This window comes from Nelumbo lutea, chromosome 4 (assembly GCF_056320005.1).
Source record: "Nelumbo lutea isolate HS-2025 chromosome 4, American lotus-T2T, whole genome shotgun sequence".
NCBI classification, from domain to species: domain Eukaryota; kingdom Viridiplantae; phylum Streptophyta; class Magnoliopsida; order Proteales; family Nelumbonaceae; genus Nelumbo; species Nelumbo lutea.
Genome location: NC_142687.1, coordinates 29,258,211 through 29,327,894, shown reverse-complemented (window position 1 = coordinate 29,327,894; position 69,684 = coordinate 29,258,211). Strand labels below are relative to the sequence as shown.

At 40.9% G+C, this 69,684-nt stretch overlaps 3 protein-coding genes, 1 long non-coding RNA gene, 1 other non-coding gene and 1 pseudogene across 6 annotated transcripts; 2 read left to right on the top strand and 4 right to left on the bottom strand.

Annotated features, from left to right (window-relative positions):
• Window positions 1-16,161: 16,161 nt before the first annotated feature.
• Window positions 16,162-16,233, top strand: TRNAQ-UUG (transfer RNA glutamine (anticodon UUG)). Its single transcript has one exon. It is a non-coding gene; the product is annotated as a tRNA-Gln (tRNA).
• A 1,566-nt stretch (window positions 16,234-17,799) lies between these two features.
• Window positions 17,800-18,713, bottom strand: LOC148854882 (uncharacterized). Its single transcript, XM_088982332.1, has one exon. The coding sequence runs from the start codon at window positions 18,603-18,605 to the stop codon at window positions 18,054-18,056; it is 552 nt and encodes a 183-aa protein (XP_088838458.1). The 5' UTR covers window positions 18,606-18,713; the 3' UTR covers window positions 17,800-18,053.
• A 2,927-nt stretch (window positions 18,714-21,640) lies between these two features.
• Window positions 21,641-40,562, bottom strand: LOC148854880 (glutathione reductase, chloroplastic-like). Its single transcript, XM_088984179.1, has 11 exons — window positions 40,097-40,562; window positions 38,625-38,850; window positions 38,236-38,514; window positions 27,064-27,240; window positions 26,915-26,968; window positions 26,678-26,826; window positions 24,929-24,992; window positions 24,674-24,844; window positions 24,450-24,587; window positions 24,167-24,225; window positions 21,641-22,021 (listed from the first exon to the last, which is right to left on the bottom strand). The coding sequence occupies exons 1-10, from the start codon at window positions 40,468-40,470 to the stop codon at window positions 24,184-24,186; spliced, it is 1,674 nt and encodes a 557-aa protein (XP_088840305.1). The 5' UTR covers window positions 40,471-40,562; the 3' UTR covers window positions 21,641-22,021; window positions 24,167-24,183.
• Window positions 34,434-35,430, bottom strand: LOC148854881 (uncharacterized). The gene is made up of 2 exons (XR_016112858.1): window positions 35,108-35,430; window positions 34,434-35,007 (listed from the first exon to the last, which is right to left on the bottom strand). It is a non-coding gene; the product is annotated as an uncharacterized LOC148854881 (long non-coding RNA).
• Window positions 40,563-47,050: 6,488 nt separating the features above from the next.
• LOC148854878 (uncharacterized) lies at window positions 47,051-52,540 on the top strand. Its single transcript, XM_088981944.1, has 5 exons — window positions 47,051-47,427; window positions 47,510-47,683; window positions 50,648-51,815; window positions 51,979-52,056; window positions 52,310-52,540. The coding sequence occupies exons 3-5, from the start codon at window positions 51,057-51,059 to the stop codon at window positions 52,313-52,315; spliced, it is 843 nt and encodes a 280-aa protein (XP_088838070.1). The 5' UTR covers window positions 47,051-47,427; window positions 47,510-47,683; window positions 50,648-51,056; the 3' UTR covers window positions 52,316-52,540.
• Window positions 48,494-49,725, bottom strand: LOC148854879 (uncharacterized; annotated as a pseudogene). Its single transcript, XR_016112979.1, has one exon. The product of XR_016112979.1 is annotated as an uncharacterized LOC148854879 (transcript).
• Window positions 52,541-69,684: the final 17,144 nt, after the last annotated feature.

Sequence of the window (69,684 nt, the reverse complement as noted above, 5' to 3'; positions counted from 1 at the left end):
CGGCTGCAAATTAATGTCGGCCAGGCCAGGTTGGTTGTTTCCGGGCCCCGGCCGGTAATAGTCTGATAGAAAGGAAAAAAAACCATCTGACTGGGGGAATATTTTGATTTTGGGGAACTTCCATCTCGTTTTCACTTGGCAGGTTGGCTAGTCGCTCTCGAGTCTCAGGTTCAGTTCCTTGTGGTTGTGGTTGGAGTTTGTAGCAGTTTTTATAGGGAAATTCACGGGGGTAACATGGACCAGGAATATTCCTTCTCAAGGTCCAGTGATACGGATACATCATCAACTTCCCTATCCCTCCTCTACTCCTCCTCCTCCTCCCTCGTAGTCAAATACAATCGGTTCACAGTATGGTAATGACACAGGAAGGAGTCTCTGTCTCTCCACTCCACGGCTTAACCTCACGCGCTAATGGAGATTAAAATATATATCTGTCAAAGTGCATCATTGAACTTAAACAAGTAGATTGACAGAAACTCGTCAATTGGGTGGTTAGAATCATTGAAGCATATATTGAAAACGAATTTCCCGAAAACATCCCTTTCCATAATGAAATCTGCCAACAGACTGTTTGTGTGTATGAGTACGACTGTGAAAGAAAGAACTGAGTGTGTCGGTGTGTGTGCCCGCGCGTGTTAACACTTACACCACAAACATCTCAATCTGAGCGCCCTACCGGCCCCCGAGTCCCAGACTACCAAAAGGGTGTGGCAACTGGTAAGCAACTTAGATTTATTTAGATATCCTGTAACTTTAAATCATGGGATAATAAACCAGAGTTCTAGTTTTAGTTTGTTATAAAACCTAGCCTAGCCAACTGAAATGCTAAATACATTTGCAAGACGGCAGACAATAAGATCAACAGATGAGGAGGGCATGATTGGAATTAATGCTACCCATTGACCCAAAACCGGAAAAAAAAAAAAGACTCAATCCTAGTCCCAGCCTCGCCGGTCGATATGAATTAACTTGTACAACATCCCAATGAAAATAAAAAAACAAAGATATATCAAATCAAAACCTCTTCCGTTTCATGGACCTCCAAGCCTTGGCAAATAAAGGACGGGTTTGGGGTCTGTGTTTGTGCACACTCAGTGGAAGGGGAGGGGGTACAACAGGGACACGATCGAGGTCTTATACTCTTATATGCTATGGTGGGAGATGCACAGTGGTGAAGAACCACACCAGATCTATCTTCCCAATCCAAACCATCTCTCCATTACGTACCCACCCCAAATTAGATATTTGGTTGATGATATCTCTTTGCTTCTTACATGTTGACCCATAAGGGCCAATAGTATGGTTAGCCTCCCATCCCAATCCACTAACCATAGTTACATTGAATGACCTTCCTCTAAAGCTCGTTTTTCTCTTCCCCATATCTCAAAATCCACTTACCAATGTAAAAACTAAAAACACCTCTATCATCGATGTAAATTTGCAAACATCCCGGACTTTATATCGATATGAGAGTGAAAAATTACACCGATTTTTTCGAAGTAAAAAATTACTCTCTTCTTCCATGGAGGGAAATAGGCAATGAGTTTACTTTCGTCCACCGACATGATGGTATGAGTAACGGCTATTTTTCCATTTCCTCTTGCTCATGGCTGGGCTTGCCCAAGGAGACACGTGGCCATTCAGTCATCGCCCAATCACACATTGGCATAGCTCGGTCACGTCGGCATAGCTTCCCCATGTCGAGTCAACTCGGCCATGTTGGCTCAGCTCGACTACATTGGCATAGCCTGGCCGAACTATGTTACTATCGTGGTCCCCCGCCTTATCCCTCCAACCACGTCAGCTACACGTCATGCGGATAAGCCCAACTACGGATAAGGGTGGGAAGACAACTCTGTCGAGGAGTAGGACTCTACCCCGATAACCTCGGTGCAGAGTTCTATCTCGATTATCCTAGATTAGGGATAGTCTAGCACCCATACAGTTACTTTGCTCGGACCAGCACCCTCATCGCTCGGCCCCACCATTCACTGCCCTCTCACTGATTTAAGCGTCAGAGTGTCTACCTAAGGACAATTCCTCGGGCCTCTGACTTCTTCTCTTGATCACAGGTTACATAGCGCGGCACCGTCCTTGTAAGCTCAGCACCACCCAGTCAGTAAGGAATATCCGGTTGCTCTCCTCAGTTTGTGCACTACCTCAGATTGGCGCCATCTATGGGAACGCACAAAAAACTTCCTAGAAAAAAATCCAATGCCAGGTAGCCTCAAAACCGATCAAGATGCCTAAAAACCAGTCTGAACGATCAGTAGGTTGTTCCCCATCTCGGGAGAACCGACATCACAGCCACTCGCATCACGAAGCCACGTAGCCCTCGATCGAAGTCGACCCAGCGCAGTTCCGAGCTATGCAAGAGAAGGTCGACAAGATCTTCAAGTTCATGTAGGCACTGGGGTCTGTCGCGCCGCCCAATAGGGTCGTACCCGCTCACACCCCAACGCGCACGTAAGACGATCATCGGAAAGAAGACCCCAAAGTACGTCGGTCGGATGTGAGGGGAGCGCGGTCCAAGCGAGAGAGGCAGGACACGACCCGAAGGCCCGCCTCTACTGTTTGCTCCCGCGAGTAGGATCACCACAGCTATATATGCCAGTCAACTCGGATCCCCACCAGAGAGAGGCTCGGCAAGAGGATGCCGCCTTCGTGGTCTTCGTTGCCGAGTCAAGCTTAACGAAGGACTGCCCTGCATGACCTAAGAAGGAGAAGGCAACCCACGCTGCGTCCCCAGATGACAAAGATGTCAAGATCAAAGAGCTTCGGCAACGTCTAGAAGAACTGGAGCGCACTCAGACCCATAAGAGTGTGATGCTCACCATGGACCAGCCAGCACAGGATGCCACACATACTGTCAAGGAGTCACCCTTCGTCCAGGACATCATGGAGGAGATGCCCCCCGCTAGATGGCGAGCCCCCTAGTTTGGCAAATACAACGAGAACACCGACCCTTTTGACCATGTCGCAGCACTCAAAGCTTAGATGATGTTGCATGGCGCGTCGGAAGGACTGATGTGCAAAGCCCTTATAGCCACCCTGCAAGGTCCAGCCTTGGTGTGGCACTTCTCTCTGCCATCGCGCTTCATAACGTCATGGAACCAGCTGGAAACCCAGTTTCTGGCATAGTTCACTGCTAGCCAGAAGCATTGGAAAACTTTGGTCAACCCCATGCAAATCCGATAGAGGAAAGCAGAGACCCTTAGAAATTACCTAGCAAGGTTCAACAAGGAAGCACTCCAGGTTAGGGACTTGAACCAATCGGTTCTTAGATACGGCCATACAACACAAGCTCCGCCCTTCCCCGTTCAACTTCTCCATCTCCAAAAATCCTTCTCAAATGCTAGTTGCGCTAATGAGTTATGCATAGAAGTATATCAATGCTGAAGAGGCTCAACCACAGCTCAGAAACGAAGAAGAGAAGCCCGACAATAAGAGGAGAGACACCAATGAGCAGAAGTCCAAGAGGTTGGACAAAGATCACAACAGACGAGATCGCCGACCAAACCATAGATCTCAGACCCCTCCACCAACTTACCGGAATTTGATGCCGCTCAATATTTCATGGTTTGAAATTCTGATGCAAATCCGTGACTGCAACTACGTCAGGTGGACCGAGAAGATGAATACGCAAAGTAACAAGAGGAATTAAAACAAATACTACAAGTTCCACAAGGACCACGACAATGACACGGAGAACTGTTTTGACTTGTGCAACCATATTGAAGATCGATCAGGTGTGGTTACCTCAGTGGCTTCACCGATAGAAGTGAGAGGCCAACCCAAGAAGAGCAGAGAACGAATGATCGGCAACTACCACCTCGTGGCCCCCCAGCCAGCGTTATCCATGTCATATCAAAAGGAACCGCTATCGGAGGGGAGTGCAGCTAAAGTTTGAAGAAATATGCTTGGTTGTGCGAGATGGATGACCGGGGGCACAAGAAGAAGCGCAGCCTATCTATCACCTTCACCGACGATGACCTCTGAGGGGTCCAGACACCGCCCAACGACGCCTTGGTCATCATAGCCGAGGTGGCTAACTTTGAGTTGCGGCGGATCCCAGTTGACATAGAGAGCTCTACCGACGTATTATTCTAAGATGCATTCGAAAAGCTCAACATTGACAGAGAGTGGCTTACGTCGGTCAACACTCCCTTGGTGGGATTCTCGGGAGAGCCCCTCCTGCCCACTAGGAGAATAACTCTTCCCCTCTTAATCAAAGATGGCAACGTCACTGCAATGACTATGGTAGACTTCATCGTGATGCGTTGCCCCTCCTCTTACAACGTGATCCTTGGTAGACCGACCCACAATGCCCTACAGTCCACAGTCTCGACATACCACCTCGTTATGAAATTTCCAACCAAGTATGGCATAGGGGTGGCACACGAAGATCAGAGAACAATGCAGCACTACTATCAGCTTTCCTACCGAGGACCACATCCAACCACCGAGACACTAATAGCGGAGGCCTATGACTTACGCGATGAGTTAAAGGTATAGCACGACCAACTCGTGAAACACCTCATCCAGGTCCCCCTCTTTGAAGAAGATCCTGAAAAAGACAGTCCAAGTTGGCTCCCTACTAGATGACCACCTTCGAGAAGAACTTGTGCAACTACTAAGGAACAACGCCAATGTATTCGCTTGGTTGACAGCGGACATGCCCGGGATCGACCCTGAAGATATCACACATTGGCTGAACGTTGACCCATGCTACCAACCTGTGAAGCAGAAAAAGAGGAGCTTCGCCACAAAGCGGTGGCAAGTGATCGCCGACGAAGTACAGAAACTGCTCGATGTTGGCTTTATTTGGGAAGTCAAGTACCCTGACTGGCTGGCCAACGTAGTAATGGTGAAGAAGGCCAATGGGAAGTGGAGGATCTGCATCGATTTCACCGGCCTAAATAAGGCCTACCCCAAAGACAGCTTCCCCCTACCGAGGATCGACTAACTCGTCGACGCTACGGCGGGGCATGAGCTACTAAGCTTCATGGATGCCTTCTTAGGTTACAACCAAATCCGGATGACCAGGAGCAAACAATTTTTATCACCGACTACAGCCTGTACTACTACAAAGCAATGCCCTTCGGCCTCAAGAACACCAGTGCCACTTATCAGCTGCTAGTGAATGAGGTATTCAAAGAACAGCTCGGCCAAAATGTAGAAGCGTATATCGATGATATGCTTGTAAAGAGCAAGAAAGTCGAGTGTCACTTGGTCGACCTTCGCAAAGTCTTCGACACCCTTAGAAAATACAAGATGAAGCTAAACCCAACCAAGTGTGCTTTTGGTGTTGGCTCTGGCATGTTCTTGGGGCTCATGGTGACACAGAGAGGGGTCGAAGCGAACCTGGAGAAGATAAAGGCCATTCTTAACATGCCATCTCCCTGGACCCATAAAGAGGTGCAACAACTCACCAGAAGAATAGCCGCCCTCAGCAGGTTTATGTCTAAATCCACGGACCGATGTCTCCCTTTCTTCAAAGCCCATAAGCGACCAAAAGATTTCTATTGGACCGCAGAATGTGAGCAGTCTTTCCAGAAGTTGAAGCAGTACCTGAGCTCGTCACCTCTCCTGACTAAGCCAAACCAAGGGAACGGGCCATTGCTCTACCACTCGGTTGGAGACGAGGTCGTCAGCTCGGTGCTGATTAAGAAAGAAGACCGGGTACAGAGGTCGATCTACTACAAGAGGCAAAGTCCTTAGCGGCATAGAGACCCAATACTCCATCCTGGAGAAGTTTGCCTTAGCTCTCGTTACAGCCGCCAGAAAGCTCCGACCCTACTTCTAGGCCTACAACATCTAAGTACTTACGGACCAGCCCCTTAAGAAAATATTGTAGAGGCCGGAAGTATCTAGCCACCTAGTCAAGTGGAGCGTAGAATTAAGTGAGTTCGACATCAAGTACACACCCCGACCGGCGATCAAAGCCCAATCCTTAGCAGTATGGACTCTGCACGTATATGGCTCGTAGAAGTAACAGGGTAGCGATGCCAGTCTTATCCTCCTCGGCCCAGACGATCCAGTTTTGGAACACACACTCAGGTTTGAGTTCAAGGCGTCCAACAACAAGGCTGAGTATGAAGCCATAATTGCTGGAATCCGCCTTGCCTCGGACCTCAAGGGCCTAAATAATCGAGGCCTTCAGCGACTCGCAACTAGTGGTCAATCACATCCATGGCCAGTTCGAGGTTCAGACCCCCTCCATGGTGAGTTATCTACAAAAGGTGCAGGAGCTCACTCAACAGTTTGAGCATTTCAATATTTAGCAGATCCCTCGAGCCAATGCCCTTTCGAAACTGGCCAGCTCGTCGTAGACCGACCATTACTTGACTATACGACTGGATACACTAGCCCAGCCAAGCATCGCATCGATGACCCCTCGTCCTCCCATTACAACACGGCCCATCTTGGATGGACCCCATAATCGAGTATCTTCGAGAAGGTGCTCTCCCAGAAGACCGAGCAGAAGCGAAGAAGCTCCAACACAGGGCAGCCCGGTACTGCCTTATCTAGGGCAAGCTTTACCGCCACTCCTACACTCTTCCATACCTGAAGTGTCTCCCCCCAGCCGAAGCAGACTACGTCCTCAAGGAGATACATGAGGGCATTTGCAGAGATCACCTTGGTGCACGCACATTGGCCCATAAGGAACTCTGATAGGGCTACTTCTGACCGACGATGAAGCAACATGCTCATCACAAACAATGGGACATAGTTCACCGACAAGAAGTTCGAAGCCCTCTATGTCGACCAAAAGATTGATCATCAGACTACCACAGTGCACCAACCCCAGAGTAACGAACAGGCCGAGGTAACCAACCAAACCCTACTACATGGCCTAAAAATGTGCTTGGACCAAGCCAAGGGAAGTTAGGTTGAGGAGCTACCGAGCATACTCTGGGCAGACAGGATGACCCCATGGACCACCACTGTAGAGACCCCTTTTAGCCTGACCTATGGGGCCGAGGCCATAGTCCCCGTGGAGATAGGTTCCCCAACTATCCAGACCGAGCTAATCAACAAGGGGTAGAATGATGAAGATCTGTGCGTGGAATTGGACCTAGTAGAAGAAGTCTGTGACCGAGCACATGTAAGAATGGTCGCACAATAGTAGAGGATGGAAAAGCACTATGACTCCAAAGTGAAAAGACACAAATTCAAGATAGGCGACTTCGTCCTAAGTAGAGTCATAGTCCCCACACCCGAAGAAAGCAAGCTCGAACTAAACTAGGAAGGGTCGTACAGAATCACCAGGGTCCTCAAACTAGGCACTTATAAACTCAAAGACCTCGGAGGTCAACCAATACCGAGGAGTTGGAACTTGGTAAATCTCAAGATGTATTACCAATAAATCTACAAGCAATAAAAGATTCTTTCTTCTCTTAAGCTACATGAGACCAGAAACTAAGCATCCCATGGCTGAGAGCTCGGAAATCGAATGATCTCGGACAACTGTACCTTGGTCAGCAGAAGACTCGGTATGCCGAGGCATAGCCCGGCTTGGCTCGCACAATAACCTGGTCAGCCATGCCTCATCCAACTAAAGAAATCGAAAGATCCCGGATAACTACACCTCAGTCAACAGAAGACTGGTGACACCGATGCATAGCTCGGCCGGCCATGCCTCGGTCAGCAAACTAAAATTGCATAAGTAAGAAGAGGACGCTCGAGATACAGCCCTGCTCGACCCATGCAGTAGCCCGGTCGGCCACACCTTGGCCAAAAAAAGAAAAATGCACAAGTAAAAATAGCAACAACAACGAGATGCATGTATATAGTCAACATAAAGAAAAGTTGATGTTCAACTTAAGATGGTCCATTACATCATTTAAGGCTCAGTATGCCAATACAAAAAAAAAAAAAAAGAAAGTAAGGACAGAAAAAGCATAACTTCGAAGAAACAGTCGCTCAATCCTCAGTAGTAGAATCAGCAGCCCCGCCTATAGCTTCAGCCTCGTCCCCAGCCTCTTCATTGGCTTCCTCGGCGGAACCCTGTGGAGTATCCAGATCGCAAGCTCCCGAGCCCTACGACTCCTCGGCCAGCTTCGGGTGGCGGCTAAGGATCCTTTGATGGAAGACATTGAGTACAGCCGCGAAGGAAGCCTTAGCGTACTCATCCTTGTGCAGTTGCATCTCCTTTGACGCCTTATACTGGTTGACTCCCTCCTCGACAGCCTCTCTTGCTCTGCCTTCAGCTCAGAGATTTCCTACCTCAACCCGCGGACAACACTGGCCTGCTCAACCAGTTGCGCCTTAAGCTCGACCACCTCTCTCTCTAATGCGGCCGACCATACTCACGTAGCCTGAAGCCTGGTCAATTGCGCCTTCTACCGCAAATATTCAAAGTGCTCTCGCTCGTATAATGATCAAAGGTCCCTAAGACGATCGACCAACGCGACAGCTGCACAAGCATTCTGGAGATGAAGAGTGATGAGCATAAAAAAAAACAAACAAACAAACACAAGGGGTAAGTAGGAATTCACTTGGGTCGCAGACCGCAGAAGCACACACTCTAAGGCTCCGTTGCCGACCCCCACCAACTCCCGAGCCATGGACATAGTCATGATCCCTCGCAGCAAATGCTCGGGAACCCCAGGCGTTTCTAGGTTGCCATCAACACAAACCGACCATCGCAGCATGTGTAGGCCCGAGCTGCTGCTACCCATCTCTATCCTCGATGCCCCCGTAGGACGACGAGCCCCTTTAGGGTCAACCACCATGATGTCATCTTCCTCGGCCTCCCGCTGTCGAACCCTCCTGTACCTATGGGCCGCCCTATCCGTGGATCGCGGCTAGTCCACTACCTTGGGCCAAGCCTCCGGCTGCCCGCCAGCCCGCCTTGCCTCTACTAAAGTATCCGGTGAACAATCTCCTCCTCGCTGGACATCCCGATACTTGCAACATGGAACGCCCAAGACGAGTAGAAAGCAAACAAGGAAGAAACAACTTAGCAAGCAAACAGTAAAGAAAACACACCGGCCACCCTTTCTATCAACCTGGCGAGCATCAACATCTTCGAGCATGTGTACGTGATCACATTTATTTCATGATCATGCTCAGGGCCGACCTCTCCTCCCAAGTGAGCGTCATCCATTGGGGTTGCAGCACATTTGTCATTGGCTCATGTAGCTTGGCCCGAAAAGGGAGAGCCCCAAGAATACATATAAAGAAGAATGACTCCTTCAAGTGCTTCATAAAAGAAGGAGCCCCGACCAATGACCGAACATCCTACCTACTCGAGAAATAGTAGTATCCCTGCTGGTGGTGCTTCAGCCAAAGAAATATGACATAAGGCCGATTAGAAACCTAAAAGACATGGGCACAAACTACATCGGCAACACCCTATACCAGCCCAGTACCTCGGCGACCCCCTCACTTAATGGGAATCTCAGCCCAACCTCCAAGCTATGCTCATACACGCATATCTCGCCAGATTGAGCATCAGTTTCCATCTCGCTAGACTGAGCATCAGTTCTGCCTTCATCCCGAAGGGGCCAACCTCAGCCTCCTTGATTTTGACAACCACAAAATCCCTCAACTCAGGCTCATAGTTCGAGCCATGAGAAGAGTTGGAATCGGAACTACTAGATGACCTGGAAGAGGAAGAGGACCAACGAGATGAAAGAGACATATCAGGTGATCCACAAAGTTGAGGAACGAGAACTGCCGAGCAATACCAACCATCTTCCTCACGAATGACATAGAGGGAGGGGTCCCCCCTGTCTTTTATAACCACCAAGAGCATGGCCTGAGGAGAGATCAATGGTACAGACGAAGCACCTCTGGCAACCATGGAAGACTAATCTATGTGACCGATGACGTACGCACAAAGCATTGGAAACCGAGGCAGTGCCCCCGACAAGCAATGGTTACGGCCATTAATTGCTTCGATTTGACCCTTAGTGCCAGTCCAACCACTGATGCGGATCCTCGGCTGGGCCACTCAAGAACGCCGGCCCGACTGGAATGCCCAGTACCGACCTCAATCGAGCCCTGATGCCAAACAAGTCTACACAGTCGTGCAATAGTCCGAACGAGCATTCCCCCTCCTCGACAGCAGAACTAGGGGAATGGTTCGGGAACCAAAATTTTGGTTCGTATTTAAGTTCTGCTGCCGACGATAGGAGGACTCATCGGCAACGACCATCACTGCGTAGACAAGACAACAACTCAGAATTTCCTCGGTAACGATCAACACTGCGCGGACAATATGCATGCTCGAAAGTTCCTCAGCCGAGCAATGAACTAAGAGAACCTCATCTCTCGACTTTGAAACTAGGGGAGTGGTGTCGAGGTCATGGCTGTGCTAGCCCAGAGAGACATGTGGTTGCCCAGTCATCATTCAGCCACGTCGGCACCGCTTGGCCATGTCGGCTTAGCTCGACCACATTGGCATAGCCCACCCGAGCTATATTACTTTCGTGGTCCCCTGCCTTATCCGTCCATCCACATCAGCTACACGCCACACGGATAAGCCCGACTATGGATAAGGGTGGGAAGACAACTCCACCGAGGAGTAGGACTCTACCCTGGTAACCTCGACGGAGAGTTCTATTCCAATTATCTTGGAACCCTAATCCGACCAGTAGACAGACCCCCAGCTATAAAAATGTATTACATGCTCAAGGTAGGGGATCGGATTCTAACTCCTAACACTCATAGTATTACTTTGCTCGGACCAGAACCCTTATTGCTCGGCCTGACCATTCACTGCCCTCTCACTGATTTGAGCATTAGAGTATCTACCCGAGAATAACTCCTCAGACCTCTGATTTCTTTTCTTGATCATAGGTTATATGCTCAAGGTAAGAATATCTTACCTCTAATTGAATAACATCACCCGAGGAATCCGAAACATCCACCAGTGTAGCTTCTGAGATCCGAAAGTCACGTCGAAACGACTATTTACCCTCATCCATAGCAGCTTGTAATTAAGATGTGAGGATTCCGACCAAAACGACTCTTTAGGTAGGAGATGGTGGGTTAATTCATGATTTTGGTTACCTTTATTAAATGGAAGGGTAGTTGCAAGGATGAATATATATATTTTTTTGATAGTTTATACTGTAAGATTTTAAGTGGTTTGACGAGCTGCAGTTATCAGATCTACTTGTACTATCAGATTTATCATGCGGATTTCTTTTTTTTTATTGGGATGCGCTGCTTCTATGAAAATAGTTTCTATTTTAATATGATGCAAGACATGCGATATAAGGATTTATCATGCATTTGATTTCAATCTACTTGTACTATCTTGCATCGTACCTTACGCCTAGAAAAATAACCCTCCTTTCCCATTCTCTTTCATTTAAAGTGAATGCCACTTTATTTTATTTCTCACATACTGACGAGGGGTGCCCGATTTAGTAACTGAAGGACATCTGAATATGACCTACTAATAGGACGATAGCTCAGCGAGGAGAGACTTATTAGCTGTTTAGGAGTTTGGGTGTTTAGGCACCTTGGTACCAAAGCCACTTCAGCATTCGAGTATTGAAGTGTGATACATAATCAGTTCTAGAAGCTTCTCAGTAGAATCCGAACCTCCCGGGATCACATCGCGTAATAGCAGGCCTTATCCTCTCCCCGCCTAGATTGGAAGGTAATGATCAACTTCATTGACTGATACATTACTCTCCTTCTAAAGCGGAACAGATCCTAACTATGCGAGTTAAGGATGCCCGAGTCATTTTCTGAGATCCACGACAACTCAACTATATAAGGGCATCGACCCCCAAGACCCAGGTACGCACAACTATTTAATCACTAGCACTCCAGCATTCAAGTATTCATCTCGCATCTATAATATAGTACTGACTTAAGCATCGGAGCGACCTCATCGGGTTAACCACCCCGAGTTCTCAGATTCTTTATCTTGCAGCTTGGTCCAATTTGCCACATGGCTAAGGTCCAAATCATCTTCCGACTAAAAACTTCCAGATCGCGCACTATCACATACAAATAAGAGAAGTCAAATATAAAGTAAAAGTTAATTAAAATTTACTGTCAACCCTTTTGCATTCCCATCCATTTACACCAGTGCAAATGGAAATTATACTACAACCAAGTGCAGCCATAGTCTCAGATTTTGGATCAGATTTAAGCAAAATCATTTACATTGGTTAATACCAATAAGGGCAGCCAATGGATCAGATCCCATCCAATTAAATTGGATTTTGATAATCCATTATACTTATCAGATTGAACCGGACCACTTCGTTATTTGTTGGATTGGATTAGTTTATTAACAATTTGATCCTACAACAATCCAATCCAATGTTAACCCAAAAGTTCAGAGTATATCAATATGTATTGTTTTATGCTGATACTTAAATGTGGCAGAATAGGAAATCAACGGTCATGGTAAAATTTTATTGTATTTACCTTGTATTTGTATGTATTGTGTTAGCATTGGCAATCGGTATGTATTAATTGTTACTCAGCTCTTATAAACTGATATATACAACTGCTACAAACTGTTACAAACTCATTCAATTGTTGTTGTAATTTGATTCTAAGAGAAGTTTAAATGGCATATTTTTGTTGCATTTGTTTTTAGTTTATCTTCCCATCGCTTTTTATTTCTTTAACTTGCTTTTTATGGTATAGTATTCTTAAGCAATTAAATAATTTGGTCCATATTTATTGGCCTTTGGATGGAGTGTAGCTTTACATTGATAATCACATTTTTTTACTTATTAACGATTTACAACGCTAAAACAATCAGTGTTGAACTCCATTGATATATTTTTACATTGATAAATATTTATGTGGCACTCAAACATAACTTAAATTGAATGGGAATTATTTCAGATAGTAAGACTGTAAGTTACCATAAACAGTAATCTTGATTTTTACTAAGAATAGTACTTTTTCCATGGATAACTAAGAATCATACATTTCTAGAAGACTTAAAAGCACTTTCCTACAAACCAACAAACTAAAAAATAAATTAAAACTACTATCCCTATCACCTAAAAATTCTGAAATTGGTTTAGGAATAGCTAGGAAGAAAACTGATTTAGTTCCCCATGGATTATTTCCATGCTTTTATTTCTGCATCATCAACCCAAGGACCAACTCCTAAAATAGCTGCTAAAAGAAATTACCCACCATCAACATTAAATCAAAATTTTGTCATCTAGTACTATAACCTTGATCAAGCATCATAAGTCAGTCCCATGGTCTATAAAAGAATTTATAAATTTCTTCACCTGTCGTGTTCTCACTAATTAAAAGCAAAGCAACTTAAATGACAATGTGTGTCACCTTATCATAGATATCCAACCCAAAATCCAAAATATGAAATAAAATTATCACCACTTAATCATTCCATGGAGCAGCATAGTAATAACTTTGAAGCCTACTATTCCAACGTGACCACTGAGTGAGATGATTTCATTACTTAGTATTTTCCATAACCATAACTCAGAAATGGTGTAAAATAAGAGATGAAAACAGCTTAGTAATGAAATTTTTGTAAAACGACATTGTATAAAATAATGAGTTCATATAGTTATCATCCCCATTAGCTCTGTGTGCTTATTCAATAAAAACTAAAGAGGAAAGAAGCACCATAGAAATCAAATCGCTTATTTGATCCATGTGTTCAGAAAAATAAGGCAGATGAGTAGGAGGTTCACACCGAAGATCATTCATCTATAAAATAGTATTGGATGGTTCACACTGAAGATCATTCATCTATAAAATAGAATTAAAAACATTTCAATTCCACTTAAAACTTAATAAACACTAATAAAAATAATACATTTAAAGACAAAAAATATTATTTGATAGTTTTAATAATATTATGATTTAAACATAGGTTTGATATGTTGCATTTTAATTAATTAATTAATTATATTATTAAAATTAATAAATATAATGAGTTGAGACCTTTATTGTGCATAGTGCCTATATTGACCCATTTTAATGAATGTAGAACCCATTTTATCACTCAAACAAAGAAGACAAGTTAAACTGGTTTATGTTGACCCATTTTCAAAAATAGCTACGGTTTATCTATATAATAATAATAATAATAATAATAATAATAATAATAATAATAATAATAATTTATAAATAATTTGAAACTTAATAACTGTAATTAATAAAAATTACTAAAGTTAATAAAAATATTAAAATTTAACAACTTTTTATCTAGCAACTATTAGAAGTTAAGAAATTAATAAAGACTAGTAGTTCATAAATTAAAATTGATAAGATAATTAAAATTAATAATAAAAAGTAAACAATTGTGAAAAATAATAAAAATATATAAACCATTTCCATTCCATAAAAAAATTATAAAAATTAATTATGTCATAAGACTCCTACCTATGGAAGACCATTTATAATTTAGGCCAACCTTGGGCTCAAGAAAATAATGTGGGTAGTAGGATTGTAAAATTAATAAAATTAAGAAATTAATAAAAATTATTGTTGAGAGGATGATTAAAATTAATAATAAAAAGTAATAAATCATTTATAACTTAGCCAAACCTGATTAGATATATAAATTTCCATGCTCAAGCAACTTTTATTTTAGTTAGGTCTAGCTCAAAAATGCACCAAGTCCACACATAATGTGGGTAGTAGGGCTATAAACAGATCAGGTTAAAATCAAATCTAGTTACATTCACATCAACATCCGATTATGAAAGTTCTAGATTTGCATCCACATCTGATTATTATTATATTGGATTTTGAATTTTAAAGTATAAATACATATATTAACATCTATGTGTATACAATAACTATACTACATATACAAAATAATATTTTTTATTAGACATGGATTTTAATCAAATTGGATAGGGTTAAATCCACATCCAATCGAATTATTAACAAGATGCAAGTTCTAACATCTGAATCTAGGATAATCGGATTTGAAGTCTAATTTAGTATCAAAAATTTGAAGTCCAATGATGGTCCTAATGGATAGGGACCAAACTAAGCAAATAAATAACCCATAATAAGCTCAACATGGAAGTTATATCCACATATGGTAAATATTATTATTTAATATTTAGATAAAAAAAATTTATATTTATATATAGAAACATATAACAAAATCGTAGTTTTATAATTAACATGGGCAAGCTTGTAGGCTTAGACAAATATTATTACACTTAAGGTGTGGGCTGGGCTAGGCCAAGCAACCTTAAAAACTACTAATGCACTATCAAATTTCTGCCTAAGATTTTTTATTTTTTGGTTCATTAGGCTATACAATGGGGGTAGTGAACCCTCCATAGCTACTTTAGCTTCAATATTATCTAAAAATTGGTTTGGTTCAATTCAATTACGAATATTACGATGCATGCAACTTGGGTGGGTTGGGTTAGGATGAGGATCAATCCATGTCTAGTCCAAAGTCTTATACCTTAAGTTTAGGCTTAGATTAATTTAATTATGACTAAAATAGTTAACTATAGATTAATTTAACTATGAGTATAGCCTAATTTTATATATTTATTGATATTTGAGTATTTTAAATATTTAAGTGATATTTATAAACAATTAAAACACTTAATTATTAATAAAATAAAATAAATAAAATAAAAAACTAACAAATAATATGGAAAAAATAATTATTTTATTAAGTAATTAGCAATAATCTATTTTTTGTTAAAAATATTAATATAATTAATTCAAATTACTAAATTAGTAAAATATTTTTATAACAAATTATTAAAATAAATATTTAATTATTTTAAACAACATTGTATTTTATAAGTTTTGGTTATTTCACTTTCCTTGATTGTTCCCATGCATCACATGGTCCCCGCTAGTATAAACATAAAGCTCATTGCAATACTGACTACTTAAATGTAACGGATCTCCTCAAAGATAATTTGCTATGCAGATTATCTGTTTAAGGTTAAAACATGTTATTCATCATAGATAACAAGCATAAAAAATATTACATGTTCAAAGAAGCAAAGAATGATTTAAATAATAAGCATACTTTGGTAACAATTTTAGCAAGGATAGAGAAAGAACGAAAGAAAAAGAGTTAATTTCACAGCTCCAAAACTGGCTCACTGCCTCATCTTCAACATCAAATAGTATTAACAGTATTTTTAGAAAGTAGAAATTATACAACTTTTCTTATTCTCCAGTATGAATGTACTTGTCTAAGGTTCTATTGTGTAGTGGTTAGCACTCTGGACTTTGAATCCAGCGACCTGGGATCGACTCCCGGTAGGACCTCAATTTGGGCTTGGGCCTCAGGCCGGGCCCATTCAAAATTTGACAAAAGGCCAATCTGATCTCGGCCCAAATTGTAGTTGTAAGCTGTCCATGTGAGATCCACTTTAGAAAGATGTGCTCCTTCAACTCAGCCACTTGAGATGTTAAAGCATGCCTCTTACCTCGCAGGCCTACTAAATTAACTCTAATTTTGAGATCTGATCCTTTTGTTACCAAATTAAAGCTATGGCTTTCCACGAAGGTTTGAGATAGCCAGCCCATTACAGAGAAAGGTTTGAAGTATCGGGTCGTATTGATTAATAGGTATCATTTTGGGACCTTTCTGATATGTCCTTTATAGTGGGTGTGTCGGAAGTCTGACCGGTTCAGGGGGTGGAGGAGTCTTAAACTGACCCTCCTAAATCGATTTAAAAAAAAATTAAAATAAAAAAAAAAATATCAATTTACCTGATACGCCCCTATTGATATATCGAATGTATAGATATTTTGAACGTTGCTACAGAATACAGAGAGCACTCCTACAACACTTACCGTCGGATTAGGTTTTACTTTACATCATCTTGATGTAATCACACACCAGTTGTCTAAAGTTGCCCACCGGCCAGCTTTCTTTGAAGTTTGAAGTGATAGTTGACTGCATTTGGTATTTCTCATTTTAAGGATTTATCTCCCATTTGCAGATAAAAATTCATATGAAATGGAGTCCAGATAGGACATAGGTACATGGGTCCATGTGCATTAACTTGATGCTTTTTTATTATACAACTCACATTTGCTACGATTGTGGTAGCGCTGCATTGAGAAACTAAAATCAAAGCCTTGATATGGCCCACCTTTACATCTTGATGGGGCAAAGAGTGAATTCTGATAGAAACAATCTATGGCTCGCTATGGTTTCTCTCTCTAGGTAAAACACTAAAATGTAGTTGGAGCCGACTTGGAAGTTTGAATACAACAATGATACCAACTTAAGATTTCGTTGGATTTACAGTTGAAATTGGAATTAAAATCCTCAAAATCGGAATTGAAATCGGAATCAAAATTAATTAGAGTGGATTCTCACTAGAAAAAGATTCTAGTGAGTTACTTAGGGAGTTTAATCCTATTCCAGATCCTTAATCTTGCAACCCAAACGGACCCTAATATTGAGACTTTTCTCAACTGTTAAGTTTTGCTGATCGAGTCGGACAGGCCAAAGGCCCCCCAATTCCCAAAGGCAAACCAGGAGGCAGGCGCCTATGTCGGTTGTATACAACGAGTTTGACAAATTTAGGCTCTTTCTCCCTAAAGACAAGGTGGGACCCAGTTGAGTTTGATTAAAATGGAACCTAGAATTGCGCTGCATTTACATTTGTTTGCTGTGTAAATACTAGATTTAGATTTTAGATTGAATGGAACGTAAATCTATAAATAATCACTGAAAATCGATATAAAATTCTACTTTTTTTAAACCAATGAGTACAGAATTCCACGGTGCATAATTCCTCCAGTTCTATATTTATACCGCATTCAAACGCAGGCTTGAGTTTAAGCCAAGCCAACTAAGGAAGTCACGAGAAAAACAACTTCGAAAGAATCTGAAATGCCATTTATTACTTCAAGACTGCAACGATTTAATAAATCAACAATCAAAAATCATACTACCAAAACAGACCAAAAGCACCCTCAGCTTCAAACTTCTGCATCGCACATTTGCACAAACATGACCAGAATGAAAAAATTAAACAACGACTTCTCCACACTCTTAAAAACTCTGTGGATAAAAGATGGAAAGCCAAAATACCAAAAACTCAATCCAAAATTGATAAACAGGGCATCCATCAACTGCAACCTCTATCCAGCATTTCATTGTATTGCAAAACTGATTTTTGCCTTTGCAGCCTCATCTCTTCATAGAACCTCTGAATAAACACTTCTGCCCTTTCGTCCACCGATTCTTCTTCATCTCCCCGAATCAAAGGAGACTCAGGCAATTCCCTTAGAGAATCATCATCGGCATCATCCACGATTGTTGGCGGCGCTTCCAATGCATAAACCGTTTTTCCTTCCTCAAATTCTTCAGCTTCTCCTCCATCAACTCTCCAATTATTCGAACAACGACACAGAAAGAACAACGAGTAGATATCTCCACAGCCTCTCTTCTTGAATGGTTGTCTATAATAAGGAAACAGAGGAGTACTTGAAGGAGAGAACTCGTATTCCTCGGTAAACGCATGATTATAGTGTCTGAGGTACTTGTGCTTCTTGAGTTTTCTGGTTTTACTCAAGAAAATGAAACTTGGGCAGCCGGGCTTTCCCATTTTCGCCATGAAAATGGAGAGCTTCAAGAGATTCAAAGCTCTCTCGAAAATGGGTGGCCTTTTCTTGGGCATTTTTCGGGATCTTGCTTCACTCTCTTTTTTTCAGTAACAGAAAGGTTAGGACATGAGGCTTCTCGGGTTGTGCAATGAGGATGGACTAGAGACTATAGAGAGGGTTTTATTGACAGAAAAAAAAAAAAAAAAAAAAAAAAAAAAAGAGATCTGAGCTCCGCGAATTTGAATTGGTGGCTAAGCTAAGATGGTCGGTGGATTTTTGTATTGTTTTAGAGACTTTATTTTAAGTTGTGGAGCAGGTAGCCGTTACAGCCAACTGGACTAATGTTTTTTTCTTCGTCTTGATACCAACGACAGTGGTGACAACTGAGAAGTGAGAACATTCGATGGGTCCCACTACTAATTGGATTAATCAGGACCGTTCAATCTGGAGATCATGCTTGAACCGTGTCGTTGGCCATTCAACATACAGACAACAACAGCTCTGATTTGTTCATTTCGTGCTTGAATGAAGGGGGAAATGAAGTGAATTTTGTAGTAATTTGTTGGTGAATGAATCAAGCAGAACCAAGTACCATGCTTTTTTTTTTACCTAAAAAATAGATCTCACTTCTCCTTCTCATTAGTTATTTGTCTGCTGATCAACAAACAGTTCACTCATTGACTAGTTCGGTATAGAAGACTTACGTTGGCTTGGGGCTCAAGATTTGCTTTAAACTATACGTAGATAATGAATGAGACGCCTCTCTACTCTCTGCATCGGCCATCTGGGTTTGCGGCCTGGCAAATAATTTAGGCGTGTCGTATCCCAAGGCTCAAGCAATTCCATTGCAAATAGCCAAGCAATTTCGGTGGAATGATGGGCAGGGGAGAAAGTATCTTACGAACAGTGAAAGTAGAATTGAAGGATATTAATGTAGGAGACTCTTAAGTTTATGATATTAACCCATTAGGCCATTAGAGCCAAGATGAATTTTTTTTAGAGCTTATTAGATTTTCTTTACGCTGTTTTAGGCCTTTTCTTGGGCAAATTAAGTAAATTTTGAAATAAAAATAAATCATCATTGCACTACCATAATTTTGCACCAGTGCAAATAAGTTTGCATTGCAATCAAACACAGCCTTATATAAAATGTGCCTTCTAAAACAACTCAACTGTGAAACACAAGAGATATTTGTCTCATATGAGAAACATAGCGCAGCTAGAGATTACCACCCCTGTAAGATGAAGTGTGTAGAAACCATAGTTTTGAAAACCGGAGCGGATTAGTTGACCCGAGAATCAACCATGGCTCTGAATCCAATTTTGGACCCCAAAACCGTCTGATCCGGCTTTGGATTGAATAGTCAAACTATTTAACCCAGGAATGGATGGTCAAAACAGTTTCATTTTCATGTCAGCTTTTAAAGCCATAGTAAAAACACCTAATAACTCTTGCAAATTAGAAATCAATGTGATACTACCTCTCTAAGTGGAAAGACCAACAAGCATAAAAAGGAGGAAAAGGTGATCCCATATTCCCATATACATGATATATAAGAGTAAGAAGAGAATACGTCAATGTTTTAAAAACCTACAGGTTAAGGCTATGAAGAGTAAGCACTTGAAAAATGAATGTTTCTGGGATACAAAAACTAAAAAGGATGTTTTGTGGGCATGGAGAAGAATCCTTAGGTCAAGAGATCTTCTTAAACGTGGTAATGGATGTCTTGCGGGTAATGGAAAATCTATAAATTTTTGGATTGGGTGGATGATTTTGCATGATGTTGTCGATCAGGTTTCGATTGAAAACAATAATATGTTAGATTGTGAGATAGTTGATGATGATAGGAAGGTTTGGAATGAAGGTAAATTGTATTGCCTTGTCCTCACCAACATTTGGTCAAGAATTAAGTCCATTTACATCCCAGCTGGGGGATAAACAACATAGATTGATTTGAAGGCTGAATCCGGATGGTGAATTCTCAACTAAAACAGCTTGCATAGCTAGGTGTAACTTAGTCTTAAATGTTGAATCAAATTTTAGGTGGAATGTTAATGTGTGAAAGCTAAAAGTACCCCCAAAAGTTGAAACCTTCTTGTTCTTTCTTCTCAGTAATAGACTGCCTACTAAAGATCTATTAAGAAGGGTTTGATGTTGATGGTTCGTGCAGTCACTGTGGAGGGGAGAGCATTGATCATATTTTCAAATACTGTATCATGGCAAAAACAAACTTGGATGGATATTGGTCCAGATTTCTAGGCCCCTGGGAAGATGATTTAATTTATCGATCAAAGTCTGGTGGTCAAATATTGGTAACAACAATGGATTGGACTGACCATGAGTAAGAAAGAAAAAGTTCACTTTATTCTTTGGTATTTGTGGAAGTGCAGAAACCAAAAGATCTATAAAAATAAATTTTGATACTTCCTGTAACATGGACAAATGTTCAATTGTTATTGCAAGAAATCATTTAAATGAAGTTTAAACATTAAGTGTATAATCTAGGCGTCACTACAATCAACACGACTGAACTTTTGACTGCTTGGGAAGCCCATAACTTGGCCCTAATTTTAGAGGGTTACACATCATCATTGAGGGTAACTCCAATCTCATTATCCTTTGCTTGTAACAGGTTCTTGACCCGCCATTAAGATTGAAGAACGTCATCAGCAACTGTATGGAGATGAAGGCGATACGTGAGTAAGGCGTTAGCTATGGACACATTTATCGTGGGGCGTTAGCTATAGAACATCAACAGCGAAATGTTTTCGTTGTCTTTCAAGTTTCAGTTCAACAGCTAGGGCTCTATCCCTTGGGGCCTGGAACATGTTTGATCTGGTGACTCCTAGGGACGCGCTACCGGAGGTTTGGACACTCCAAACCTGGTATTTATGTCTTCCATCTGGAGATATTTATGTCTCCCTTCGATGGGTAATTTCTGATGGTCATTTATTTGGTTGTCACTCCTGCGGTCCTACCTATGGTGCACCTTTGGTTCTTTTCCTTTTTTGATAAAGGAGCAAATCGAACATCATGTTCTGTAATTCAACAAGATGCAGAATGCTTTACCAGTAAACAAGAGAGATCATAAGTGCACCCCAGTGACCATGGCTCTTAAAAACAACTAATTTGTTCTATTCAAGAGTATGTTTATCAGTGAAGACTGAAAAGCATGATCCTTGGAAATAAAGATTTGTAAATTACTTTCAAGTTTCAATTGATCGCCTTATATCTGAGCAGTTTTTCTTACAGTATTTTAATTTGCTCTTTCATGTGACATCATCAAAAGCAGCAACTTGTTGAGAAATGGCAAGGCAGAACTAACAAGTAGGAATTACTCTGCAATAACATAGAAGGTGGAGTTTCAGTCTGCAGCAAAACTTGCACCTCGTCACTCCTCTTAGACTGCTCCCTTTCTGTACAGGATGACATTAAAGTGCAAATCCAATCTTCTGCTGGAGTTTATCTAGGAATTTCCAGGATGATGCCCTGCAGTGCAAAGCCCACAAGCAGGATTGTTTTATAAGTATCTTTGATCCATGACCAAGAATATATCCAGAAAATGGTTAAAATAGAATGTGTGCAAAAACTATAGATCTCATAACTTTGAAATTATCCACTCTTGGCCCAGTTATCCGGGGTCTTGGGAGGGATAGACTGAATATGGTTCTAAGTTCTACCTTTAGCTTTTCTTTTTTACTTTTGCATAAGTGACTGCTCGCAGACTTGAACCAGCGTTCTTACCATTACATCAAGTAATAGCCCCTAAAAGACGTATGGCCTAAGAAAATGTGAAACAGGAGAAGAAAAAAGGATGGCTGAATATTGCATCCTCATTGGCAACTAGAAACATCACCCCCAGACTCTGGTCTACTCTTCATAATTGATTGAAGTTGAATATTAACCAGTGTTTTAAAAGTGCAAGGTGCAAAAAAAGCACAAGGGCCATTTTGCACCCAAGGTGCAAGGCAAGGCAAGGCATGCACCTTTTTGAAGCAAGGCGCAAAAAAGCAAGAAATGCTAAAAACGCCAAAAAAAATGCAAAATATTAAAATTATTAAACACAATATTAATTAAAAATATAAACTTAAATTTTACTTGAAAAAGTTATTGTCTCAAATTAAAATACATAAACATAAATGTAAAACATATTTAAAATGAAATTTTAAAAATAAAATCAAACATAACATATAAAACATGGGCTCAGATCTGCTACCAATGAGCTGCTCCCACATCTCTACCCATGAGACATTACAGCTACGCATTGGGAATATCTTCTTTGTCATTGGGGAGATGCTCCTAATACACGGTAGTGGTACTCTGTGGGTAGAGATGTGGGTAGCAGATTGTAGTGATGAAACATATTCAAGCAAGCAACCCTTAATCACTTTATTTTTTTTTTAATTGCATTACTTCAAATAGCTAATGTGATACTAAACATTATGCATTCCTGATTCTGCGAGACACCTTTGTACCACAAGCCCTTCGAGGCAAACCCAAACAAGTCCATCAGTATCAGGGTCTTAAATTCTTAATTCCTATAAAAAAATATTTTATAACAGTAAAAATCTTTTATTAGGATATCTATCAAAAAGAATATCTTTTATTAGGATGAATGAATGAGCAAAGCAGAAACCTTAAAGAGCCAAGACATTTTTACTTAGTTTAACATGGCAAGAAAAGAAAATTATTAACCAAGTACCCCTGTCAACTACATATTGAACCTAGTTGCAAAAGTTCCACGCATGTTTTGCTTTATAAACAGTAAAGATGATTTGTGTGATCCCATCCAACCCCCAGGTTGTGAACTTACATGATAAAAAAAGAAAAAAAAAAAGTAGATGAAAACAAGACGTTACTGACCATAACAATAAAAACAAGACACTTTGGAAAAAAAAAAAATGAATTTAAAGCTTGGAGTCAGAGGACAAGAAATCTGTAACACAATTGAGTGAAAATAGCAGAACCATAACAAATTGGACCATCAGCTTAACAGCAGAAATTTGTGACAAAATAAAGGGATCAAAAAATCTAATCCTAGATAAAAGTTTCAATGAAGAGATGAAACACCAAATGCAGATGCAGTCCAAAATCTGCCAAAAAAAGAGACAACAGAAACATATGAAAGATTAGAGTTTGACTAAATATTTTCAATCCTTGTCCATAACACCATGTAAACACCACAGAAAAAGGGAATTCAACAGAAACGGTGGGGGTGCAACTTGAGGAGGCTCAGGTTGGAATTTTCTTAAAATTTGAATGGGCTCAGCCCGAAAACCCAAGTCTGATGCGATGTAAGTTCTTCACATTGGATGCCCGACTTGAACTCCTAAAAAATAGTCCCAATCATTTTAGAAAGAAATTGAGAGATGCCCCAATTATCTATGTAAAAATGTATGTAAATAAGGGCTCCGCATGCCAATATCAGAAAGTGGGTGTGTTCAGTGTCATTGAGCTGAACCACTTCGAACAGGGCCAGATTCCTTATCAGGATGTCAGTAAATAGACCCAAAGAAAATTCAAGCACTTAGTTCACTTGCTGTGCTAGCCTAGATTGTTCAAAAGTAAGGACCACAACTACCGGATTTTAAATCAAAATTAATAGGAAGAAGACATTCTTAAATGTACAAGTACCTGGTAAAGATTAAATGCTAAACCTTTGCTTCAGCTTTGACCTCAGCAGAAGCCTTTCCCTGCACAAAAATTTAAAAAGAAACAGGTCTTCAACAAATGCCCAATCAATTATATCTTATAATTAAAAGGAAAGTAAAGTCTAAAAACGTGTCAGTGCAAGTGACAAAGATTGAAATGATTAACAGAAACAAGCTCATCAATCATGATGCTAATCAAACCAATACATGTTCACCAAGGCTAACCTACAATATTAAGATCAAGTCATTTATGTGCCCTAACAAACCTCTGATGGAGGGTCCTTCTGGATCCTCCTAGTTGGAGTCCTCATTGTAACAAACTCCTCAGAAGCAGTGGGGTGAATACCAATTGTGGCATCGAAGTCTGCCTTGGTCAATCCAGCTTTTATAGCAACTGCAAACCCCTGAGATTTCAAGAAGATGTAACTGAAAACCATATACAACACAAACTTGGTAAAGCACCAAACTAGGAAAAGTGGAAGGCAGAAACCTGCACAATTTCTGGTGCATCTTCCCCACACATGTGCAACCCTAGAACTTTTTTTGTCTTTGCACAGATCACAAGTTTCATGAAGGTCCGGTCTGGAAGCCCAGACACAGTAGCCTTCAGTGGCCTGAAGTTGGCTGTGAAGACATCAATATCACCATATTCTTGGATAGCCTGCAAATATTATAAGAGAGAGAGAGAGAGAGATTAAGAGAAAGAAACCAACATTGTTGCAGATACAACAGCTAATGAACTCACCTGTTCTTCAGTAAGGCCAACTTGTCCAATAGGTGGCTGGGAAAATACAGCAGATGGCACAGCTCTGACAGAAGTGCAAGTAATTAGGAATTAAAAAGTTCATAAAAAAAGTCGCTTTTAACTGAACTCTAACAATTTAAAGCTGTTTTTTCGGGGAGGGATTAATTACAAGCCGATTTATAAGGGATTGTAATCTAAAGGAGCTTCTATGTACTAAAATAATTCAAACAAACCCTCATTTTAGCTTCAAAGGTTGATAACTGGAAAAGGCTTCATTAGAATAAGTATTTAAGACTAAAGAGGGTTGCAAAATGTATGTTAACTAATAGTCAACCATTATTTTTTTCACTATTGGTCAACCATTACAGATCAAAGAAATCCCTTCTCAGTTGAGTGCACAGATTAGATGGATTCCTAGGGATCTTAATCCCATGGCTGCTGGTTTAGCTAAATCAAGGGTTGAGAGGTCCTTTTAACAGCAGCATTATGCCGTTGTAGTTTTTTCCCTTGCTCTTTTTGCAGTTTGTACATCCTCTTATTTACAATAAGATAGTTAATCAGCCTACTCTCTTGTCCTTTCAAAGCCCCATAAGATGCAAGATATACAAAATGCCAAGCATATAAAGGCATGTATTTTACAAGGGAGTACAAACCAAGAAAATTGAATTTTCTAAAGGAGTCCTACTCAAAAATGATAGACTTTCATTCTAGCTCCAAGAGAAACTCAGGTATCTTAGAATGCAAAACACCACTTTAAATAGTATCAAGCTACAGCATAATCCCACAAGGCAAAGCATGCCTGAACAATGTTAAGCCCCATTCTGAAAAAAGAAAAAAAATAGAAAATTAAGGGGCAGTTTGCCTTGACCCGTGATTTTGTTTTTTGAAATAAAAGCAACTGACATATCAGCAAAAGAATCTACTTCTTTGCCGATGTGGCAGTTAGTTTTGTTTCAAACAAAATCATGCTTATTAGCAAATATCCCCCTAAACAAACAAAAAACAAAAAGCCTGAATTTAGAAAGAAATAAAATATTTTAAAAAGCCTATTAGCTCAAACAGTTAGATTATTGTGTTATTAACACAAAGGTTGTATCCTTGTATGTTGAAACCCTATCTAGACTAAACCATTTAAACTCTAAGAATCAGAGGTATAACCAATAATACTTTAAATTATAAATTGAATATCAAATTCCAAGGTTAACTTATCAAAAATTCAAACAGAGCAGCGAGTTAGGAGAAGAGGCTTGCCTAAGTCCAGGCAAGATGAGCCTCACCAGTAAGCTTAAACATGACAAAGGCCCACCTTTTAAAACCCTGATGCACATGGAGCTTTAGCAAAGCCTTTGTATAAAAAATTCATGCTTTCACAGTTTTTCTGAGGAACGGTAATTGGTAGTTCTACTGACTGAAATGAATATTAATCTTTAAATTACAAAACTAAAAAAAATGGAAAAACAGAAACAGATGTTTTCTCCCAATAATGCATGGTTTATGGGATAATGATTTAAGGGATCATGATTAAACAATAGATATGGCACTGAACAAAATAGAATAGCAGAACAGGATTCATGTAGCTGACTCCGTAGAGTTGGGAAAAGATTTAGATAATGATAGTGATGGATAACACATGGTTTATGGGATGTTTATTATGAATGCTGATTTTGTTTTGTTTATTTTGCAACATTTCCCAGTAATTTTCTCCCCTTTGAGGTATGTAAGGAATAAGTTACAAGACAGAAATAGTACCTGTAATTTGGTTTTGTGGGTTCATTGCAAAAGACAGTTTTTGCAAATGCTCCACCCTCCATCAATGCGACTGGAGTTAAATTTATTCTATCAGTAGCATCACCCACAGCCCAAATTGAAGGAACTGATGTCTGGGAGTATTCATCAACCTGAAGAAAATATAATTAGTGAGAAAAAAGTACCTCTCAGTTACAATCCTGATAATAATAAAATAATAAACACTGAATCAGAAATTACCTCTATAGCTCCATTGTCAGCCATTCTCACCCCAACTGTCTCCAGTCCCAAGTTCTAGAAGGCAATAAGACGTCAAGTCACAATCTTAAACAGGTTTGCTCATCACTTGAACACAAAGTTAAAATTTTGGAAAAAGTTATATGCCAAACCTTTGTGTTTGGCCTTCGTCCTGTTGCAAACATGATATGTGAGAAGCCATCAATAGTTCCTTTGTTAGTCTTCAAAGAAAGTGAACCATCTGGTGATTTAAGGATTGCCTGGGGGGATTCCTCAGTATGGAATTCAATTCCTCTTACAGACATCTGTTCAGCAACAAAATCCCTGATCTGTGCAAATTGAGATTTGAGAACATGAGGCACAAAGATTTTATATTTATGTCCAACTTGAATTCAGGGAATGCTTGGAAGGCATATCCCTTTTACATGAAATGCTGCAATTATATAGCACATCTTTAAAATTTGAAGTTTTAACATGTTTCAGGTTCATAATAGCATTCTATAGCATCTAATCAAATGTTTTCCTTATATGGTATTATATTGGAACGCATCTTAAATTGTTAAATATAGCTTACTTTTAATTTGCATGGTTTCTGTCAGGGTTGATGACTCCTGATCGAGGAAGATTTGACCCGACCCCTTGGCCATGCGACACGTGGAAGCAACCGAGAGTAACCTGGCAGAAACGCCAGCTCGGCACGGCAGCAGGCCCACAACCCGAGCTCCGAACTAAAGAGCCGAGCTCCCTCGAAGGAACCTGCAACCCAAGCTCCGAACTAAAGGGGTAGTTCGGGCCATACTCCTATCCGAACTCAAGACTTCACATTAAAAGACCACTTCGGCTCCAAATTGCCTGACTGAGCAACCGTACTTGACGCCCAAGAGACCGTACACAGAAGCGACACACCTGACCAATCAAAGAACTGACACATGACAACTGCCATCCGACGACCACCTACCACCGCCATCCCAGACGGACAGAGGCGGCCCTGGCAACTGGCAGTGGAGGTTATGACATCCGAACTGGCAGTTGACAGAAGGAAGTGACCCGATCTGGCAGACGTAATGATGCCCGAACTGGCAGAGGCATGAAAGTGAGCACCCAAGGTGATTATAAAAGGCCCCCATCTCACAAAGAAGAGGGTATGTGATTCTTGCGTTTTTTGGTCTTAGAATTCCTCATTTCCCTTGCCTTCTGAAGAACACTAACTTGAGCTTCGGAGTATTCCGACTGGGTTCCTCCCCGGAAGCCTCCATTTTCTTCCTTGTTTCAGGCACCTCCGATCTCGTTAGAAGTGAGGTAACCGGCAGCTAGGACAGACCGGATCGAGAATCATCAATTGGTGCCGTCTGTGGGAACACTTCAAAAAGCCTCCCCTAACCTTTAACTCTCTCCCTCTCTCTCTCTCTCTCTCTCTCTCTCTCTCTCTCTCTCAAACCTTAGCTTCCATGGCTTCTCCTAGCAACAGCAGGCACAACCTGAATGTTGTAGGGGAACACCCCCAGCCCGCCACTGTGTGCATAGGACAGTTCACCATCCCCCTATCGACGGACGGAATCCCTAGCCTCAGCGCACCAAGCATGGTGGCGCCTGTGAATGTTCCCCTTCCTCTCCCTGTCGAGACAACCTTTGCCAAACCAACTGTTGTCCCTCTAGCGACTAGCCAAAACCAGTTTGATGACTTGACGCGGTGCATGCGGGCAATGCAAGCCCAAATGCAGCAGTTCCAACAGCATCAGCTCCAGCGGCACCAAGTACTGCACCATATCTCTCAGTATCACTATCAATAGCAGTTCCCCCAACTGCCTCTGAACCAACCACAGCTTCCACCTCGGAACCCCACTCCGAAGCAGATTAAGCCCTCCCCTCAGGGCGGACGCCTTCACCAAGGAGAAGCCTCCCGAGGTCAAAACCCCTCCAAGAACTAGGCCTCATCCCCGGGCCGGAGGGAAAGACTAATCACCCCCGTCTCGCAGCTCGTTGGCGGATCGGGAACCTCCTTGCCAGCCAAGTCAGCACCTCCGCACTCCAAGTCTGAGCTCCCGCCCACAGAGAACTGATTCAGCGTCCTAGCGGCGGACTACCAACAGTCCGGGCCCATCGAGCTTGGCAACACCGAGGCCAGCAACACCAGTACCAGGACCTCTAAGCAACAACGAAGACGCCGGTGAAGTCGCCGAACTACCACCCGCGTCCTACCCGAGCTCCGAGGTAAAGAAGAAACAATCTCAGATGAGGTAAAAGCTGCCCCTATTCTCTCAGTCCCTTCCCCCCTCTCATCAGAACTCCTTGCAGTCCCCATGCCCAGAGATTTCAAACTCCCCTCTCTAGACAAGTATAATGGGTCCTTCGACCCCAACGACCACGTCGATGCCTTCCAATCCCAAATGCACCTGGCAAGGGCCAGTGAATCCTACATGTGCGTGGCCTTCACTACCACCTTCAGGGGGGTGGCCCGTACCTGGTACAGGAACTTGGCCCTCGAGTCAATAAGAAGCTGGACCTAGTTCGTGCAGATCTTCACCGCGCACTTCGTTACCAGCAAGCAGTGCCCCAGGACCAAGGAGAGCATCTTCGGAGTAGTCCAGAGAGAAAGAGAGTCCATCCGGGGCTACATCAAGCGGTTCAATGACGCATGCTTGCAGATACCGCGACTAGACCCCACAGTGCAACTCGCAGCAGCCAAGAGAGGAGTGACACACAAGGAGTTCAAGTGGCACATGGTAGTTAGCCAGCCTGTGACCGTGGCTGAATTCCTCAAGCTCGCAGACAAATTCATGAGAACAGAGGAGGAGATCAACCAAAGGACTGAAAGCGAGATTGAGAAAAGGAAGAGGGAAGGCGAGCCCTCCAACCCAGACATTAGAAGAAGGAAAGACCCAACTCGGGAGACGAAGCCAAGCCATCCGTTCTGAGCTCCCTTAGCAGCTCGGGCGGACTACACACCCTTGAACATGAAGCGGGCCGAGATCTTAATGACAATCAAAGACGCCCCATATGTGAAGTGGCCACCTCGTCTGAAAGAAAACCCGAACGAGAGGAATAAAAACTTGTACTGCAGTTTCCATAGGGATCACGGTCATAGCACTGAACATTGTAGTAATCTCCGCGACGAGATAGAGGAACTTATCCGTCGCGGGTATCTATGAAATTTTGTACAACACAATAATAATAATAATAATAGTAATAAGCCAGGTCGGCAGGGAGAGCACAGCAAAGACGCTCCCGAGTCCAGCAGTCGGCCAACAGAACCACAGAAGCAGCCCTCGGGAGAAAGACCAGTTTAGGGAACAATCCACATGATCGTTGGAGGATCAATCGTGGCAAGGTGCACCTCGGCAGCAGCTCGCGCGTCAACCCGGGAGGCCGCCAAAGGAGCGAAATCCCCCGAAGCGGCCTAGGACAGAAGACCCCATATTCTTCACCGAAAACGATGCGCATGGGGTCCACTACCCCCATGATGACGCACCTGCCATAAAAATGAAGATCAACGACTTCGAAGTCCGACGGGTACTCATTGACTCCGGCAGTTCGGCAGACATCCTCTTTAAAGCGGCCTTCGACAAACTCCAATTCCAGAGAGTGACTTAAAACCCGCGAACACCCCGCTTGTCCGCTTCAGCGGAGAAGAGGTCAGACCCCTGGGAAAAGTCACAATACCTTTGGAAGTCGGCATGTGGCCTAGCATGGTAAGACTCGGTCACAATTTCTTGGTGGTCGCGACCCCCTCCCCCTACAATGCCATAGTAGGTCGGCCGATCACCCACGCTTTAAAAGTTGTGGTGTCCACTTACTAGTTGACCATGAAGTTCCCAACGAACTTCGGCATAGAGGTAGTGCGGGGCGACCAGCTCGAGTCCCGCAAGTGCTACATTGCCGCCCTCAAAGGAAATGCCAAGATAACCAGCGACCTCGAACTGGAGCGAGCTGCACCAACAGAGGAAATTGTTCCCATTTCTGTCTCCGTAGAGGACCCCGCCATACTACTTCAGGTCGGAGCATCCCTTGAAGAACCCCTGCGATCCGAACTGGTACGCTTCTTACTCAGTAACTTAGATGTTTTCGCTTGGTCAAAGGCAGAAATGCCCAGCATAGACCCTATGCTCATAACTCACAAGCTCAGTACTGACCCTGTAGTCAGACCCGTTAGACAGAAAAAACGAAACTTAGCCCTAGAACGCTGGAGGGCGGTCATGAGGAGGTCGAGAAGCTCCTCGCAACAGACTTTATAAGGGAAGTTCATTACCCGAGCTGGGTAGCCAACCCAGTTCTGGTAAAAAAGGCAAATGGAAAGTGGCGCATGTGCGTCAACTACACCGACCTGAACCGAACTTGCCCGAAAGATTGCTTCCCCCTCCCCATGATTGACTGCCTAGTGGACGCGACCTTGGGACATGAGTTGCTAAGCTTCCTGGATGCCTACTCGGGCTACAATATCAGGATGGACCCGTCTGATGAGGAAAAAAACCACCTTCATAACCGAGTTCGGCCTGTACTGCTACAAGGTCATGCCCTTTGGACTGAAAAATGCTGGGGCGACCTTCCAAAGACTCGTGAATAAGTTGTTTCAGCCCTTAATTGGCACGAAGATAGAATGTTATGTAGATGACATGGTCGTTAAGACACAGTTTTCGCATGAATTAATACAAGACTTGCACTTTGTCTTTCAAATTCTGCGTCAATTTAGCATGAAATTAAACCCAAACAAGTGTGTCTTCGGTGTCACATCAGGTAAGTTCCTAGGGTACATCATCAACCGGCGCGGTATTGAGGACAACCCGGACAAAATAAAGGCCATCCTAGATATGAGACCACCCCGAAAAGTAAAAGAGGTTCAGAGGCTAAATGGCAGGATAGCCGCTCTAAGTTGCTTCATGTCTAAGTTAGCGGACCGTTGCCTGCCCTTCTTCAAGGCAATAAAAGGCAAAGGGTTTGAGTGGAACCCGAACTGCTAGCTCGCATTTGACGAGCTCAAGAAGTACCTCGCCAGCATCCCGGTGTTGACCCGGCCCGAAGAGGGCGATGTTTTAGAATTGTACCTTTCGGCAAACGACGAAGTGGTCAGTTCGGTACTAATAAAGGAAGCAGATCGGGTCCAATGACCCATCTACTATGTTAGTAAGATATTGCAGGGAGTAGAAATGAGATATCCAGAGATAGAAAAGCTGGCCTATGCGCTGGTCATTGCAGCCTGTAAACTCCGCCCGTATTTCTAAGCTCATACCATCACCGTCCTCACCGACAAGCCCTTGAGGCAAGCAAGTATTACTCAGGCCCGAGGTCTCTAGACGATTGACAAAGTGAGCCATCGAACTCAGTGAGTACGACCTCTAGTACAAGCCCCGAACCGCCATCAAAGCCCAAGCCTTGGCGGATTTCGTTACAGAATGCATGTTCTGCTCCGAGGACCTTGGCCCGGTTGAGCACAGGGCTCCCAGTTCGGGTGAGCTCGGTGCTCCCAGGCCGGCTGAGTTCGAGCCCCATGAGGTCGCACCCAGTTCGATATCTCTCCTGGTTAGGCCAAGCGCGAACTGGGATGAAGAGCCCTGGATCTTTCACGTAGATGGCTCCTCAAACCAGCAAGGCAGCGGAGCCGGTGAAGTTCTTCGCGGTCCGAGTGGCACGAAACTGGAGTACGCACTACGCTTTGAGTTCGCGGCATCCAACAATGAGGCGGAATACGAAGCGTTAAAAGCAGGGCTAGCTCTGGCGCAAGAGGTGAAGGCAAAACACATAGTTATATGCAGCGATTCCCAGCTCGTGGTCAACCAAGTCACAGAAGAATACGAAGCCCGCGAGCCAGCTATGATCGCCTACTTGGCAAAGGTAAGGGAAACACTGCTTAGCTTCCAGTCACACTTCATCAAGAAAATCACGAGGTCAGAGAACACTGAGGTCGACGCCCTATCCTAGCTAGCCAACACCGACGACAACACCATGAGAACTGTGTACATAGAGGAGTTACCTCGGCCTAGCATTCTCCGGGGGGTAGAGGAGGTCGCTCCTGTCGCACAAGCAGAACCAAGCTGGATTGATCCACTCGCAAGCTTCCTGCTACATGGAACCCTCCGCACAGAACGCAACGCCGCCAGGAGGGTATAGCGTTAGGCAGCCAAGTACGTCATGATACACGGACGGTTGCACCGAAGATCCTACACACTCCCCTACCTGCGCTGCTTGTGACCTCCCGAAGGCAAGCTCGTACTCCGCGACATTCATGAAGGCCTATGTGGCGGACACTTGGGGGGCAGGGTCATCGCTCAAAAGGCACTACGACAGGGGTACTATTGGCCAACAATGAAAGCAGACGCCGTCGGGCTAATCAAGAAGTGCCAGAAGTGCTAGAAGCACGCCACTATTCACCATCGGCCCATCGCCGACCTCAAGTACCTCACCAGCCCATGGCCCTTCGCACAATGGAGTATCGACCTACTCGGGCCATTCCCGACAGCAACAGGAGGAAGGAAGTTCCTAGTAGTGGCAGTAGACTACTGCACCAAGTGGGTTGAAGTCGAAACGCTCGTAACCATCACAGCTTAGAATGTCCAGAACCACTTATGGAAGAACATAGTGTGCCGCTTCGGGCTACCTCGGGTGCTGATCTCCGACAACGGTAAGCAGTTCAAAGACATCAAATTCCAAGAGTGGTGCTAAGGAATGGGGATCCGACAAAACTTCACATCGGTTGCGCACCCACAAGCAAACGGTCAGGCAAAAGTCACGAATAGAGCTATCCTCCGCGGACTAAAAGCCAGGCTAGACCGAGCTAAAGGACTATGGGCGAACGAGCTACCCAATGTCCTATGGGCCTACCGAACTACAAAGAAGACCGCCACCGGAGAAACTCCTTTCAACCTCACCTACGACACGGAGGCAGTCATCCCAGCCGAAATCGAGATCCCCTCGCTTCGGTTGGAAGCATACAACGACAATACTAATAATGATGAGCTACATACCAACCTCGACCTACTTGACGAGGTGAAGGACCTCGCATACATCAGAACCGTAGTATACCAGCAAAGGGTAGCTCGGTACTACAACGCCAGAGTTAAGAAACGAAACTTTCGCGTCGGCGACCTAGTCCTCCGCAAAATCATGGTACTTGAGCCCAACGTTGGCAAACTCGGGCCGAACTGGGAAGGACCCTACCGAGTGAAGAGAGTACTCGGGGGAGCGTACGAGCTTGAGACCCTGGAAGGTAAGCAGATACCCCGGGCATGGAACATCGTCAACTTAAGACGGTTTTACTTATAAGTTAACAAACTAAGTAGGCCATGAGCCACTGCCGAGCTAGCAAAAATCTCGACACCCTAAGGCCCAGAATGTCGAGCTAACAAGGACCTCGGCACCAAAAGGGGCAGAATACCGAGCTGAAGATGACCTCGGCACATCATCAACGAAAGCAATCTGGTGCAGAGAACAGATCGAGCACATAGCCTTACTATGTTAACTCGCCTCGGGGCACAAGTCTAGCAGCTCGGGTATAGTGACTTCGACAAATGGAGAATATTTGCACAACATATTTGGACAGAAAAAATACTTCATTGCTAAATGTTTGCTTTATAGTGTTTAAAAATTAAAAAAAAAAAAGAAAAACAAAAGACACAAACGAGCTCACAAGCCCAGAGGTCAATCTTCCTCGCCTTCAGAAGGGGCTTCGACAACACCCGAAGGACCCGCTTCGTCTTCGAAATCCACATCGTCATCAGCTGCGGCAGCCATCTCCTCAGTGATGCGTGAGGTGGTTATGCGCTGATATCGAGGTCGGGGTACATGTTCCTTATCATCCATCGGCTCAACTTGAAACCCCGCCTGTACAAGCCCACCATCATGTCGTCAAAGCGTGGCGAGGCAATATAATCCTCAACAGCTTTCGCCTTCGCCTCCTCAACAGCTTGAGAAAAGATATGTGTCTTCTCCCTAATGTCTTCTTGAAGGTACTCGACTTGATGCTCCAGGTCCAACTTCAGATCGGCCATATGCCTCACCACCATTCCTAAGGCCTCTTTGTCTCTCTGAGACCTCGATAGCCCAGCTTCTGCCCGTCTCAAGCGTCTCTCCGCCTGGATCGCCATGGCGTGGATAGAGGAGTTCACCTGCTAGAACGGGGACAAATCAGCCCGGCAAAATAAATAAATAAATAAAAAAAAAACCCACTCCGACTTTCCACCATGGCATGAGTTGCAGGCCGAGCACCTATGAGATTGATAGGGAGATCGGCCCACTACGCGACCTCCTCAGGACAAGTGGCGGCCTTGCTTTTTCGGAGTAGCCCGGCGTCAGCATGCTCCCAATCCCACCGTGGCTCCCCGAGCCCGAAGGCGCAGCCCAGGCATAGGGAGCCCCTACCGCCTCTTGAACTGAAGGGGGCACCTCGGGCTCCCCAAGAGGCTCCGTCCTCCGTACCTCGGGCTCCGCCACCCGAGAAGGATCGGCGCGAACTCGCTTAGCAACTCACTTCTTCCGCTTCATGCCAGCAAACAAGTTCGCACCTCGAGTCTTGTCTACCTCCATAACACCTGCAAAAAGGAGCTCGGCATCAAAAGACAGGAATAAAAGCGAAAATAAAAGTATCTTTATCCAACCAAGAAACCTACCCGAACTCAGACCGGCCTGAATGAGTTTATCCTCCGTTAGATAGGCTTCGCATTTTAGCCCAAGCCGAGCCCAGTCCCGGAGGCCCTTCACTGTATCTTCATCTAAAACAACATCGGGGTCAGGAGCGGCCAAACCCCACTCAGTAGGAAACGGCCACCCCGTAGCACTTTGAACCACGAATTAGTCCCGCTTCCACGCCAAGACCTTGTTTGGGAGATCGTGTAAGGGCTTGAAGCTCAGGCGAGGTGACAAGTAGTACGCCCTCCTACGCTCGGGCAGGGGACCCGCTTGTTTCTTAAGCATGAGAATAGTAGAAAAATTTTCTAAGTCCAAAGGAAGGCAGTGCTCACAGCAAAGGGAGATGGTCCCGACAAGGTTGCGGATAGAGTTCGGGTGAAGAAGACCTATAGTGACGCCGAAGTGGTTCATAACCTCGACGATTAGAGGATGAAAGAGAAGGCGCAGCCCGGCAACAAGCTGCTCCCAGAATATCACGATGTCATCCGGACCGTGCTCCCAAGGAAAGTTGCCCAAGGGTAAAAAGCAAGTATACTCCCCGGGCAGGTTGTACTGGACGATAAGGGACCAAAGACTTTCGGACGTCATAGTAGAGGGTCCTAACTTGTCTGGCACCCGACCTCGACGAGAGGTGGATGCCAAACTACCCCAGGTGACTCGGCCTACGGGCTCAAACTCAAGCTCTTCCTCGAGCTCTACCTCGGGCCTCGCCTCGAACTCACTAAGGCCGTTAGGGGTAGCAGCTCGGTTCGTAGAACTAGCGTCTGACCCCCCCAGAGGGCTATTCGTGCTACTAAAACTAGACATCGAAAACAAAGAAAGTTGAGGACTCACCAGAGAAAGCTACCGAACTAAAGACGAGTGACGCGAGCTGGCCGGCTTGGATGTGAGCTCAAGGAACTAACGCTGAAGGATAACAGAGGAAAGTGACTGAGGCTCCCCCCACTATTTAAAGCCACTGTACCAGCGCATCAACGGCCAAGATCGAAACCATCCAACGGCTCCCCGCAAAGTCAGCTGTGCACTCCCCAACGAAAAGACACTTTGGCACAAACGTTCGAAAATTCGAAATTGTTTGGCGCGCACGTTCAAAAATTTTTAAATTTGAAAATCATTGGCGCGCGTGAGCCACACGCAGCCCGGGACTGACCCCTGGTCGAGCCAAGCCAACCCCGATTGAGCCGAGAACACAAACAGACCGAAGCAGAAAAGTTCCTGATCAAGGCCAAAGTGTCCCGAGGCAAATCCACCTGTCATCCCGTGAACTCCCCACGCCGGGTCAAGACCCCGAGCACGGGGAGTGTAGGCAATTGATGGAGGAAGATTTGACCCGACCCCTTGGCCATGCGACACGTGGAAGCAACCAAGAGTGACCTGGTAGAAACGCCAGCTCGGCACGGCAGCAGGCCCACAACCCGAGCTCCGAACTAAAGAGTCGAGTTCCCTCGTAGGAACCTACAACCCGAGCTCCAAACTAAAGAGTCCCGAGCTCTCCCTTCGAGGTCCTGAGCCTTACAAGCACCAAAGGCAAAAAACCTGAACTGCTCGCCCAGGGGTAGTTCGGGCCATACTCCTATCCGAACTCAAGACTTCACATTAAAAGACCACTTCGTCTCCAAATTGCCTGACTGAGCAACCGTACCTGACGCCCAGGACGCCGTACACGGATGCGGCGCACCTGACCGATCAGAGGACTGACACATGACAGTCGCCATCCGATAGCCACCTGCCACCTCCATCCCAGACGGGCAAAGGCGGCCCTGGCAACTGGCAGTGGAGGTTATGACACCCGAACTGGCAACTGGTAGTGGAGGGTTATGACACCCAAACTGATAGTTGACAGAAGGAAGTGATCCGATCTGGCAGAGGTAATGATGCCCGAACTAGCAGAGGCATGGAAGTGAGCACCCAGGGTGATTATAGAAGGCCCCCATCTCACAAAGAAGAGGGTATGTGATTCTTGCGTTTTCTGGTCTTAGAATTCCTCATTTCCCTTGCCTTCTGAAGAACACTAACTTGAGCTTCGGAGTATTCCAACCGAGTTCCTCCCCGGAAGCCTCCATTTTCTTCTTTGTTTCAAGCACCTCCGATCTCTTCAGAAGTGAGGTAACCGGCAGCTAGGATAGACCGGATCGCGCATCATCAACTCCATTTACCAATAACAGGTTGAAGCATGGTTTCGAATGTTGGTGAAATTTCATGAAATTTTGGTCTCAAACAGGGTCATCAATATTTGAGCAGATCTATGTTACTCAGATACAGCAATAACACAGCCGGACACTGTCAGATGTGAAATTTATACCAAAAGTTGAAATATCAGAACTTATCAAAAAACAAGTTCAAGTATCAAACACCATACAGCACCATTATACAGAAACCAAAAGGTACTATTAGACCAGATTTATTTTGGCTGAAATTTTCAGAATATTATCAGATATAAATAAAATACTACAAAATATTTTGTTGTAAACTTTTGCATAACATTCCAAGTTTTCAGAAAATTACCTCATGGACCAATGGTCCAAAATGACCTAGATTTTCAAAATATAAAACATTGGATTGAAAAACCAACAGTAGTTGTCTTCCTATTTACTAGATAATCCTTAATCTAATAAAATTACACAGAAACTCATGCAAAACCATGTAGATATATGATACCCTCATAAGCATTAATCAAATAAGAAAACATTTTTCTGTGGCTTCATTACCTCTTCATCAAAGCCTCTTAAAACTTTCTTCTGTCGGATAAAAACGTGCACTTCACTTTTCAAGCCATTGAAAATGCCAGCAAACTCCAAAGCAATATATCCACCCCCAACTATTGCAATCTTCTCAGGCTTTGATGGTAAATCAAGGGCCATGTCAGAATCTATGGCATACTCACTTCCAGGAATATCAGGAATGAAGGGCCGTCCACCAACAGCTATCAGTATGTGTCTCGCAGAATAGAGTTTCCCATCTACGTCTACAGTGTGCGGGTCTACAACCTGTGGATGGCATCATTAAGATCCAGATCTTGCAACACTATTACTGGAAACACATGTTTCAGTAGCAAACTATCTTTAAAATTTAACCTTTTCTGAGAACGTCATCCAACCTTTCCACGACCTTCAATTAATGTAACGCCTGCATTTTTCAGAACATTCTTGTAGATTCCAGTAAGGCGCTGCAACTCAGCATTCTTGTTAGCAATCAAGGTTCTCCAATCATGTACAGGGTCAACCTCATATTTCCACCCAAAGTTACAGCTCTCTTCAAAATCATGAGAGTATTTGGACGCATAAACAAGTAATTTCTTTGGAACACATCCTCGAAGTACACATCTGCAAAATTAGAAGCAAATAATACTCATTACCTTTACCTCTACTAAAGTCAATTTTCCAATCTAGCCCTTGATAGGCAAAGGATGATATGGAATAAAGAAAATGGAACATATAAAAGGCTGTCCCCACCACAAATCATACTAGAATTTAGTTTTATCACCAAAATGAACATCATAACTTATGTTTTGCAGGAAAAAACTGAGAGAATATAGCTTTCCCAAGGAGAGGGCTTTAGCATTCAAACGTGCATCCCAACCATTAGTGGAAAGACCATGGATGCTATTGATCAAAACAGGCCACAACTTGTCCAAGTTTAAAAGAATAGTTCTTTTTCCATATAACTAGCTTCTTACAAATAGGTAAGCTAGCTTTGCATATTTGTTTTCAACAACCTGTATTTTAACTGTTGATCGTTATCAAGATGATTTTCATCAAGCACCACTATAGAAATTAAAGTAAAATATAATAAAAGGTTGTTGGCTGAACTTGTTTTCTACTATATAAGATAAAATATGTAGCCATCCTATGAATGGAGTTCCAGCTTTTGATCAAACAATCCTATCCTCTTGATATAAGATGGTTGGAGAACAAGAAAAACACGTCGTGTGGTTTACCAACTTAATTCTGAATATTCAGTATAGAAGTCACGTACTGCAACCAAATCCTGATCAGCGTTCAATCATTGAAACCAATGTTTGGTTGAGGCAAATTTACTTGCATTAGTACAAATGCATGGGAATGCAAAATTAAAAAAATGCAAATTCTTATTTAATTTTATTTTGGATTTTACTTTATTCTGCTTCATGTCTTAATTTACTTCATTTGTACTGCAATCAAACAAAATAACTTAAAATTTCAAATAAAAATAGGTCAGAATTTACACTCAAATCATTTGCACTGCCATGGTTCTGCATCAGTACAAATTCATTTGCATTGCAATCAAACACAGCCAAAGAAATAAAAATACAATTCTAGCCATCTTACCTTTTAAGATTAAAACACAAGTTTTCAAAGCCTAGAGAGGGAGAAAATTAAAAACTCATGTTCACCTATTATCATGCTGCAGACGCTACCATACACCCAAAATAAAATAAATAGATAAGTGAATTTTTCTCAGTTTTTAATTCTCCCCCTCATGCAGCTAGAACCCACAGAGATCAAAAGCAATAAACAGAAGACAGACTACCCAGCTGCAACTCAAAATCACCAAATAGAGAAGAGAAGCGAATAAAGTCTTGCAACTTACGTTCCACCGACACCACCAGCGTTATCGCTAGAGATTGTAGCAAAGGGAAGCTCACAGATAGCAACGGAGGAACCATAACTTGCAGCGAAACGCGACGCCCGCACACCACCGCTCCCAGCACCTACCGTGAAAAGGTCGAAATCGTAGTGTCGAGGCTCCGCACCGTTTTCGGACTCCGCTCGGACTGTGAAGCACCGATACGGGATGAAGAAACGACAGCCCCCAGAGGGAGACTTTATGCCCCTGAAGTGAAAGCATGGCGAGGAATTCGGTGACAGATATCTCGGTGAGATACGAGGAGGGAATTTTTTGCAGAGGTGTTGAAGGGTTGAAGAAGAAAAGGTGACCTTCGGTGCCCCAATCGACGAGGCCATCGTCTTCTGTCTTCTGTCTCAATGGAATGCACTTGAACAAAAATCCGCCCCTCTTCTGTCTTCTGGAACTTGGATATTGATGGATTAGTCGATAGTCGATTGTTTTAAAAATACCCCCTATTTATTTCTGACAATTGACCAATTACTCCCTATCGTTTGGATTCCATCCGCTCACATATCACACCACGTGACTACTGTTCTATTTTTGATAAAATGACAATAATACTTTCATTACTATTGTTGATTTATCGTTAAAATCTTTTCCAATGTCGGAATGTTTTCAATAGCTCTCCTTGGTGAAGTGGCTCTCATTCATCAGCATGAATTATGGGCAAGTCGCAAACCCTTCCCCACCTTAGGAGACAGCAAAACTACTCCAAAAGGGGATGGGTGTTACCAATTTAGGAAATGTCTGGTTCGCATTGGTCACCTCTCTGTGCCTCTATGCAGCCCTGAAATTCCACCGTTGAATCCAGCCCAACCCATTCACAACCACCTCGCACCAGCCAACATCAGTAAACTTCTTTCGGTGGGAACCTCTCCTTGTCCTTCCTTAATCTCAGTCCCAGGCGATGCTGAAGGGGAGAGGTGGATGATATAGTATATGTTTGATATCGATGCTGCAGGTATATGCAGTATGCATGCAAATATATTACTACTATTTTCTGAAGTACCGATTTTTTATAGAAAAGCCGCTTCAAATGTATTACTATTTTCTGAAATACCGATTTTTCCAATGTAATGAACAACGGCATTGTTGGAGTGGTAGTCTATGACGCCCCAATGGGACAAGAATCCACCTTTAATGATCGTAAACACCAAACACCACAACTGAATTGCAAACCATTCCCTTCTTCATCCATTTGGACTTAGCTTTTTGTGTTCAGTCCAGTCAGTACCTGCATCAAATTAGAGTTTTGTGTTCTATGCCTACTCACAAATGGAAAGTAAATTGTGGGGAGTTGATTGCTTAACAAGCGAAACAAGAGCAACCAAGGAGGAAGCACTGGAAAATCAATAAAAAGAAAATTACCCGACCACTTGGTGTAGGATACGTTCTCTAATATCTCCTTTTATCCTGTCTAAAACCCTAAATTTGTAGATGATAGACGTATCAGATGCCACCGACGATCGAGAAGTTCTCAAAATTCTGATCGAATGTTGCAAAAGAACATTTTGATTACCAGGTGCCTTTCATGAGTCAACAACATTCCTCATCTTCTAAACATTACCAGGTGTCTATAATCCTCTGTTTCTCTATAAAAATTACATTATCAAATTAACATCTCTTTATTATGCAAGTTCCATTCTTTTTGCTCTTATTCTTATTTTTTAATTGATTTTGATTGCTCTCTATCTCTCTCACTTTTTCTCTAATTGGGGCATTTTTTATTTTTAGCTTCACAGTACATCCTTCTTATAATCTAATGCTTGGCAATAGAACAAATTAAGTCTATGTTTTGTAATGGGTAGTGTTTTTAGACACTTCCTGTGCTTGTGCTTGTACTTTGCTTTGCTCCGTACTGCTGCTGGGTTGAGCTTTGATGGAGAAGCTCTGCTTTCACTATTGAAAGACTTGGTTGTACCTCCCTCAATCAAGTTGAGCTGGAATTCAAACGATTCCACTCCTTGTATCTGGCATGCAATTCAATGTGGTGGCCTGAAAGTCTGAAACAGAATGTGATCTCCCTGAACCTGTCGGGTCTGCAAATCTCTGTTTTATTGAGACCGGAGATTGGCCAGCTGAGATCCCTCAAGATGCTTGACTTTAGTGCCAACAATTTCTCGGGTTTGATCTCGGCAGAGTTGTTCAGTTGTGGTCTATTTGAATATTTGGATCTAACGGCGAATGGTTTCACCGGTGATGTGCTTGGGAAATTAGCAAACTTGAGGAAGCTCGGTTTTTTATCTCTGTTTGATAATTCCTTGAGTGGGGAGATAGCAGAATCTTTGTTCCAGCTTTCACGTTTGAGCACGATTTATCTCTACAGTAATGGGTTCACTGGTCTATCCCGTCGAATGTAGGAAACGACTGATCTTGTTTCTCTGTAGCTCTATAGTAATTAATTATAGTGAGCCATCTCCTGCAGAAGATTGGGAATCAACTCGGTCTTGACACAGTCATTTCGTTGGTTTTTCTCGGTCTAAATTGCAAGAGCTCAGAAAATTAGATTTATCACGATGAAATCGGATATAACAATGAAATGAGTTCCCCGCATTACCGGAGCACATTCTGTCATAAAGAGGATAATTGCGTAAATAGAAAAAAAAAAATGCAAATATGAAAGAGAATGACATGCACGGCTGTCCGCCACTTATTTGATGGTTGATAAAAAAATTAGCGTTTGTGTCTTTTTACATGTCACCTAGTTAACGGTAAGTGCTAAATTATCACAATTTAAAATTTGGGATTAAAATGGCACTAGACCCAAATTACAGGGTAATTGGGCTTATTTTTATAGTTATTTGAAGTTACAAATCATTTGTATTTCCACGATTGCTTTTAGTTCATGTATTGTGTTCTCCTTGCAGTTTATTGACAATTGATTACATAATATTCTATTTTCTTGGTTTTAAATTTTCTTTTCTGATAAAGAAAACATGTAGTTTCACTCAAATTCAGAAGCATCAAAGTACGATATTATTATTCCAAATTTCTTTCGCACTGTTCAATCCGCAAGATTGGGCGGAGAGGGTTGAAGAAGACGTGAAATCTCATCGAAAGTAGATTCTATTGCCATTACAACATGGTTCAAAGGAGATTAAGAAATGAAACACCAAAAAGCATGACTGGGAAGAAGACAAAAACACTAATCTGAAAGACGATGAATACCTACATGGAAGTAGGAGGGAACAACTAGCAAACAGATTTTGTGCTTCTGTTTATTTATTAGTTAATATTTATCAGGAGGCACTGGCTGTATTCTCAGAGATTAATTCTTCTGGCTCTTTCTGGTTTGTAAGAGCTGTTAATCTAAATGTTGATCCTCTGGAAATTGAAGCTCAATCAGCTTTCTCGGCCCTCTCTTTTGCTCAAGAATCAGGCCTCTCGACTATTTTACTGGAGGGAGAGTCTCTCATTGCAGACACATCATTGCTGATCATCCCACTCCTTGGAGAATCAGACACATCATTGCTGATTGCAGATTGATCATTTCAAGCCTTTCTCACTGCTCGGTTAGATGGATTGCTCGTTCTGCTAATCACGCAGCACATGTTTTAGCTAAAAGAACTCTGTTACTCTCTCATTCAATTTCATCGAATGAATTTGGCCTTCAACACTATGTTGACAGGCCTGTTTACCTAAAAAAAAATCCGAAAATAAAACTAACTGATGTATTTTAAGTTCATCTGCTTATGGTTTAGTCGTCAATCACTTCGTCATTTCTTCATTATTAGACTCTTTTGGGAAGAGTGTAAATAATGTAAAGTTTGTTTAATTTTGTATTGATTAGGGATGGTAATTTCGTGGGAATTTTTGGGTATTCGACTCTAATATGATTCATTTATTAAAACCCTATAGGGTTTGGGACGGGTTTGAGTTTCGACTTTAAGGTATCTAATACCCGATATAGATACATAGAGGTCACTAAGACCATCAAAGCACAGAGTGTGTCAAACCAACACTATACAGACAGTTGCAATGAATTCACAATTCATTGGACGTTTGCAATGAGTTCATAATTCATCGCACATCTACGATGAGCTCATATCCGAAACAGGTTGTGATGAGCTTTGGCCTACGCGGATATGCGATGAACCAATCTTAGACATGCATGAACTTGCAATGAGCTTTAGACATGTGTAGAATCGTGATGAACTTCGAACGGGTACAAAATTATTGTATATCGGGAATAAATATCGGAAACATGTGCTTCTTTAAATTGCGCGTGTGACAGGACGTCCCATGGTCCGAATAAAGGCGAACAATGTAAATAATGACATCACCCACACCACATCAATTTAAAAGGATCACAAAAAAAGTAGCATAAGTAGAGAATCATTGAAGGAAATGAAACATTGTCTTCAAAAGATCTTGTTTGACACGTGGGGAAATCCCAATGACACTCCTTTAATAGTCAACATAAAGAAAAGATCAACTTTACTAACAGAAAATGTCTCTTTTAAAGTCCTTATTATGGCCTTGGCTTTCTCTCTATAAAAAGGGAGAACAATTCTTCCCCAGGGGACAACATATTAGATAATCTTGACCTAAGGTTTCTCAAAAAGAGAATCCTCCCTTCTCCCCTCTCTTCTTCTCTCTTACCTACAACCTCTCTCTTTCCCGTTGCCTTCTCTAGACCTTTGAAGACTTGACCAATAGCCTTACCACAACACAAATACCCTATACCCAACATGCATAAATATGAACCTATTATATTGTATAATACACAAATTTATAAATTTTAAGTACTAAGATAATTATTCTATTATTGACATTTTATTTGTATAAATTTCTTGGGATTTAAAATCATTATTTGATGTAAATTTGGATTTGATAAATTGTTTATTTTATTTAGTTATAAAATGCTAACTTTAAATATTATTTCTTTTTATTTTTATTTGGAATTGTTAATCATATATATGATTTGAATGTTTTGATGAACACAAAAGTTAATAAAATCTATTTTATTTCATTAAATAACACAAAATGTGAGATGGTTTAGTGGCTTAAAATAGTGTTAAGAGATTTGACATGATAATTGATTTAAGTTCAAGTCACACTACAAGTATTACAAAACATTTTTTAGTAGAAAACCTTTGGTGGTCTAACGGGTGGGATATGACTGATTTAGGAAATTGAGAGGAAAAGTTAGGGGGTGTCAATTGGACTGGATTTGGTCCAATTCAATCCAGTCCAATGTGAGTAGTCCATTATAAATGGACGATGTCCAATCCAACCCAATGACCATTTTGGACCATGCTGGAGCGGTCCAACTCAATTTCTGGACCGTCCAATTTATTCAAATTTGTTTTGACTTTTAGATTGGTTTAAACCCAGACCTGATTGGTCTAATCCAATCTAATAAATATTTTAGACTGGATTGGTCTAATCCAATATGTCTTGTTGGTCTGTCCAATCCATCCAAATTTATTTTGGACTGGATGGGGTCCAATCCAAAACCGGTCCATTGATACTTTTCTATTAAGTAGTTCTTAATAGGTGGAATCATTTTCAGCCTGAAATTCGGGGCTTAGGCCTAAAAGCTTTGTGTTTAGGCCCAAGCTGGGTCTAATACATTGGACTAGGTCCAACACACATATATGTTTATACGTATAATTTATACATATGTATATATCTTATTGTATATTTTTACATATAAATATTATAATATGAAACCTATAAGACACATTATATATAATATATATAATTTAATATACAAAACATATTTTATACACATGTTATATGACATAATTTAAAATATTATATGTTATATAATATTTTTGGACCATCCAATTTGTTCAAATTCATTTTGATTTAGATTGGTTTCAACCCAAACCCAATTGGTCCAATCCAATCTAATAAATATGTTAGACCGGATTGGTCCAATCCAATATGTCTTGTTGGTTTGTCCAATCCATCCAAATTGATTTTGGATTGGATAGGACGGGGTCCAATCCAATCCAAAACCGGTCCATTGACACCCTTACTTTCTATTAGGTAGTTCTTAATAGGTGAGATCAATTTCAGCCTATCCAAAATTTCAGGGCTTAGGCCTAAGCTTTGTGTTTAGGCCCAAGATGGGCCTAACACATTGGACTCAGCCTATAACACATATATGTATATACATATAATTTATACATACGTATATATCTTATTTTATATTATATTTTGTATTTTATATATAAATATTATAATACGAGACCTATAAGATACATTATATATAATATATTTATAATTTAATGTACAAAACATAGTTTATACACATGTTATATGACATAACTTAAAATATTATATGTTATATAATATTTTTGAACCGTCCAATTTGTTCAAATTCGTTTTGATTTAAATTGGTTTCAACCCAAACCCGATTTGTCAAATCCAATCTAATAAATATTTTGGACTAGGTCCAATCCAATCTAATAAATATTCTAGACCGAATTGGTCCAATCCAATATGTCTTGTTGGTCTGTCCAATCCATCAAAATTAATTTTGGACCGGACAAGGTCCAATCCAAAACCGGTTCATTAACACCCTTATTTTCTATTATGTAGTTCTTAATAGGTGGGATCATTTTCAGCCTGTCCAAAATATTTATGTATATACATATAATTTATACATATGCATATATCTTATTTTATATTATATTTTTTATTTCATATTTTATATAAATATTATAATAAGACACATTATATATAATATATATAATTTAATGTACAAAATATATTTTATACACATGTTATATGACATATAATTTAAAGGGTAAATTATACTATGACCGTGAAACAAAGACTCCTTCCTTAGCCTTTTGTTGAAATCAACAGTCGCAATATTTTTTAACCCCCATACTATTCTTATAATAACTATTAGGATTTAGGAGAAAAACATTATTAATCTTCTCTAACCTCACGATACACGAACCAGTTGCAGCGGCAGCGGACTTCCGAAATCCTCTCTGTCTCCCTCTGTCTCTCCCCTGATCTCTCTTCTTCCCCTTCCCCTTTCTCTCCTCCCCTTTCTTCTTTCCGATTTCCTCGGCATAGTGGAGATCGTGAACGGCATGGTGGAGCGCCTGTACAGAAAAGAGAACATTTATCTAAATGCCCTCAAATCCGCAGCTTGTCACAAATATGACCTCGCTCGTGGCCCCAAACTCGTCGAGATTATTGCAGCGGTGCCAGAATCGGAACGTGAGTTTTGAGCTGGCAAAACTTCGTAGTTCCATCAAAAGATGCTGAAATCGAACCAAGCAAATCCACTTCTCTCGAGGAATTACGGCCAATTCTTGCATGAGGTACTTGGCAGTTTGATTTACCGATGATGTTTTTACACCACCTCATAATGTTGTTTTTATTTTTGGAATCTGATTTGGACAGGTGGAGAAAGATGTGTCTAAAGTGGAAGAGTACTATGGAAGAGCAATATTGGCGAGTCTCGGAGACGGAGAAGTGTTGTCTCTGTACGAAAAAACTCATATGGGAGACGCATAGAGACCAAGATAGAGCTCAATCTTATTTCGACCAGGCAGTCCAGGCATCTCCCGACGGCTGGTATATACTTTGAATTCCATTATTTTTTTATGCGTAAATCCTGATAAACAAAAAGCAATAGAAGACAGGGGAAAATTTTCGTTCATCATCGTTCTATATTTGGTTTCAACATTTTCCGTCAAAATCGATTTTCCCTATTTTTCTTCATTTTCTTTTTATTCCTATGATGATGAACCGTCTCCTATTGGGGTAAATATAGTGTGTGTGGTGGGTGGGTCCAATCTTCAATCTTCAAAGTCTCCGACAGTCTCTGTTATGCAGGACAAATCAATCCATCCTGAAACCCCACCGTTTGTGAAACAGTGTAAAAATCACTGAGATTAGTTTAGCCGTAGGATTCTTAGAATTGGTAGTTGGTTACTGTCATTCATCTCAGATATGGACAATACTAGAAGCGGTGCAGATGGGCTTGGCTCGGAGGCGAGAGAGCAGAGATTCGCGTTCTGATTCCGGCACCGCCGCTATCATCTCGACGAGTTTGGGGGCACGGGTGAGGCTATATTTGTGATAAGATGCGGATTTGAGGGTGTTCACATCAGCGTTCTCTCCTCTGCGCAAGGGCTCCACCATGCCGGAGGAAATCGGGAAGAAGAAAAGGATGAGAGAAAGGGGAAGGGGAAGAAGAGATAAGGGGAGAGAGAGACCGAGCGAAGACTTCGGAAGTTCGTCGCCGCTGCAACAGGTTCATGTATCGTGAGTTTAGGGAGGATGAATAGTGTTTTTCTCTAAATGGTTATTATAAGAATAGTATGAGGATTAAAAAATAGGGTAAATTTTTTAATTTATTCTTATGTTTAGCTAATTGATTAATTCTATCTTTATTGTTTAAAAATTGACTAAGTGTTACTGTTTCTGACAATTAATTAAATCTACCTCTAACCGTTAAGTATGAACGGAAAAGGTAAAATGACCATAATATCTCTATGCGAAATTATAATTTTATCCCTCTTTTTAAGTTGACTCCCTCTCAGATGCAATCGCTATCGTTGCCGACGGCGGTCGCTGCAAATACCGAACGGCGGAGGTCCGACGGAAATCGACTCCGGTCGACGACGAACAGTGCTAGAACCACTGCGGATTTCTACCGAACGGCAGTTGTGCCCGTCTGAGAGAGCGCAACAAACGGCAGGATCCCACCTTCTCTCACCAATAATCCTATGTTCCGCACAATGTCCGCGCATAGTTGCAGAAGCGTCAGTACTGCGAACTCTTTCCCTTTCACCAACCCCTCTTCGATCGCCTCAACCAAAACTACAATCCCCCCTTCTTCGACTATGGCAATTCTGCCCTTTGGAATTGCAGCTAAGCTGCTCAGAACCACCATCACCTTCTCCGTCAAACCGCTCCCCTGCTTTGAAATCAAGTCCACCAGCGGTTTCACGGCTCCTGCATTAACGGCCCTCTCTTTGTTCTGTTTCATAGAACAGAGCTTGTAGAGAGTCGTAAGCGCGTTCTTCCCTCGATTTGATTCGTTCAGGAGAAAAGAGACCAACAGCGGGATCGCTCCGCAAGCACCGATTAAAACCTTGTTATCTTCGATTAACGAGAGGCTAAGTAGAGCACATGCGTCGTTCTGCTTCGACATCTCTGTACCGGTTTTCAAAATGTAAACGAGAGGCTTTATGGCTCCGGCATTCATGATGGGGGACTTGTTCCCTTCGTGGAGAGAGAGGTTTAACAAAGCAGTTACTGCGTGCTCTTGTGTCCAGGGATCGGAACAACAAAGGAGAGGTATCAATGCTGGGATGGCGCTGGATTCACCGATCAGTGCTCGGTTTTCGGATCTATTCTTTGCTAAGAGGCGCAATTTCGCTGGTTGAGCGTTTTAGGCAACAAACGACGATTGAAGACCGTCCCCGTAGATCTTCATCGCTGGTTCAAGATTTTCCGAAAAAATGTTCTCGAAGATCTCTGATGAGAGATTCTTCCGACAGAAATCCTAACCATGGCTCAGGCTCCAGATCCGAGGATTCACACTTGTGTTGATCTTTAGACGATGGAAGAGAAGCCACTTTGCGGCTCCCTTGAAATGCCGAGAGGGATTAAGTTAAAAACATGGATAAAAATGTAATTTTGTATAGAGTTAATCCATATTTAACGGTTGAGGGTACACTTAGTCAATTTTCAAACAGTAAAGATAGAATTAGTCAATTAATTAAATCATAAGGGTAGTTTAAAAAATTTACTCTAAAAAATATTACAACCGGATTTCAAAGGTTCGGGGTATTTGTCTCACAGTCATAGTATAGGGGTTTTTTGTCACAAAACAAAAGTACAAGGGGTTTTTTGTCACAGACCCCATAATTAAGAAGGTTCTTTGTAATTTACCCTAATTTAAAATATAATATATATATATATATATATATATATTTAACATTTTATTTATAAAAGTAATAAGCCCAGCCTGGTTCAAGCCCGTGTAGGCCTAGGCCTAAGCTTATGTTTCAGGTCCAAAACCTGCTCCGGCCCACCCATGGTCACCCCTCTTGCCATCCCATGGTGGACCCTGATTTCCTTTCCCGGTTCCCCTGGTATTTTTGTGGCGGTTACCATGCGATACTTGGATTTTATGGAAAAATGGTCCAACCACCACAAGGTGCAACTAGTGCCGGGTTGGTCCAACCCGAACCCGGTTGACAGTTGGGTTAGGGATATGATAAAAATATACGAGTCTGACTTGGGAGTGGGTTAGAGTTGAGGTTTTAGTCAAACCGGCCCAATCCAGTAACCCGATCCAAAATGAATCCAACATGTCTTCATAATGGCATATATCATTATATAAATATGTATATACTCATGTATTTGTATGTATGTTTGTATGCATACATTCATATATTTATATATATGTATGTATGTATAATTTTAATTTCATTTTTCTTTTGAAACACGACTAAATTCAATTTGAACCAATCCGAACCTAACCCGATCTAATGATCTAATCCGGCCTAATTTGCAACCCTACAGGTTACAACCCACAAGAATTGAAGCCAGAAGAACTTTAGGTGTGCGTACCGCGCACTTGTGATTATTTTAGGGCCTAGCCTCCTAGAGTATTAAAGAGGGACTAAAACCAAAACACGAACATGAAGTATACCCGAACGTTAAAACCGCTCTCTGCTCTCATTTCTCTCTCTCTCTCTCTCTCTCTCCCTCTCTCTCTCTCATGTATATATTTCCCGGCGACTTCATAAACAAAAGAAATATTCCTTCTCTCTCGTCTCTGATACCCCTCTCGAACTCAAGAAGAGGTATTTATTCTTCAATTCTTCCGCGTGCTGTCTGTGGAAAATATAAAATTGCTTCACCAGAATTGGAGAAGAGGAAGGCAGAGCTTCGATCTGAGCTCTCCCGCGCAAGTCGTTCCACCTGATTAATGGTGATTCCGAGAGTTGCAGAAGGACAAATGCGGCAGGAGTTCATGGCTCGTGAAAGCTCGAGGCCCTTGCATAATTTCTTGTTGCCTTGCTTGAAATGGGGGAGGCAAAGGCGTCTTAGATGCATCAAAGTACGTTCAAATGCAGAAATCCCCTCGCTTGAGCGCGGATCCCCGGCTCCGGAAGCCGAAGGGGAAGATTTCATCGGTGGAAAAAAAGAGTACCAGTCATTGAAGCGGAGATATTCGAATGGCTCTGAAAGCTGTATGAAATGGCAGTTGCCTCCTTTTGGAGTTTCCGAGAGGATATCTAAGATTGAGAAGGATGGAGAAGACAGAATTGAAGCAATCAGGTTAAAACTCGAGTTTCATCTCCGTGAGGCTGCAGACAAGATGAATTTGGCGATTAAGCAGGGCGGAGAAGAAGATGAACCATCATCGGCGGCGGCGGCGGCGGCGAGGCCGTGGAATCTCAGAACGCGAAGAGCTTCTTGTAAGGCTCCTAATGAAGCTGGAGGGGATTTGAAAAATGAAGAGAAGCAGCAGAATTCTTCTCCTATGCGGGCTGAGAATTCAACGATGAAATCGCTCAGGTCGAGAGGTTTAGTTTCACCTCAGTGTGTGGAGAAGAAGGGCCGTGCAAAGTTCTCGATCTCTCTTTCTCGCGAGGAGATAGAGGAGGATTTTGTCGGGGTAACGGGCACACGACCGCCTCGAAGGCCAAAGAAAAGGCCTAGGATCGTACAGAAGCAACTTGATGTAAGAAATTTATTTTTTTATTCCTTCTTTAGTTAATCTTGTTTTTGCCGGAAAATTTTCTGTTTCTTCGTCCTAATATTACTACAAGTACAATAAAATTTTCAGATCTTTGTATCTCAGTTTTTATAAATGAATCCGAGCGTGTTATTGGTGAATTTTGCAGATAATGTTCCCTGGCCTGTGGTTGACAGAAATAACGCCAGATACATACAAGGTTCATGATTTTCCTGAACCCGGAAAGGTAAATAGTATGCATTTCTCACATTTTCTTCTTCTTCTTCTTCTTCTTCTTCTTCTTCTTCTTCTTCTTTTTGCTTCTGCTTCTGCTTCTGCTTCTGCTTCCTTTCCTTTATTTCCTCACATTTTCTTTTTCTTTTTGGGTCATTTGGAATTTGTTCCTTGGTTTCTTTATTTCCTCTTTATTTTTTATGAGTATACTAGCTCTGCATTTCGTCTACCTGCTAACTTAATACCGTCAACAATGGTTTTTGCAGAGATAGAGATACGACAGCAATTAGATGTTTCAAGGTTTTCGTTTGCCGACCTTTGCCACATTGTGACCTCAGTTATGGTACTGCAAACCATCCATTTGTACATTAGGAATTCGACAGAAAGATGTTGAATTTCCTGGTAACCCGTTGTGCAAGTTAACTTGTTTTTAGATGCTAATTTCGTTTACTGTGATCATTCATTCCTGCTTCTAATATGAGGTTATTTAACATAAAGGCGATTATTGATCTTTGAGTTTTATTTTCTGAATAATAATGGCTAACAAATGATCATGGCAGTGAATACGTTTTTATCAGTTATATGGCCATCCTACTATTCCGTTTGCAAGCATCAAATTATTGAATTTACATTGAGGGGCATAATATTAGAGCATAATTTTCTTTTTAATTTTTCAGCCTTTTGGTTCATTTCACATTGAACTGAGATTAGATTAGAGTTAGTGGACTAGCTTGTTGGAAATCATTGATCTTGCATCTATAGACCCGTGACCATACTGTGATAAGCATAAAAATATTCATTTCATAATTGTTAAAACTTGTTTAGATCTTTTGAAGAAAAATTCAAATTATGAGCTAGAATTTGATCTGATGACTGTTTCTTGGCGAGTTTGTTATATTTTGACACTATCTTTGTAGAAAAGAAGTACTCAACTCCATTTTAAATTCCTAATTTTTTCTAATTGGTGCAACTTGAGCCCATGATTGCATTCGACTTAAATATACAGCTGTTGAACTAGCAAAAGCTAGCCCACTTATCTACGGCAGTTTGTACTTTGTAATTGAGCAGTTGATGATTGTCTCCATAGCTGTTGTGTTCAATGTGGGTCAGGCTTCTTTCTGGTTTGATGGATGACATTTTCATGGGTGTTTAACCGGTGCTGTTTCTCATATACTCATATACCTCTGCTCTCAGTCTTCCATGATGTTAGTCCAAGAAAAATTCCTAATTTGGCCCAACTTTCAGTTAGTATCAACCAAGACATACAAAAGTTCTGCTCGTCAGAAAAAAAAAAAGCTCTAGTTCAATAGAAACAGAATATGGGTGTACCTACTTATGTCTCGTGTGGATTACTGAGAATCTTTTTTCATGCAGTCACCTTAAGATGAACACATGCTTGAGAGTTGAGATATCTGCATGAATTAAGACTCATTCTTCTCATGTCTATTTCTTGCATTTGATTTCTATGATCTGTTCGAGCTTTAACTTGATGGAGTGGAAGACTTTCTGCATGCTTATCTCAGCATCAAGTTAAAATCTTTTTTGGCCTAAAACAAGTAGTTCCAGTTTATTGACTCTAGCAGTTAAGGAAAGAAAATGAAGAGAAACTTCAATGGTAGGATCCTTCATCCTTGGAGACAAGTTGGATTTAGCTTAAAATGAATGCCACCATAACTGGATCTCCACTATAACCTGAAAATGTTAAGGTTCTCAACATGAAGGATTGAGAGGAGCAGAGTAGAAATAGAGATGTCCTGTGTTAGTTTCTATTAAAAACTTTCCTCTCAAAGACGGTCTATTCATTGTCTGAGTTTCCAACTCTGCACCAACTGGAGCATTGTTACACCTACACGCTACAAAGGTTTGGCAAGAAGGTAATGGTGTGCATCTACTTTTCATGTATCTACCAAAGTGCCCTCCTGATTGGCTTTGTAGTAGGTAGGTATTTTCCCAGGGACCTAGCCAATCCAAAATGTACATTCATGAGACCACTTGGATGCGTGCCAATGGGATGACCATCCATTGCTGATAGTTTTCTTCATAAGTTAAAAAGAGCCCCATTTGCATCAGATGGTTGAGGTCATTGTACAATTTCCAGGTTATTACTGTAAATGTCTGAATCAAACAGGTAGCCTGGACTTTGGATGGATGAATACATGCTGCTGCTAATTAAATTTAGTGTTAAATGACTTATGTGTATAGAGATCCTTCATCCTATATTTTGAATTAAACTGGTTTGGAGTCATAATAACTCTTTAACTTCTAGTCTTGATCCTCTCAAACTCTTTAATTAATCTGTGCATGGTTCTTACCCATTCATCCAGACAGATTGCTCTAATGGTTTCAAACCCATCCTTCTGGGCTTTATGCTTATCAGGCTGTATCCCATTTCTTGTGGTCTTGAATCCTGCTGAAAACCCTAAGTTAGTCCATGGGATATTGGATTTTGACGTCAGCCATGGAGAGCAGTTGAAAAATTGCGTGATTCTGCGCACATTGGTATGTTGACCAAAAATGCCTATTGTACGGATAATAGAGAGGATTGTGTAGAGAATGGACAGTATGGCTCCTTCGCTTTCTGGTTGATTCGCATTTTTTTTTGGACACCCACCATCTCGTTGGATGGATTTCATTCCTACGTGTTAATCTCGTCAGTTTTAAGCAACTAATTAAACAAACTACATCCCAGCACCAGAAGCAGAAGGAATGGATCCGTCATCTCATCCATGGGTTGGTTGTGGCCCATCAAAACTTAATATGATCACCTTTTTTTTCTAGACCGGAGAAACATAATATAATAAAAAAGAGAGAAGAAAGTCTAGTGTTCTGTAGTCTGGCCGTGTGGTGTGTGTGTGTGAATTGATTGAACCCCACTATGATGTGGTTAACCACATCGCACTCTTTAAGTTGTGGTGTGTAGATGTATTATTGGCAAAATTTTAAACAAAATAGTTCGGTCATTTATTACAGTACATATAATAATCATCCAATATCAGGGTCTGGACTGATTGACGAGATTTTAAATATTTTGTATGTCAAGATTACCCACAAATGGTTTTAAAACATGTCACAAACTCACAACACCCCTGTGAATTGTGAAAGAACGCCTGTTGCCTATTGCCCTATTGGTATTGGATGCAACGTGTTTCAAAAACAAGACAGTATGAAATAGTGGGTTGGGTTAGATTCAAGAATTATAGTTTTGATCTCGATCTCCCCGGGTCTATATGGTTTTTCAATGTCAATAAAAATGCAAAAAAAAAAACAAAAAGCAAGGAATGGACCTTAACCCAAAAATTTTGACCTTAAAAAACTCCACATCTTCATATTTGCTGATGTGGATTCGGAGTTTGGATCAGAAAATTTCGACAGCCGACACGACTAAGCGAAGGCGGCCTTTTGAAGTCAGCCAGCTGACAACTTGACATTACTCAAAAGGTCAGCTCGTTGACAAAGAGGGAGATCATATTTAAGACGCGCCCTATCATATTAATAGAGATGCTGTTCAGCGCATTGATCTACGCTGTCAAACGGACTATTCTCTCCTCTGGCCGGCCATGATGAAAGTATGCGAGGAAAACGAGTACAGGTAAAGCTGTTGATAACTTTTTTCTTTTTTAAGATAAAGCGGTTGACAACTTGTTAGTGTAAATGTGAGATGATGGTTCAAACCAAGGTTTTTAAAACCGGATCGGGAACCATTCTGAGGACCAGTTTATGGGTCGAACTGTCCAATCATTTGGTTTAAATGGATGGTCCGTTTTGATTAAAAAATAAAATAGCTAAAAACTGTTGTTCAGGTCGACGATCCGACCGCCCCGGTCAGCGGATCATTGATCTGAGAGTCAGGGCCTTTTAATAGGTTTAAATATTGGATTTCCAAAGTAAGAGTAATAGGTTTAATTAAATATTATATTCATACTTATATGTCTATTAATAAATTTATCAAACTGAAAAAAATATATAAAAGAGGATGGATTGTATGAAACAGTAAAGGCATTAATACCCATCCGAACATTTATTTATTTTTATTCTAGAGGATCAATACATTGAATTATGTGTAAGATCTGAGCTTATGTTTGCTACGAGACAGGCATGCTGCTCTGGATCACTAAGTTACCTCATCTAATCAAAAGTGAGGCCATGTCAATACATTAAAAGGTTTTAATTTCGTTGTATTAATCTTGTCTATACATTTCCTAATTTCGTTGTTGTAATCTTGTTTATGCATTTCGGTAGGCTTATTTTGGAAGGAGTATAAATGCAAATATGGAGAATGCAAAACCTTATATTTTGTAGTATTTTTTATGTTTTTGCATTGTATATATTTGTATTTATACTCTTTCCAAACTGAGCTGTATCAAAAATGGTTTGAAAACCTATCCAAGTATATATTGCTGTTTTTTTTTTCTTTTTTAACTTTACTTCATGGGGCTGCACAATAGAGATAATTTATCCCCATCCCCTTTACCACCTCTATGATGATGACAGATTTGGCCCTCCACTGACATCATGAAATATGGCATATCAGAATAGCTGGACTACATCCCAACATCACCTAGGCGACAACTTGCCATAACCAAAATGGGGTCCCACCTAGCGACTTGCTTCTACTTTCAACCTGGCGACCTGCCTCTGCCGCCGATCTGGCGATCTACCTCTGTCATTGACCTAGCGACCTGGCGATTTGCCTCTGTCGTCGACCTGGTGACCTGGCGATCTGCCTCTATCGCCGATCTAGCAACCTACCTCTCTAGAACTTGCTAGTTGTCTCTGAACCTTTCGGGATTACGATGTATAACCATAGTCCTTATCCTCATCCCGCCCGAATTGGAGGGAAACGGTAAGCCTTATTTATTGGCGCGTTATTCTCGGAGGGAAACCATAGGCCTACGTCGTAGGCCGAGGATTCTGGGAGCGTTTTGCGAGACCCATAGCAACCCAACTATATAAGGGCATCAACCCCTAAGACCCAGGTAGATGCACAATTTAGTTCTCGCAACTCTCCATCTCTCTCACATTTAGCTATCTTAAAATCTTTGATTCGCTAATTTAAGCATTAGAGTGCCCACCCCGGGTAAAGCAACCCGAGCATTCTGACACTGTTTCCTTGCAGGTCGCATCAGAGCCACCTTTCTAGCTCGTCACCATTCAGCTAGGCGTCCAAGCCACCTTCTAGGTAGGAACCATTCAGCTAGGCGTCCAAGCCACATTCCAAGTAGGGATTATTCAACTAGGCATCCGAATCACCTGCTAGCAGAAGCTGCCAAAATGCACATCATCAATTGGCGTCGTCTATGAGAAACGCTACAAAAGGTTATGTTCTCACCTGATTCTCTAAGCCTTAAGTAATAACATCTTCAAGCAACAACAACAACGCTTGATTAAAAGAACCCCTTAGGGGGCAGAAGCAAAATGATTAGCCCAAACGAGTTCTCATAGTCTTGCCTAGGCAGAATCTCCCTAACGGTGAGGCCACCCCCATATGTCGAGCTCTACATGCTCTTTATGAGAGTTGACCGCCAACAGAATGAGAGGCCACCCCACAGGTCAAGCCCTCCATGGTTCCCGTGGGAGTTGGTAGCCAACAAACTATGAGGTCGTGTCACAGATTGAGCCCTCCATGCTTTACGTGGGAGTTGATGGCCAGTAGGTTGTGGAGCTGCCCTCGCAGGTCAGCCTTGTCGAGGTGACAAGGTGTCTATAGGCCGAGGTGCTAAGAGCAAAAGTAGACTGTCAAAATTCCGACAACCTGGTGATTCGGAGACATGCCTACGAACTGGCAACTTGCTTCCACCGACCTAGCGATCTACCTCTGCCACCAAGACGGCGACCTACCTCCGCCGACCTGGCGACACACATAACCAGCCTAGACGAGCCTTGTCAGCCCTGTTCATGAGGTCGCCCCTACAAGTCAAGCCCTCCGTGCTGGCGACCAATGGACTGCAGTTGCCCTTGCGGGTTGAGCCTTTCAAGGTTCCCATGCAAGCTGGCAAACTGCAGTCAATAAAGCTGCCCCCGCAGGTTGAGCTCCTTGTGGCTTATCGTAGAAGTAGACGACCGACACCTTAGATGACTAACACAGTGCACCCGTGACACCGACTCGCTATTTAAATTCCAACATCGACACACATATCGCAAGGGGAAGCCAAACCACTTTCAGCATTAAGGACCTCTAAGCTGACCTCGAAATATGTTGGTAACAGGCTAAAGGACCCATGACAAAGCACGAATCTATTCCCTTCACTGAGTTTATCTCAGCTTGGGAGTGGGGGGCAATTTATGAGGGCAGATTTGGCCCTCCATTGGCATCATGATAAATGGCATATCATAATAGTTGGACTACATCCCAGCATCACCTAGGTGACAGCTTGCCTTAGCCAAAATGGGGTCCCACCTGGCGACTTGCCTCTGCTGCCGACCTGGTGACCTACTTCTACTGTTGACCTGGCAACCTACTTCTGTTGCCGACTTGGCGACCTGCCTCTGCCGCCAACTTAGCGACCTACTTTTGCCACTGACCTTCTTCTACCGCTGACCTAGCAACTTGCCTCTATCGCCGACTTGGTGACCTGGCGATCTACCTCCATTGCCGACTTGGCGACCTACCTCTCTAGAAGCTTGCCAGTTATCTCCGAACCTTTCGGGATCACAACGCGTAATCATAAGCCTTATCATCATGCCATCCGAATCGGAGGGAAACGGTAAGTCTTATTAATTGACACATTATCCTCCTTCCAAAGCCTAATAGACCCCTACGTCGTGGGCCGAGGATTTTGGGAGCGTTTTGCGAGTGCCCACTCCGAGTGCCCAATTTAGTTCTTGCATATCTGATTTGCTAACTTAAGCATCGGAGTGCCCACTCCGGGTAAAGCAACCTGGGCACTCTGACACTGTTTCCTTGTAGGTCGCATCAAAGCTACTTCTACAGCTCATCACCATTCAGCTAGGCATCAGAGCCACCTTTCTAGCTCGTCACCATTTAGCTAGGCATCAGAGCCACCTCTCCATCTTGTCACCACTTTGTTAGGTGTCAGAGCCACCTCTCTATCTCGTCACCATTCAGCTAGGCATCAGAGCCACCTCTCTAGCTCGTTACCATTCAACTAGACATCAGAGCCACCTCTCTAGCTCGTCACCACTCAGTTAGGCATTAGAGCCACCTCTCCAACTCGTCACAACTCAGCTAGAGATCAAAGCCACCTCTCAAGCTCGCCACCATTCAGTTAGGCATCAGAGCCACCTCTCCAGTTCGTCACCATTCAGCTAGACATCAGAGCCACTTCTCCAGCTCGTCACCATTCAGCTAGGCATCCGAGTCACTTGCCAGTCGGGAGCTGCCAAAATGCGCATCATCACCCCCCAAAAAAGAGAGAATAAAAAAAAGAGATTATAATAGATAAGGGCAACTTTAGGGCCCTAATATTAATAAAAGTAATACTTTTAAAATTTTCAAAAATAAGTTTACTTTTTAAAAATAATATCAATTAAGGGAAAAAAACACTATTCCCAATGCCACCACCTCCGCCCACCAGTGTCACTGCCGTTGCCGCCTCTGCCTTCACCCACCTGTGGCAACATTGTTGGAGGCGGAGGCAAAGGTGGGTGGAGATAGGTGGCAGACGATGATGCTGATTAATGGATTGATATAGGAAGAAGATGAACAATGTTTTTTCCCTAAATTGATATTATTTTTAAAAAGTTAACAACCTATTTTTAAAATTTTTTAAAAATATTACTTTTATTGACATTAGGGCCCAAACGTTGCCCTTATCTACTATAATCCCTAAAATAACCGATGACAACAAGATTTGGGCTAAACTTGGGAGTGCTTAAGAATAAGTGCTTATTTAGAATAAACACTTATTTATGAAGCCCAAATTTTGAACTTATTTAATAAGTACTTACTTCTTTTATGGCTTATCTTGACCCGCCATGTTATTTTAAAATATTCATACTACACCGTATAAAATAAAGACTTATTTTTCAAATAAGCACTCCCAAAACTTGGCGTTGATACCATTTCTCTGCTATAACTTGGTAAAGATCCTACTATGGATCGCCTGTCTGTTCCCTTGGTAATGGCAGAATTCGTCCATTCGGATCTCCGAAAATATACAGGTGGGTGGGGTGGTGGGAATGGGGTTGGGGTACATCTCTCCGTGTGCTTGGCGTCTAAAAGATGTAAAATTGTCGGCAAAACCTATTCATTCCTTACTTTGCCTTGTGGAATAGCAACCAAATCAGCAAGTCTTTAGGATTTAGGAAGACTTTGTGGTTCTCATGTAAACGGGTAGGATTCGAACCATGTTTACATAGATTCCAATCGGACCTTGTTAATATCCGAACTCAAATTGAACTTTCACCCGTTGGGTTTTGATTAGGCTCGGTTCGGATTATAATATCACACATCTTTAATAAGTTAAACTGCAATGACCAAACGTTTTGTTTTATAATAGATCTGATTTTTTGAGATCTTTATCGGGTTTCATTGAATCAAAATTTGAACTAGACTTGCCTAATCGGGTACCATTGACAGCCCATGTTATGGTATCATACTTGGTGGCCAACCCCATGAAAAAATAATCACGAACAAACGATTTAGCCACGCTTGGAATATGGACCAATTTGGATGGTCCAACTTTATCTAATCCGGTTTTTCTGGTGCAGAACAACTTATTCGGGTTTGTTTGGTGTCCTTTATGGTATTTTTTGGCCACTAGTATATCGGTTTGTGCCTGTTATAGAATAAAAACCTATTCAAATATCTCACTTGTGTTGCATTTGGCATTTCTTATTTTAAGAATTTATCTCATTTTTGTAATTAAAAACTTAATATTCTTAAGGGCATTGTTGATAAGCCCTTAAAATAAGGAATGCCAAATGTAGCCTTAACATCTTAAACTTTTAGGTTGAATAATTATTTAACATGGTATCAAATCCTATTTAACCAAGTGGTTTAGTGATTGATCCTCATTATCTTTATTATAATTAATTAAATTTTAGCTTAAGGAATGGATAGGATTGTATTTGCCTACACCTTAAATTCAATGGGCTTTTGCACAAGGGAGTGTGTTAGGAAATACAACTTATTCAAAGACCTCACCTTATCTCAAGGTATGGGTAGGATTGTATTTGTCTACACTGTAAATTCAATGGGGGTGTGTTAGGAATTACAAACTTATTCAGAGACCTCACCTTGTAGCAACCAGTACCAAACCGATTATTAATCAGGACCAAACATAGACCCAAAACCATCCCGATTAATAGTCGGGTCTATTGGGTCCAAATGCAATTATACTGAAAGCTATGTTTGTTTATTTAAAAAAAAAACTTAAAGTTTAAATTTTGATAACATAGCTTCAATAAAAATGATAAAAAATAATAAATTATTTATATGTTAATAAATTAAATATTTTAACTAATATTTTGGCTCGGCAGCCTCTAAGCTTTGCAAAAAAAAAAAAAAAAACCAATTTCGACTCAAAGAATTTAAAAGACCATTTTCGACCCACACTTTGGAAAAAAGGCCAAACTATAAGCAAAAATAGATGGTGTTTGAAACAATGTTGATAGATCCATTAGAAAACGTTATGTGGCGTTGTTAAAGTTTGAAAATGACACTTTTGACCCTAAGTTTTGAAAATGAGTCAATTTAATAAAGTTAATTAAGTAAATTACTTTGAGGTCTAATTAAACAATCTTAAAGTTTAATTAAATCTTAATTTAATTTATTAATTAAAGTTTAGTGGTTGTCAAAGTCAAATTTAATTAATTAAATTAAATGAGTTATACTAATTAAGATGATTAAGTAAGTTAAGCAATTAAATAAGCAAATTAAATTAATTAAGGAAATGAAGTTAAATAAAAATAAAATATAAAATATAATTTGAAAACCATGACATTTCAAACACCATATGTTTTTGCCTACGATTGGCCTTTCCTCCAAAGTTTGGGGTTGTAAATGGCCCTTTAAATTCTTTAGGGTGGAAATTGGACTTTTTCTCAAAGTTTAGGAGTTGTTAGAGCTATTTCTTTTATAAATTTTCAAAATGTTATGGATTGTTCCATTAGACCAAATGATCGAACTGCTAAACACCATGGTTAAGGGTCATTTTTATTTGGTTACCCTTATTTATTTAATTTAATTAATTTTGTTTTCTTAATTGACTTAATTTACTGATTTAATTGCTTAATTTACTTAATTTACTTAATTAGTATAATTTAATTAATGAATTTGATTAAATAAATTAAATACTTTAGGGTATTAATTAAATTATCTTAATTAGTATAACTTTATTAATTTATTAAGTAAATTAAAACTTAATTATATATTTATGGGTCATTTAATTACACCCTGAAATAATTTACTTAATTAACTTTATTAAATTGGCCCATTTTCAAACTTTAGGGTCAAAAGTGGCCTTTTTCAATCTTTAGCTGTGCCACGTAATACTGTCGAACGGATCTGTCAACGCTGTTTCAAACACCGTCTATTTTTGCCTAAAGTAGGCCTTTTTTTTTTCAAAGTTTGAAGTCGAAAATGACCCTTTAATAAAATATGATAAAAATTATAAAAACATTATGAAAATATTATATATGTTTAATAAAATAATTAGTTTCACACCCGAATAGGCTAAAAACAAAACCAACCTAATTATGAATTGAGACAAAATCATAAACCAAAACTATTATAATCCGTTCGTATCCAGACCCAACCCACTGACAGCCCTAAATCATCAATTTAAAAGTAAGAACTGAAATTTGAATTGCTGCAACTTTTGTGTGTGCGTTTCCAGCAATGCGATCAAGCTGGAGTCACTGGACAGGGAAGGTACATACATCAGCAATTAGCCCAAGTACAGCTTCATCACGGGTTGCAGGAAATCCACCTATGCCAGTCACAAAAAAAAAAAAAAAAAATCTCTAACCCTACCACAAGTTGTTTATTGTTTCGGCATCCTTCGAGAAAAAAAAAAGACACTAATTATCTAGTGCTTTGTCTTGTTTTTCAGCTTTAGGATTATGCAATATTTTTAGTGTACGAAATTTCTTGAGTTCAATCCGTTCAATGGTAGGAGCATGGGTTGGCATTTGGTACGGACAATTGGGCCTATTGGCCCATTAAGCTCATTCAACTTTATGATTATAGATTTCTCTATGTAAATTAAGTGTACTAACAAATGGGCTCCCTAGGACTAGGGCTCAGCAACCCGGGATAATGCCAAGCTTAGCCTTAAGGCTTTGTTTGAAGTGTAGTTTCATTTGCTTCAATGCAAAAAGCATGGGAGTGAAAATAAGTTGAATCCAAATTTTGGTTTACTTTGATGTGTTTACTATTAGTGCAGATGAAGTAAAACAAAACAAAAATGAACCAAATAGGCAAATTTACAATTTTTTCATTTGCACTCCCAACATTTGTATTAGTGCAGAGAAAATTGTACAGCAAACAAACATAGCCTGTGAACCAGTCCAAGATAGCAGACTTCAGATACAAGCCTAGTTTGGCCTAAGGCAGCTAGAATATTGACTCAACCATGGCTCTCAGAAATATTTTAGTTATCAGAGGGCCAGAGGCCAGATTTACCCACCACCATTGGCATGACTTGTTTTACTCACTTGCAGGTACATCCATATATGCAATCGCACAAGGCAGGGCCTAACTAAGATTTCTGGGCCAGCCCAACATAGTCGGAAGTTTAGAGTAATCCAACACACTAGGCTTAGGCTGAGGGGCAGGGCTGGGGTGGACTGACTGCTATTTCCCACATATAAGTCCAAATCCTTGTCTAATCTAACGTCTATTCTTTCATATATAATGCTGATAATTGCCTAGGCTTCATATTGAGATCATCATGTCAAAACTTCAGTACATATATTTTCTTTTTTCTTTTTTATTGCTTCACTCTCTTTCTCTTTATCCCCATTCAATTAGTATATTTGATGCATGGTTTTCAAAATCGGACCGGGTCAGATGGTTGGATCAGAAAAATCGGGAATCAATCAAGTCCGCTTTACCCCAGAATTGTTGTTTTGTCAAAAACTGTTGATTTGGCCAGTAAACCATAGACCCAGGTGGTCGAATCGTTCAATGGTTTTGGTTGTTTGTTATTTTTATTTTATTTTATTTTATTTTTGTCAGAACAGGCCATCTGTTCGATTCGAACGATCAGACCATTCGACTCGAGAACTGGACCCCTAACCGGTTCATTGTCCAATTTGATTTTAAAAACCTTGATCTCATGTTTACGCCATATATTATAGCAGGAGACAAGTACAGGGAGCTCCCCCTGATTTTTTATAACATTTTTAAATAATTATAAAGTTCAATTCACACGTGAGATTAAGTTGTCTGTTCTCTTCTTCTTCTTTTTTTCATAGTTTTATTTTTCTTTATCTTTTTTTTTTTACAGCATAGACCAATCACTATAGTCTATTTTATTCTCCTGATTTATCTATACACTTGCCTTAAGTTTTTGGCATAAAAGTTAAGCTCAAATATCTGAGTAATACTTGAGTTGTATTTGATTGCAATGCAAATAAATTTACACTGGTGCAAAACTATAAATTTAATTACATAAGAATTAAATCATTTGCACTTGTATAGTTTTGCATCAGAATTAAATTTAATTAATTCTTGAGTTGTCGTGCGATCAAGTAGCAAGTACTTGAGTTGTAGTGCGATCAAATATAATCTTATTTGCACTTGTAAATAGCAAGTACAGGTCATAAGAATTAAATTTAATTACATAATTTTAACTTATATATTTATCCTTTACTTGTGCACGTGCATAACATATACAGTTGTACTAATTTTCAATTAATTACTAAAGCTCCTTCTCTTTGTGTACTCCTACAAATGTTGCATATGGGTTCTCTTACTAGTAATATGTATACTGAAGCAAAGCCCTTAGACAAGAAGGCATTTTCTTAATATGGTTTCTTAACTCAAATAAAAGACCCAACACAAATCCTTTCAATAAATTAATTGGTGAGGGTTCCACATTTTGAGATAAAGTGGGTTGCTAATTATAAACCAAACATAATTTAATCACCTAAATCAATAAAAAATTCAACTTAAGTTTACCTTGTGAATATCAAGTCCCGAATGAAATATGAAATATACTTGTCCCATACTTGATATGGATTGGTCATTCACTAATTTATAATTATACATATCAAAGCAAAGCCCTCAAATAGGAGGGTTTTTTCCTTCAAACCAATGTTTTCTACTTGTGGTCAAACCAGCTAGTTGGACCGATCGACCTATCACCTTTCCAAGTCCATTTCAACCCTAAAACACTCACAAAAATTGTTGACTCAGCCATTGTCTTGATGGCTTGAACACTTGAACTGTCAAACCATTTGACTTCAATGGGTCATTGGTTAGACCATTTTTATCATTTTACATCATTAATAATAATTTTCATTCATCAAATTTATTTTTATTTGATATGATGGATTTGTAATATTAGAAATATGTTTATTTTTTGCATTTTTCTGATTCTTATGTTTTTTATTTTTTTATGTATATATTTTTGATGGGCAAATTTCTTAAAGTACCCTTAAGGTTTAGTTAATTGACTAACACTATCCCTATTGTTTGACTAATGTCTTAAAGTATCCCTATTGTTTTTGACAATTGACTAGCTCTACCCTTAACATCCCTTAATATTCTGTAAAAAACCATACACACATGACATGATGTATAATTTTTTTTAAAACCTAATTTTTCCCTTCATTCCTCTCCTTCTCCTTTCTTCTTCTTCTTCTTCTTCTTCTTCTTCTTCTTCACTGTATTGTTGAAACCCAGTGGCAAAGGCAATCTCTCTCTCTCTCTCTCTCTCTCTCTCTCTCTCAGATTTGAATGTCATAGACCACCCACAGATTCTAAGTGCCGCTTGAACATCTGAAAAACACACCTCCTCTAGATCTGGATTTGTCGTTACAATCAATTGCAAAGACACTATGCTGAAAACCCCTTCACAGCCACAGGGGCGCAAGAAAGCCTTGTCATTGGCATTACCAGTAATGATGGTTCTTACCTCACAAAATTCCTTCTTAGCAATGGCTATGAGGTCCATGGACTCATTCACCATTCTTCCAACTTCCCGACGAGATCTACAACCTTGCCACCCACTTGCCTGCAACCACTCCCTTGGTGGTCTACACTTCTTAGGCCATGTTTGATTTCACTTCTAAAAAGTACTTCTTTTAAGTGCTGGGACTACACATTAAGTGGTAAAAAATGTACTTATATGTGTTTGGTAAAAAAAGTCACATAAGAAGTACTTATACCTGAGAGTGGCTTTTTTCATCATTTCTTCAAGAAGTGCTTTTTCAAAACAAATGGGACAATTTAGTCCCTAAATAATTTATTGAATACCAGTTTTGCCCCTATGTGAGGGTTTTTTTCCCTCTCCTCCTATTTGAACACATCAAGTAGAGGGTAGCGACTCTAGTTGTAGGTCCATCAGCGACGATCGATGGTGCAAAAATACGGCTAACAAACTTATCATTTTTCCCTTTGTGACTATTTTTTTTTGCTTATTTTATTCGATTTAAAGCATTTTTCTTGAGTTTTTTAACACCTGAAAAGGCACTCTTCTCTCTATCCACAGATTTGTGATTGAGCAAGTTTACTGGCCACATAGCACTCCACATGTGGGCCCACATGGGCTCTTAGGTGTCATGATGTGGCGGTTTTTCATTGAAATGTATAGTATAATATGTGAAAAGCATTGTTTATATATATGAATAAAGTGAGGGCTCAAATTGTCATTTGTGTCAATATAAACACTTGTGGGGAAAGTATCTCACCAAACATCCCCACCCCAATAAGTGCTTAAAAAACATAATAAGTGATTTGACAAGTCGATCACCAAATAGCTTTAAATGATTGTTAAAATAAGCACTTCTAAAAGATACAATAAGTACTTCTTAACCACTTAATCACCAAACATAGTCTTAATCTTCCCCTCATCTAACAACATCCACCACTCTAAATGCCTCTGCAGATTCTTGCACTTCGATTTCCCACTAGACCTACCATTTTCAATAGAAGTCATCGCCACACTCTCTTTCTCCCCAGATCCATTGTCCTCCCCCCCACCAACACCTCCCCTACTAATCTCCAATGGGGATCCATTGTCCTCCCCTCCATGTGTGGATATAGCCGACTATTCCCCCTAGCAGCGGTGGCATCAACTGAATCCCATATTTAAATAACTAGGCAGTAGCGTCATCAATCTATTTTTTCCCCTTTCTTCAGTCCTCTACGCGTGTGAAACAGATAGACAATTGGCGGTAATGAAACAAGGGAGAGAGAACAAAGGGAAAGAAAAAGGAGAGAGTCACAATTTATGCAATGTAAGAGTAGGGAAAGGAAGAAGGTGAAGGGCAAAACAGACAATTCAGCCATTCTATCAATATTTTAACGATAATGGTAATTTTCCAAAATAGTAAGTATAGTGTTAGACAATAGTTAAACAATAGGGGTATACTTAATCAATTACCTAAACCATAAGGGTAGTTTAAGAAATTTGCCCTTTTTTAATTTATGGTATCATGAATTAAATTGTCTAACCCGGATAGTTAAACAACTGACAAGCCACCTAGACAAAAGGTGATTCAGTTTCTAGGTTGATTTTAAAAATTGCTTCTTTATTTTTGGTATCCAAAATATTGTTTCAAACACATGGCTAGTAGGGGTGAGCAAAAAAAAAAAAAAAAAAAGAAACTGAAAAATCGAACAAAAAATTCGGTTAACCAAACTGGTCAATTCAGTTTTGGTTCAATATTTTAAAAAACCAAAGGTACCAATTTGGTTTCAGTTAACCAAAACACAAAACCTTCAGTTAACCAAACCGATCGGTATGCATATATTTATATATATATATATTATATTATATATTTTTTATACATTATAAATTAATAAATATGCATTATTTATATAAATATATATGTATTTATAATATACAATATACTATTTATTATTTAAAATATAATATTATATATATATATATATATATATATTTCTAGTATTTTATTACATATTTATATATTTTTCTATAATAAATATTGTAAATAATAAAAAACTGAAAAATCGACGATTAACTCAACCAGTCAACTGGTTAACCAATCGGCTTCGATTCAATTTTGGTTACCGGTTTTCCAAAAACCGATAACACCAGTTCAGTTTTAAAAATTAGCCCATGGTTCGGTTAACCGAATTGTGAGCACCCCTAAGGGTGTGTTTGGAAACGATGCAAACAGAGTGTAAATCCTGGTTCAGGGTAAATTTGCACTCTGGTTCACTTTAGCCTGTGTTTGGCAACATTACATTTTTGCATTGAGAAATGACAAACCAATGCATATTTACATTGATAATAAGATATAAACGTACATCAATAAAAAAGAAGTAAATTTGCATTCAAGTGGGCTTTTGATAAAAAAAAAACATATGCTTTATTGGAATTCGTGTTTGCATCCATCACAACTAAAAGTCTGTTTAGTAAGAAGATAAATTTATCAATGCAAAACTAACATAACTTTACAATTTATATGAACCGTTTTACTCTACATATTTGCATAATTTCCAAACACAGCCTAATGGCTAGCCTCCCACTCAAAAAAGTGAGTTCTCTTGGGGTTGATCAATTGTTTTGCCTATTAACTTAGCTTGTTTTTTGAATAAACTTTAAGATTTGTGTTTTTATATCCCCACAAAGCCCTAATTTTAGGATGTATATTTTGACTTTACATTATGTTTTTAAAAGAAACATTTACCAAATGCTTAAAACATTTTGTCACATTTTTGCTTACAAGAGACCAATGCTCAAAAGCATAGACTTGTTCACCCCTAGTAATTTAGAGTTAAGTTATTGTTTCACCTCTCCTTAGCATACTGTCAGTTTTAGTAACATATACCATTTTGGTGGCATTTTCAAAGCTTTTTAAAAGTCCATTTTACCCTTTGTTTATACCTTGCATATTACATGGACAAAGATGCGTTACGCATTTTGAAGGGAAAATACTTTTTGTCATAATTAAGGTCAACGTCGGAATGAAAATTTGAAAAAAAAAAAGATGTTTCAGGAAGTGCCTGTTTGTTTGGAATTGTTTTTCTATAAAAAACGGTGTTCTACACTTTACTTTAGAAATTGGGAAGGTGTAGATTTGAGCAACATTGAATTTGGTGTTTCTTGGAGCTGTATCTCATTGCTGCCAACAAGAACATGAGGTGGCAGTGACAGGGATATGATGTGGCACTGGATAATAGGTACCAGTGCTGAAAACGTTTCCTGGAGCATTGGTACCAAACAGAAAATGTCGCTGTTACTGCAAGAAATGTCTAACTTGACAGCAATGTTTCCAAACAAAAAAGAAAGAAATACCATTTTCTCAGAAAACTGTACTTCCAACCCACACATCAGCAGAGAAAAAAGATATTGTATCTGTAACATCAATACCAAACATATACTTGATTTACTAACACAAAATACTCAGCAGAGGCCTTCAATATCATATAGTGGAGGCATTTGATTTCATTGATTTGGTGTTTTTTTAATAAGTAGCAATTTTTGGAGGCATTTGATTTCATTACCATTTTGTGAGAAAACACCACCATGTCAGAGTCACG

Excerpts from the sequence above, each read along its gene's own strand:
- LOC148854878 (XM_088981944.1), top strand. The coding sequence starts at position 51,057 with ATGGTGATTCCGAGAGTTGCAGAAGGACAAATGCGGCAGGAGTTCATG. Across the intron at positions 51,816-51,978 it reads TCGTACAGAAGCAACTTGAT|ATAATGTTCCCTGGCCTGTG; the intron begins GTAAGAAATTTA and ends TGAATTTTGCAG.
- LOC148854882 (XM_088982332.1), bottom strand. The coding sequence starts at position 18,605 with ATGCCCAAGAAAAGGCCACCCATTTTCGAGAGAGCTTTGAATCTCTTG.
- LOC148854880 (XM_088984179.1), bottom strand. The coding sequence starts at position 40,470 with ATGGCCTCGTCGATTGGGGCACCGAAGGTCACCTTTTCTTCTTCAACC. Across the intron at positions 27,241-38,235 it reads TAAGAGGCTTTGATGAAGAG|ATCAGGGATTTTGTTGCTGA; the intron begins GTAATGAAGCCA and ends CAATTTGCACAG. Across the intron at positions 26,969-27,063 it reads GACGAAGGCCAAACACAAAG|AACTTGGGACTGGAGACAGT; the intron begins GTTTGGCATATA and ends ATTGCCTTCTAG.